Source organism: Solanum dulcamara, chromosome 7 (genome assembly GCF_947179165.1).
Source record: "Solanum dulcamara chromosome 7, daSolDulc1.2, whole genome shotgun sequence".
Classification (NCBI taxonomy): Eukaryota; Viridiplantae; Streptophyta; class Magnoliopsida; order Solanales; family Solanaceae; genus Solanum; species Solanum dulcamara.
Window position 1 is genome coordinate 71,035,375 of NC_077243.1, and position 72,089 is coordinate 71,107,463.

Here is a 72,089-nt window from a genome sequence, read left to right on the forward strand (position 1 = left end):
ACATAAACAAGGACATCTATTATATCACACAGTGCATCAAAATCAAAGGCATATTTCACAGACAAAAATTATACTTGTGATCACTGCGTCAAACGCCTCTGCCTCGATCTTGCCTAGAAAAGCATAAAATTGAGCCTGGTAATCCTGATGGACTACCTCCCTGTCTAGTTGGGTTGTTCCTCGACCTGCACTACCATTACCTCGGCCCCCATTGCCTCTTGAATTTCATTCTCGCCCACCTTGTGGACCTTCTCTTTCATTGCTTCCCAGCCGCTGGTACTACTGCTCTAGCTTATTGGGGTACTGAAAGTGTCCCACGGGGGTGAGGACACTCCCTCCGTATATGTCCCGGCTCTCCATAATTAAAAAAGTCGCGATCCCAAGATGGGTGGCTACCTGAAAAGGATTCTCTCTTACCCTCATGGGTCGGATGCTACTGTAGAGTACTTGGAAAACTTTCAGTAGAAGCGGACAACGCTGACTGAATTGGTCGGATTGCAATTATCAGTCTACCTGACCCTCTAGAATAGGATCTCTGGAAATTACCCGTGCTCTTAGGCTTCTTAGCCAAAGATTTGGCCTACCCATCTCTTCTCACACCTTCCAACTATTTTTGAAACTCCTACCTAACTAAGTCATATGAACTAACAACACCTACAACTCGGGGTTTAACCCCTTCACAAACAACTTTATCCTCTCTTCCTTCGTAGTGACCAACTGAGAAACATACCTGGACAATGCATGAAACTTGTCCTTATAAGTAGCCATTGATAATCCTCCTTGCTTTAGTGTCATAAACTCATTCTTCTTTCGGTCCCTCAAAGTATGGGGCACATACCTTTTTAGAAACAGGGCATAAAACTAAACCTAAGTAAGTGTGGGCATGTGTAGGGGCACTTTTTTAACCTAATCGATAGTTTTTAGGATGAATCACACGTGGGAGAGATATGAAATCTCACAAACTCCACTTTGTGCTGCTGCACTATACCCAGCTTCTGCAACCTCTCGTAGCAGTCAAGGATGAATTCATAAGCATTCTCGTTCTTAGTGCCATGGAAGACTAGAGGTTTGAGCTTTAGGAACTTGATGAGCATGTCATGCTTAGTACTGGTCATCACTGGATCCATGAGTGGTCTGAAGAAGGCATCAGTGTCTACCATCTCCTTTGCTACCTGAGTTTCTGTAGCAACAGGACGAGCAATAGGAGTTGGTGCTGCGGGCATGGTGGGAATGGCTCCAGTGCCATCCAACCCACTGAAGAAGGCCATGATCTGCTGAGCTAGTATGGGGTACAGAGGGGGAATACAAACAGTCCTAGTTTGGGTGTCTTCCTCCTATTCAACATTCTCATTTTCTTCTCCAACCTCCACGTCTCCCTCTAACTCATTATTCGGAGCAGGAAGTACCTCTCCTACTGACACCTCCTCAATCGGAACCTCTACCCTGGAAGGTGCTTCTCTCCTTCTATCCTGCCACTCTCTCTCTCCCGCCTCTACCTCGGTCGCTCTCTCGAACAGCGGGCTCGTCCTCTAGCTCAAGTAGAGTTATGAGTCGTACACCATTATAGCGTATGTTAACCATCTGCAGACAAGAGAGTGAAAGAGGTTAGATACTAATTTGGATCATCAGATACCAATTGGAATCAAATTATAGCACGAAGGAAAGAAAACAACAAAACTTTTCCTAAAATCCCATAGCCTCTCGAAGAAAAGTACAAACGTCTTGGTACCGTTCCACAAGACTCTACTAGACTCATTTTAGTACGACGAGATCAACAAACCTAGGCTCTGATACCAACTTTTCCACGACCCGACTAATCGTTATTGGCACCCACACCAACCCTCCAGTGGAAGAACCATTTTTACAGCCCAAGCTAACACACTAGTGAGATATAACACTTAAAGATTTGCGGAAGGAGAAATAAATCAAAAAATAATACTGAGTTCCCATAAACTCAGAAAACCATCTAGATAACAAACTAAAAATTACAGAAACATCCTAGGAACTGAAAGTCATCGTACTAAAACTCAAAAACTAAACAAGTCTAAAAAGGGAATGCAATTCCGAAAAGAAATCATTAATAGTTAACCAATGTCTGAAACATCTAAACCCCGGACGAAGGACTAAGATAAATGAGAGAGTCCACGCCAGCATGAAAGAACAACTCACCTCTGAACTCGAACACAACTACTCTAGACGAGGTCTCTCTACAGTCGGCTGAATATTCCCTGTACTCAATAAAAGACAAAGCAAGTGTAGTATCAATACATAAAAGCAACAGTGTACTGGTAAGATTATGCGGTTATCCAGTAAGCTGATCATGGACAAGTAAACTCAACACAACAGGCACATATATACGAAATAGCTAAAAACCAATGTCATCTCAAACAATATTCAGCAACACCACAATTCAATAACCTTAACTCATATAACTTCACATAAGGGTCCTCTCATGGGATTTACAAACACTCAACTTGTGTCAGAATGTGACACTCAATCCAACATTTCTCTCGGAACGTGACACCCGATCCAAGGTTTGTTTAAGAATGTGACACCCAATCTAAATATATGTCGAAACGTGACACCTGATCCAATTTATGTGTCAAAATGTGACACCCGATTCCAACATACAAACACCTCCACGATTATATTCAGTATTCAACATTATATCACCAAGAATAGGTTTATCACAAAACAGGCCAGCAAGTGATTATTTCACATATAATCTAGCATGTTCCCCTATTCATATACACATATGCACATCATGAAGCAATTTAACAACTACATGAAACACATACGGGAACAAAACTATCACTTACCTCGAATTCGAGCTTCAACAACCTTAAAGTGCAGGAGCATTCCCTTTTCGGGTTCGTTCTGCTTGTTCTTGATCTAAAAACAGTAAATACACATAAAGGAAAAACAAAATGACCTAACTATCATGAAAATTAACACAATTCCCATCCTAGGACAAACCCATGATCCTAGTTCTACCCTAGGGCTACTTTCCACCCTTACCCACAGGTTAAAACCATCCCACAATTGTCACCCATCTTAGTTTATAAGTATTAGGAATCGAAGGATGAGTTTATGGAGTAAAATCCTTACCTTAAGCGTGAAAATCCGTGGAAAATTGATGAAAATCGCTCTAGGTCGTCTTTTGTCATTTTAGGAACTGTTTTTGCAGAAATAGACCATTTCTGGGGTTTTTTCCGACTTAAATCGCGACTGTTTTGCTCTGGCGGGACCCATCCTGTTCTGGTGGCCCCGCTCTGGCAAGAGTAATCCCATTTTGGCGAGAGTAATCCCATTCTGGAGGGTTGCAAGGAAATAGAGAGCTCGGAGTTTGAGCTCCAAACCCTCATTTCACAACACATCGCCTTCTAAAGATGTATTAAATTATATCCTTCATGCTAAGTCCAATTCCGAGAGTTTTACTCGCTCGAGTGCGATTCCGCGAAATCGCAAATGCTTCGTATCATCTTGGCTATCATCTTACCCAATTAAATTAGAGATTCGGTCCCCCACCATTCACAAGGTCACCCTAGACCTCACTTGACTCAGAATTGTCCAAGTCTAGCCTAGGCTAAATGTTTTCGAAATTACTACCCGAAGTTTTCTGACCAAAAATCCTTTTCCATTGTCCTATCCATAACAACGGGGATAGGTCGTTACAGGTCTACAATAACTTCCTCTAAGGCCTAGAATTCAATGTTCCAAGTTAGGAGAGCGATTTGCTTATCTTTACGAATGACTTCTATGGAAAACTAATGATTATCGTCCTAAGTCTCCCTTCATTTCCCCAAAACACACTTGCAGAATAATGAGTAATTTTGGGTGATTTCTCAATCAACTACAACTAACCTCGCTATAGCAATCCGATCCCGCTATAGTGTCGTCACCATAGAGGAATTGCCCGCTATAGAGGGAATTTCCGTGATCGTGATAGCAGCATGTCACCCTCTATGGCGACATGCAGGGGAAAGAAACTCGAAATTCTCTCAAAAATTGTTTATTTCGCAACACAAGTTCGAACCTTGACACTCTGAACCAACCTTTTCACGTCAAGTTCGATATCGAAAATTCTACTCATCCGAATTCACTTCTGAAAAGTCCTACAGACTCCTTAACTTCTTAGCTAATGGAAGAACTAACCCAAGCTTAGATATTATCCCCAATCCTTTTCGGGATTGTCCTAGACTTTTTCTTGCTCAGAAATTGCCTAAACCTAACCTAGCCTGAAATTTTCAACTAGCGTGGAAATTTTTTGATCCAATTTCCATCACCATTAGCTCTCCCATAACAACAGAAAGGGTCATTACATATAGAGAGAAAGATTTGATATTCTTTTTATATTATTTTTGTATAAGGATGAAAAAGAATCTCTTAATTTAAGGTAAATTGATAATTTGTTAGCATTGAATTAGGGATGATAATTATTTCTTCTAATTCTTAAAAAACGCCATATACGTATAAATAAATTTTTTATTTTTGTAATATTGAAAAGGTAATATTACTTAGAACTATCTTACCACATAATTTTTCCAATAGAATACTTGATCTAATGACTCGCAGGAAAATTAAGGAGAATAAAATATTGTGTACTTAGTAGCGTAGTCATAATTTTTGTTAAGAATATTCAAATTATAAAAGGTAAATATAAGTTGCAGTATATTGTTATACATGTTATAAAATAAAAGTGGAGAACTAAACTTAATTAACAAGGAAAGAGACGGAGAGAAATAGATAGGAGCAAGTGTACTCTTAGAATGTGTTTGGTACGGAAGGAAAATATTTTTCAAAACATATTTTTTTATTTTTTTATTTATGATTTACTTAAATATTTTGGAAAATATTTTTAAAAATTAACTTATTTTTTTTAGATTTAAGAAAAATAATTTTCTTTCAAAAACTAAAAAAAACAATTTTCAAAACTCTTCTCCAACCTCAAATTACAATATTTTCTTCATATCCTATCCCTACCACGACCCCCCTCTCCCCCAAAAATAAATTAAAAATTTTTTTTAAGAAAAAATTAAACAATTATTTTTGAAAAATAATTCACATTACATTATGAAATTTTCAATTTTTTATTCTATTTCCATCCCCACCCTTACCCCCAACCACCCTCCCCCCAAAATAAAGTTTTATTTTTTAAATATTTCAAAAATTAAAAAATTATTTTTAAAAAATATTTTAAATTTAAAAAGTTTTATTTTTTTACCCCATCCTTACTCAAACCCCCTACCAACCCACCCACCCACCCACACAAAAAAAACAAATTTAAAAATTTAGTTTTAAAAAATATTTTAAATTTTGATAGTTTCATTTTTTTACCCCATTCCTACCCCGACATCCCTGCTAGCCCCTACCCCACCCCCCATCCCCCAACACACGCACAAAAAAAAATTAAAATTTTATTTTAGAAAATATTTCAAAGTTTGAAAGTTTCATTTTTTACTCCATCCTCCACTCCACCCCACCAGTCCCCCCTACCCCCCGACCCCACACAAAAAATATTAAAAATTTATTTTTGAAAATGTTCAAATTTTGAAAATTTTATTTTTTTTACCCACCCCCTACCTTGACCCCCCAACCCCCATTCCACCAACCCCCCCCCCCCACACACACACAAAAAAAAAAAAAAAATTAAAAAAAAAATTTAAATTTTGAAAATCAGCCACCCCAACCCCCCAGACCCACTCCCAAAAAAAAATTAAATTATTTGAAAGTTAAGTCTAGAGTCGAGTGTGATCGGATTGTGATTCGAAAGTCGATATCGAGTCTAAATTTAGAAGTCGAATCTTGAGTTGAAAGTTGAGTTGGATCCCACATCAGCTGTCGGGGTTGGGTTCCGAGTCAATTAATAGGATTGATTTTCATGTCAAAAACTATTTTCCTAAAAAATATTTTCTTCTCTCTATCAAAAAATAAAAGATATTTTCTAAAAAATATTTTCATTCACTAACCGAACAATAGAAAATATTTGTCACACACCAACCTAACATAAGAAAATAAGTTAGAAACCAACTTGTTTTTGAAGAAAACATTTTCTAGGAAAACATTTTCCTTCGTACCAAACACACCCTTATAGTACTTTTCTTTTCATTCTTTTGATATCTTTCATATAACAGAGAAAAATAGCTATTTATAAGCCTTAAAATTTAAACTTGGGGACAAATTTTGCTACAATGCTAATACTTGAATATCAATCTTGCAACAGTGGCCATACACATTTATTTATAACAAAACAATACAATGTTTATTTGCTTATCATACACATACAATATATGGTGCATAAATTAAACCAGTTTCAGATTTGAGTAAATAATTTAACTCTGCATTAATATTTTTGGTATTAAAGTATTCAATATGTGATGAAATTGGTTTAATTTTTTAGAAGTTGATAATAATCTTGACACAATGTGGATTTTTCAATAACTCAATTGATTGGTTGATTTCAGTCAACGAAATTTCGTGAGTTATAAGCTCATCTAGTTGAATCTCCTGAAGAAAAAGAAAAAAGTAAAAGTCAATATCAATTTGAAAAAATTTCAAATGCCAAAAAGAAGAAAAAAAATTTCTAATTAGAAAATGAATCTATACCATGTAAAGATGGTTTTCAAGATGTTACACTTTACAACCGACTAAATATAAAACTAAATATTTCGTGCCAATTGATGTGTCATATTTTCAAAGAATATCATTATTTTAAATTAAAAAAAAAAAAAACTAATCCACTAACGGGGTGTGTAGGACTAATTTTTTATTAATAAATGGAAAAGCAGAACCTCAAAGAAAAGAGTACGAGCAAACAAGGGAGCTAGCATTATCTTTTACTAATCGTAATGAGGTCAGGGGCGAAGCTAGTAAAGGCATAGCCTTCGGGGTTTCAAACCTCTTCAATGAAAAATTAAATTATTTATATATGATTAAAATTATTTTTTTTATATATATATCGTAGATGTTAAATTCGTTTTTATTTTTTTTATATATTTTAAATTTTTTTAATAAAAATCTTGGCTCCATTACTGAACGGAGTAACGGAAATTGTACCTTTTTTGCGCATCTGTGAAGTAGGGAAGGAAGATCTGAGTGAAGTCTTATTCCACCATAGATTGAACCTTTCAATGTTCGACCACATAATAAGGGAACCAAGTTGAATTCCCTAGTAAGCCCATTTCCTGCACCAATTAGAACAATTGTCCCAATTCCCTAATAGTAATTGAGATAAAGAAGAAGAATATAATGTTAATAAGTTTTTTTATATGTCTTATCAACAAATTTTAGTAAAAAACTTTACCAATTTTGAGGCATCAATGGCTTCATTAAGCATGGATGGAATCCCGGTACATTCGAAAACATAATCAACACCTAAGCCTCCAGTAACACCTTTTATCATCTCGGAAATTGATGTCCCGTTATCTTTAGGGTTAATGAAATCTGTCATTCCAAAGGCTTCTCCTTTTCCCCGTTTCAATTCGTTGATATCAACACCAATTATTTTCGATGCCCCTTGACTTCGAGCTCCCTCAACCACCTACAATATTTTTCATAACTTGTTGAATTTATTTAGTTACATTTAAACAATCGAGCTAAGTCAAAATGTACTGACTCCAAATCCAACAGCACCAAGACCTAGTACAGCAACAGTTGAGCCCTTTTCAATATGAACTTCTCTCCATGTTGCTCCATAACCTGTCGTAAATCCACAACAAAGCAAGCTAGCATGTGGAAGCGAAATCTTCTGAGGATCAACCTTGATCACGTAGTTGGCATTAATGACTGTATATTCCGACCAAGTAGAGCAACTAAAAGAATGGTATAATACTTGTCCTCCTTGAATAGACATTCTTGATGTACCATCCAACATTAGGCCAGAAAGGGTCATGGGATATTTGTGACATAAATTGGACCTTCCTGACTTGCAATTTGGGCATTCTTTGCATTCTCCCAAGTAAAGTGGCATCACTATATCTCCTTTTTTAAGGTTTTTCACACTTTCTCCCACACTTTCTATCATGCTGCAAATTCAAATTAGTCAAGACTGGCTAAACAAATCCATTAATTCACATCATTTGCAATACATATATTCATATTGAGGAAAACTATTTTTTAGATCATGTTTCGCATTGGAGAAGGACAGCTTTGACATAACTAGTAAAGTTGTTGACATATAATCAGAAAGTCACGGGTTCGAGCTATGCAAACAGTCTCTTGTAGAAATAAACAGTCTCTTGTAGAAATGCAGAGTAAAACTACATGCAATAAACCATTAATGTGATCCACCCCTTCTTAGGACCCCGTGCATAGGAAGATGAGGAGTAATTGTCGAATCTGAATATCCAATATAAGTTTGTTGCAATAACAGAATGAAAGGTCCAATAGATGAAACAGAGAGAAGATTTTCCTACCCAACTCCTTCATGTCCAAGAACTCGAGGAAATATAGGCTGGAGAAGATAGAAGAAAAACCAATTCAACAAAACGATCGATCCAAATTACTTAAGAAAGATGAGCAGAATGAAATGGAAACAGAGTAACATACAATGGGATTGCCATTGAGACCGAGAATGTCAGAGTGGCATAAACTGGCAAAGAGCATCTTAATCCGAACTTCATTTGATTTTGGTAGATCCACTTGTATATCTTCGATCGTTAACCTCTCCCCTGCCTTCCATACTACTGCAGCTGTACGCACGCATAATGCATATTATATTCTTTTCGTAATGTTAAAATTAAAGAAAAAAACTAGCTCTTGATCTCCATGATTATTACTCACCTTTGCATGTGATAACTTTACTGTTGCTTGATTCCATGGTCAGTTAATTTCTCCTCTAAGTTTTCTGGACTCGTAAATGATAAAAGTAGCTTAAGTTTGATTGAGCACAGAATTAAAAAAAAAAAAAGTGACTTTCAACACATAACAAAAGAGGTGTCATGACATTTATATGGCTATGGTCGTAAAATGAGAAACTTGCACTTCTGATATTTTCTAAATATATATCTATTATATAGAAAGGTAATATGGGAGTCCTAACATTGATAAATTATAAATTGAGATTGTCTAAAACTATATAAAGAGTCCAAATTCTTCTCATCCCACGAATATGGGACTCAACAAGATCAATTGTTGTACATGAACAACTGTGAACAGACAACATATACTCCAAATTCTTGAATATATATACTCAAAAGCAAGAACCAAAAATTCATCAATTTCTCCCACAGCCAACAATAATATAATTTGAACAACAAAAAAAAGCCCAAGAAATTGATGACAATTAACAACCTAGATAAACTGGAGATGAAATTAAATAAAACTCAAACAGTTTGGGCAAAGATATATATTACCTCAACTTTGCTTCAATTTGGAGGAGAGAAAGAGAAATGTTTCAGTGGAACTGAATTGACAGGGACCCTCTTCAAATACATTTTTCTAGGGCTGGGCATAAAATACCGAAAATCGAATTATCGAATCGAGTCGGCTATTTTGATATTTCGTTATTCGGTAATTCGGTATTGAAATATAAAATTTGATATTTCGGTTTCGGTATTCGAAAAATACCGAATACCGATTTATTTATTTTTTATTAATACAAAAAAAATGGAAAAAAAAAAGAAAAATTACCAAAAAGAGAAGAGTTTAGTAAGAGCAAACTATCCCATTTTTTCATTTTCCTTACCATTTCCATTTCAACCTTCCCATGTTTACAGCAAACTATATGCACACTTAAAATTTAAATTCATATACATGAAAAAATTATAAATTCTAATTTTAAATTTATGCAATTAGTTAAGAATTCTAATTTCACTTTGCATGATTCACCACGTCAGTTATCTACATAAACAGTTTGGTAGTTACATTGAAAACGAAAGATTCCTACTCTTTCATATCTTTGCAGGAACTAATTAATAATTAGTGCAATGATATAGTGTTTTTGGATAATTCAAAGAAAAACTTATGTATAAAAATTATGTGTGATATATTAGAGATGTTTTTTTCACTCTTTTTCATCATTTTTATTACAAGGTAATATTTTTTTTTATTCTGTATCTATTCATAAATTATTTTCTCTTTGTTTACGATGTATCATTTCTCCTCCGTAAAATGTGGCTTCAGAGCAATTTCAATTTCGGTATTCGGTAAGTTAAAATGCATATATTACTTAATTATGGTGTAGTAATACAAATGTAAGTTAAGATATGTATTCTTTAGGTTAATGTAAATATTAAATGCGGATAAACTTTTATTGTACATTAACTATTAAAAAAATATTGTATTACCGAATACCATACCGAACCGAAGTTTGATTTACCGAATTATCGAATCGAAGTTTGAAAGTTCGGTATTTGGTATATACTTTGAATTACCGATTATCGAATTACCGAATCCGAACTTTGAAAATACAGAACCAAATACCGAACGCCCAGCCCTACATTTTCCCTTCCAGTTTAGGGGTTATTATATAACTTGACACGAAATTCAAGAAAAAAAATTAAAAAAATTTATATTGTAAAATATGTCATAGATATTTGTGGATTATAAATTATTTTATTAAAGATAAATTGAGCATTTTAAAATTAAATCTTTATTAGATATAAAAATGTGTTATTCTTTTTTGACAGATTAAAAAAATTATGTCACATAAATTCACCTTGACGCTAAAGGTCTTGGTGATACTATTAAACAAGATAATAAAGCATCAAGTCAAGATAAAGCAAAGACCATGATTTTTCTTCATCATCATATTCATGAAAGACTAAAAACTGAATATTTAACTGTGAAAGACCCTTTTAAATTATGGACTAATTTGAAGGATCGATATCACCACCTAAAACTTACGGTGTTATCAAAAGCACGATATGACTGGATACACCTTCGATTTCAAGATTTTAAAACTGTGACAGTATAATTCTGCTATCCACAAGGTAAGTTTCATGTTAAAATTATGTGGAAATTCTATCACTGATGATGAATTACTTGAGAAAACTCTTTCCACTTTTCACGCTTCAAATGTGTTGCTACAACAACAATATCGTGAAAAAGGATTTAAGAAGTATTCTAAATTAATTACATGCCTACTTGTGGCTGAGCAAAATGATACTTTGCTGATGAAAAATCATGAAGCCCGTCCCATTGGGTTTGCTCCATTTTCTGAAGCGAATGTTGTAGCAGCGCACAATCAGTCTGAATCAAGATAAAATAATTATCGCGGCCACTGTCGTGGCTGTGGACTGGGCGAGGATGTGGTGTAGGACGAAATAATTATCATCATCATGATGGAAATATATATGAGGGGAAGAAAATAAGCAGCTGAAAAGGGAAATAGATTGGAATGCATTATCACTATCTCATTTAGATCCTCGTACAAATAAATGTGAACTAAAAGTTCAAAAGATAATTCATTTGTAAAATATTTCAAATCAAATGTCAGATGCATTCACTGACCTATCAAGAGTTACTAAATATCATATTTCAGCTGCTAATGCTCCAATTCGAGTTGATGTCCCAATAGGATAATTAATTAATGCAAATGAGTCTAAACCGCATTTAAAACATTGTAGACCAATTAATTCTAAAGATAAAAATCCTCAAAAAAAGAAAAAGAGCAAACAATTAAGATGGTCATGATATGACAGAACCTACTCAAGAAGAGCGAGGAAATATAATAATTGATAAAATCTTGAAAGAGGTTAAGGCGCTTGAAAATGATAAAGAAATTTCGATAAATTATGTCTCATCAAGAAAAATATGGAACCGAAATAATATAATTTTCAACAATAGTTTCGCTTATAATGTTGCTATGGAAATAATGCAACAGAATGAGGATCTTGAACCAAAATATGTCGATGAATGTAGACAGAGGAATGATTGGCCAAAATAGAAAGATGCAATTCAAGTTGAAGTAGCTTCGCTTGAAAAAAGCAAAGTATTCGGACCGATAGTCCGAACACTTGAAGGTATAAAACCAATAGGGTATAAATGAGTTTTTGTGCGAAAAAGAAATGAGAAAAATGAATTCGTAAGATATAAAGCACGACTTGTGGCACAAAGATTTTTGCAAAGACCCGGCATTGATTATATGGAAACATATTCTTCTGTAGTGGATGCAATCACTTTCAGGTATCTTATAAATCTGGCAATTCATGAAAAATTTGGCATTCATTTGATGAATGTCGTTACAGCCTATTTATATGGTTCTCTGGATAACAATATTTTTATGAAAATTCCTAAAGGATTTAAAATGCCTAAAATATATAAAGATTCCTGAGAAACTTGTTCAATAAAACTGCAAAAATCTTTATATGGGCTGAAACAATCAGGTCGAATGTGGTACAATCGTCTTAGCGAATATTTGCTAAAAGAAGGATATAAAAATGATCCAATTTGTCCTTGTGTCTTTATGAAAAGGTCTGGATCTGAATTGTCATAATAACAGTATATGTTGATGATTTGAATATTATCAAAACTCCTGAAGAACTTTCAAAGGTAGTAAAATATCTGAAAAAGGATTTGAAATGAAAGACCTTAAAAAAACAAAATTTTATCTTGGTCTACAAATTAAAAATTTTGCAAATGGAATATTTGTCCATCAATCAACATATACAAAAAATATTTTAAAGAGATTTTACATGGATAAAGCACACCCACTGAGTACCCTAATGGTTGTGAGATTTCTTGATATTAATAAAGATCCATTTCGACCTCATAAAAATGATGAAGAGCTTGTTGGTGTTGAAATACCATACCTTGGTGCAATTGGTGCATTAATGTATCTTGCCAACAATTCTAGACTAGATGTAGCTTTCTCAGTAAATTTGTTAGCAAGATTCAGTTCTTCCCCAATGCGAAGATACTGGAATAGAATTAAGCATATATTCAGATACCTCCGAGAGACCATTGATATGAGATTTTTTATTCAAATGAATCCACGTCACAATTGATTGGTTATGCAGATGCGAGATATTTATCTGATCCCCATAAAGGTCGATTGTAGACAGACTATTTATTTACATGTGGTGGTATAGCTATATCATGTCCTTCAACAAAACAAACTATGGTTGCCACTTCCTCAAATCATGCAGAGATAATAGCCATCCATGAAGCAAGTCGAGAATGCATTTGGTTAAAATCAATAACTCAACACATTTAAGAAATATGTGACCTTTCTTTGAAAAGAGACGTTACAATAATATTGTGTGAAGACAATATTGCATGTATATCTCAACTGAAGGGAGGATACATCAAAGGAGACAGAACAAAACATATTTCACCAAATTTCTTTTTTACTCATGATCTTCAAAAGAAGAGTGAAATAGATGTCCAATAAATTTGTTCAAGTGACAATTTAGCATATATGTTTACCAAGCCATTGCTGACTTCAACCTTTGAGAAAATGAGATACAAAATTGGAATGCGTCGTCTTCGAGATATTAAGTGATGTTTTCATCGGGGGGAGTAAAATACACGCTGCACTCTTTTTTTCTTAGTCAAGGTTTTATCCCACTGTATTTTTCTGGTAAGGTTTTTAATGAGGCATCACTCAAGGTTTATTACCAGATGTGTGTACTCTTTTTCCTTCACTAGGCTTTTTTCCACTGGGTTTTTCTAGTAAGGTTTTAACGATGCACAACATCTATGTGTGTTCAGAATAAATATGTATATTATTTCTTGTAAATTTTTTTTAATGAGGCATGCTACACATGGACATCCAGGGGTATTATGAAAGTGGATGTCCAAAGTGGACGTCCCTTTCCATTTCTACTTTTCCTTCTTTTTCTTTCCTCTTTTCTTCTACCTTTTCTCCTCCACTATCTTTTGTCAACCAACTTGTATCTGCTTTCTTCATTAGCAGTGGTTATAAATAGCCACTGCAAATATAAATATACATATAGGAAATTCTCTAAATTCTTTGAATTCTCTCTTTTTCTTATTATCTCTCCTTCTTGTTAATTTGCTAAGTTCAGTTTATCTTATAACACATTTTAATTTTTTTTTTTTCTTTTAGCCATTTTTATAATCATTTTCAACCCTGCCGATCCCACCTATACAAATTCCTACAACACTATACTAACCTACCTCCATCCCTTTATCTGAATAGTGCTGGGTAAGAAATATTTATTTGAAAAGTTCTCCTCTCTTTTCTCTTTGATTGTATTACACAAGTATCAATAGATCAGAGTTAGAACACATGTGATCACGGTAAATCAGTAGTTTACTAATTATTCAATAACTTTATTACTTGACATGATCAATTGCAATATTCTAATTTTAATATAATGCGTGAAATAACTAAAAAGTAATATAAACATTTATTGAAGAATTAAAAGATTTTTTATTTAAAGAATTTCCATATGTTGCATGTTCTCAAAGCAACAAGTTGATCATTAAATCCACTTGATAGCTCCCATATCCAGATTTGTCCTGTCATATGTCTGGATTTGGTTAGGGAATAATAATGCAATAATAGAGCTATGGATTGGGGAAGGTAGGGCCAAAATTAAGAAAAATAAATTTCCTCCTAGCATTTTGTTTTCTCCTCTTATTATTAGCTCTTGTTAACCAAATAATTTTTGTTATATTATTTTTATTTTATAACACATTAACAGTAAAAGACTCTAAGTAAATACTTAATTCTGCTAAGCTAAATCTTTGGCTATTATAAAATACTATATTATAATAAAATTCGGAAAAAAAAACTTATTATGTGTCAAAAGATATTCATCACAATGACTATCATATTCAATATGAAAATCGATCAACATTTAAGTATAGAGCAACTTGATTTCATTGTCGAAAAAAAAACTCTAAATTGAAAAGCTACAGATGATGAAAAGATTAAATACATCTATAATACTATAATAATGTCGGGTAAGAAATGTGTACTTAAAAAATTACCCTCTTTTTCTAAAGATTGTATCATATAAATACGTCATAGTATATCAGAAGTTTACTAATTATCCAAATAAATTGACCATTTCTATAACCCAAACAGCTAAAAAGTACATAACATGTGATATGTAGTAGTAGCCAATAGGTAAGTTACCATGTGATATATAGTAGTAGTCAGTAGGTAAGTTACTGCCATTTCTATCAAATTACAAATATATCATTTTTATAAAAATTATTTGTAATCATCCTTACAAGTACATACCTTTTTTCTCTACATCTTTGGTACATATATAACTTAGACTGTTTTATAATATAACAACAAACTATGTAAGTATTTTCTTTTGTTTCGTCCTAAATATTCAAAGTCGAACAATAGACTAAAAATTAAACCAAAGAGCATCGAATAGACGAGTCAATAAAAATGTACTTGTTCCACTTTAAAGATCAGTACATATATTAATTACCTTAATGTTCTTGTTAAATATTCTTTGATTTCTCTTGAATCTGTATTTTTCATTCCGTTCTATGTTCTCTCTTGGGGATTATATCTGCGAGCTTTTCGTATTTTATGACCTTCGGAGGAATTTTCAATATCGATCTGTTAATGTGTAATGTGTTGCTTAATGACAAATCACCACCTCAGAAATAGTGGCAGAACCAGAATTTTCATTCAGGAGATTCAAAATATAAAAAAGTAAATACTTAAAATTACAGGATGAAAAATAAAGTGTGGTGCCCGCTAAATTTTAATTCACCTTGCCTTTTTAATATTCATTTCCCATTTTAGCTCTTCACCATCGAACCCTTTATAAAATATATCTTGCCTTTTTAAACTCACTTTGCAGTGTCCTACTTTATTTTAAACTCTTTTTTTCTTTAAAATTAATACCCCAAAAAACACAATATCTTTTTAAAAAAATGTAAAAATTGAATTATTAATACTATAATACATATTTAGTGCCCAATAACAATAAAAAATAAAATTGAAAAGTATTGAACAACATCAATATTTATAGGTTGAACGATAAAAAATATAGCTGAAAAAAATGACCTATATAACTCAATAACATAAACCGTAAAAGTTGACAAAATACAAAAAATCCTATATATATAAAACTAGTCAAATATAAAAATATTTTAAACAAACGATACATAAAACATAAAACATATAAAGAGAGATATACATATTGTGATTTTTTCGAAGTGTGTTGATATTAAAAATCAATCAAAATTATAAAAATATAGCTAGGACTTTAAACTAGTATTGAAAGCATCGAAAGAGAGAAATTGAAATATTTTTCATTTCAATTATGTAAAAAAATATTTATATAATATTTTAGATCTAATACTTATATTTGAGAAAAATAAAAATAAAAAATTAATTATTCAAATAATAATTGCATACAAATGTACGCTAACTAAAAATGGAGAAAGCTCATTATTGTTCAATAAAAATGAAAAAGGAGTAAGAAAGGACAAAACAAAGCCCATTGCTTATTAAAAATGAAAAAGGAGTAATAAAAGATAAAACATAAAAAAAAAACTTTACAATATGTTGTTACAGGGAATTGAACACACAACCTCAAAGACAAATTGAACCCCTTGAACCTAGAGTTGTCAAAATGAGCTGGTCCAACTCAACCCAACCTAACCCTATCCTAAAGGGTTAGCGGGTTAAATGAGTTAGGATGGACTGACCCTTTTAACTAAATGACCTATAAAATAGCTGTCCAACCTAGCCCTAAGCGGGCTACGGGTTGGAACAGATTGGTTCTTCAATCAAAAGATGGATAATATTGGTCTTTTAGAAAGACTATCGAACATTAATCAACACAACACCAATACGTCAAAAATTCACATGTCCATGAGTTTCACACACTTTAGTGGAATACTAACAAAACATTAGAACATGCAAAATACAACAGTCAACAATTATAAGATTCATCATAACAACATACATTACATGATCATTTTTTCATAAACTAGACAAGAAAGGAGAAATGTGAAATTAGGCATAAATACAAAAGTAAAAGAGGTCAAAGATTCATAGTTATAATAACTTCAACTGCCTAGTTGAAGATTTGACAAAATAAAACACTACTTAAAATATATATGATAAATATTTTTAAAATTTATAACCCACAGGCTGGCCTCTGAGGCTCGCAGGTTGAGCCCACGGTTTGGTGGGCCAAATGAGGCTTGGCTAAAAAGTCTCGTTCTTAAATGGGCTGAAATCTTTTAGCTCAACCCCACTTAATTCAAGAGTTGGGTTGGGTCGGCCTCACAGGGCGAGCCCATTTTGACAGCTCTACTTAAACCATTGAGTTATGACTTTCAGTTGTGTTGAGCGGGTTTATTTAAGATTATATACTCATAATATTCAAATTTGACATTATATATACAATGTAATTTTTTTTAACTGAGGGGTTTAGATGAACCCCCTGCCGCCCACTTAAATCTGCCCCTACTCAGGAGTCCTTATTCATTCCTTCAATTATGTTGTTACTCTCATTCCATAAAGAACAATGATTATATGGCTAAAAGATTGACTACGTCAATGAGTCGTAATCATCTCAACAAACTTGTGACCCCAAAACATGAGCACAATTCAAGCTCGGAATCAATCAAAAATAGACCATGCAATAAAACGATAAGAAAAACACCATTAAAGAGACTCAAACAATCTTTTGGTCCAATAAATTACCTAATAACGAGTTTTCCATGCCTCACTAACGATCCCAATAAAATGCCATGCAAAAACCCTATCAAACGCAACTTGAATCACCCAATTTGGAGCTCTCTAGCTCACAAAATCGTAATTTAAAATAATTGGGATAGATTGATTCACGACTGGTATTTTAAAATAAAGATCAGTCAAGATACTTATCACGTTTAGAGAGATTTAGGATCGCGATTATGACCACCAGGTAAAATGACCTTAGCGATCTCAGTGGTCAAACCTCACGATCATGATGATCAAAAAGGTCAACCCCCAAGAAATGCCCATCACAATCACGGTTAGGGGGCCATGCGATGGCAATGGTCAGGTGCAGTTCCCTCTCCAATCGCGAAAGCTTCATCGAGGACCGGTGAAGGAATTTACTTGCACCAGATGTTGGTGCATCAGCAAAAAGATCAAGTTCTCATATATTCTGACGGAGTGCTCGATATTCATTTAGAACCCCGTGCATGCAAATGAACTATGCTATCCTATCAAATTCATCATTTCGGATTCAATGTCGATCTCAAAAGTCCAACGAAGGTCGTCTCGATAAAAAGTGAGTCATACACCCCAGCTTCATTTTGGTCATAAGCCACAAGGTTGCTCGAAATGAGTCTGAAAGACTCGGGACCTGAACCAAAGGTTTTTCTAGACCAAGCTCAATGTTTCGGAGCTAATGAAACTGTCAAAATTGCATTCTGAGGCCATTTACCTGAAGATTTGACCGAAGCCAACCATTCAAGTTTCAAAAGCTCCAAAATACGAAAACTTGCACAGAATTCAAACGAACGACTATGTGATCGAACTGTCAGTTCGAACAACTCATAAATAACTTGGGGTTGCTATGAAAAATCTCTAAACGATGAAAAGAACACAATAAAGAAGAAATGATCTAAAGGGTCATTATAATTTCAGATTTTACTAATTTAAAAATTTAAGTGAAATTAATAAATCTGATTTATTACTAGGCCCAATATATAGCCCATAAGTTGAAATATAGCTGGGATTGAGAGGCTACCTAGGGTTGGCTATGATCTTTGTGTTTATTGAAATCAACTAAAATTCAGAAAAATTACTAGGAAAAATACTTTTTAATAAATAATTGCTGATTTTAACGATATTTTTTTATTTATTATCATTTATAGCAATATATAGCAATATTATGATATATCTACTATGTATTAAAAGTGAATTATGCATGCAATATAAATGTATTATAAGTGTTTTAAAATATATTATACTTGTTTGGTAAGAAATTGACACAATATATTATAAGTGTATTAAAGTATGTGATAAATAAATTATCCATGACTAAAACTTGTATTATATGAGTTTTATAAATTATTCTCGCTAATATGTATTAAAATTGTATTATAAGTGTTTAGTGAAAAAAAATATTATTGCTATGAATGGTAAATATTTTCTTAATGTAGTACATTTATGTAAATTTTCCCTAAAATTCTATATTTAAATTTTACTAATCTAGAAATTTAATTAAAATTCATAAATCTAATTTATTACTAGGCCTTATAGCCCATAAGGTGAAATATAGCCCGGATTGAGAGACTACCTAGGGTTTGCTATGCTTTTTTATTATTATTATTGAAATCAACTAAAATTCTACATTTTAAAATTTAATAATTTAGAAATTTAAAGGAAATTAATAAATCTAATTTATTACTTGGCGTTATAGCCCATAAGGTGAAATCTAGCCCCGATTGAGAGACCATCTAGGGTTGGCTATGATCTTTTTGTTTATTAAAATAAACTAAAATTCTACATTTTAAATTTTGAATAATTTAGATATTTAAGTGAAATTAATAAATTTAATTTATTACTAGGCGTTATACCCCATAAAGTGAAATATAGCTCGGATTAGGGTTGACTATAATTTTTTATATTTATTGAAATTAACTAAAATTTTGCTTTTTAAATTTTACTAAATTGGAAATTTAAAAGCAACTAATTTTTTTATAATATAATATATTTTTTCTTACATAAATTATATAATAAATTTGTAAAGAAAATAGCACCAGAAAAATCAAAATAGGAAATTTCGTGTAGTAAGGACTTCTGTTTGGTTTAGAAGTTTTTAGTTAGAACTTTAAAACCAACTAAATATTGTGTGTTGATTTTCTTTTTTGTATCGTATTTGAGTTGTGTAACTTAATACTTTCAAACCAATTAATATTGTGTATTCCTTAGTTGAGTTAAGTAATTTAATACTTTCAAACCAACTAATATTGATTATTAATTTTTTTCTTAGTTGAGTTATGTAATACGATATATTTATTAAAAAGAATAGTAATAATTAATTATTATTTCTTTCTAAATATGTTTGGTAAAATTTAGACCACTTTCGATTCCTTTTAAATTTCTTGATCGTTTCATTCAATATTTAATTTTATAACATGGTAATAGATCCATCATCTAAATGAAAAATACTCTGTCAGTGCACACAAAGTGCTCACCACAGAGTGCTCACACAAAGGGCATAGAATTGACAGAGGTTGTAGCAACTGCGGGTTAACCTAGAATTTCAAAAAAAATCATTAGATTAATAAAAAATTGAATCCTAACAATTAAAGTGTGAGGTGCACCATGCGATAAATATCACAATCTAATCAGATATTGACTGCTCTTTGCTTTATCATAATTCTTTTTGTTATTATTAATTTGTTATGAATAGTTGTGTTATATATATATACTAGTTTAGAGTACGTGTGTTGCACGTGTGTATAAAAGAATAAATTATTGTGTGTATGTTATATCATTAAATACAAAAAAAAATTAAAATAATATATAACTTATAATTGAACCCTTTGTTAGAAGTTATATTTTTAAGAAAACATATAAAGTTGTAGCCGGGGATCGAATATCTTGAGTATTTCCTCTCATTTACTACTTTAGAGACCTATATATAAGATAGTCTAAAGTGAACTTTAAATCTGATAACTACATATTTTATTTTAATATTGGATGACATACCAGTCTGTTGATCACATTGCCTTTGTATCTGCATCTCAGGCTTCTTTGAAATATATAGTGCATTCATTAATATCATATTTTTCCTTCCATGAACTGCAAGAATATGTTGTATCAAACCATTCGTTTTCTCTTCAGCTCATTTAAGGTAAAAAGAAGTACTTTGAATCATTGTTATTTGATTGGACCTGTTTTAAAAAAGTTGAGGTATTTTGAATTGTTTGTTAACACGGACAAAGTCAAGAAAAACCTCTGAAATTATTTCAATATTGAACCTTGGACATATAAGAGTTTCGAATCGAATCTCTTTAGAAAGAAGATCTTTTGACTCATGGTAGCCTGCTCCAGACCCTTACGAAACTTTTGTTATTAGGTTAGCCATACACCTCAATATCATGCTAAGAATAGCTAGGATTTTTAAAAGAAGATGTCATTCGTTTGATGAGAAATAAAAAGGAATATTAAAAATTTGAGTGGCTGAAACTGAAGCAGCTACTTTCGAAGTAACGGAAAGAAAAGCAATGACTGGAGTGAGAACCCTTTCACTCGGCGTCGAATGATCAAAGCTAAAAGCTTTAGGCATCTTTTGAGCATGTTCAACTTCCAAAATTCCTGGAGTCCTATGCTATGACATTATCACAGAAAGAAAACATGGCTAGTAAATAACTATTTTCTTATTGTAGAATATAAAATCAATAGACTACTAACAGAATAAAATTGTATATTAGATTCAATTGTTCATAATTTATTGGAAAAAGCATAATAAACAAATATTTCTAATATGCTTACTAATTTGTTAATATTCTATCTATCAATATACTTGTAATATTTTAATTTGTTAAATATTTTGAATTTTAAAAGTTTAAAAATTTTAATTTTAAAATTGAATTTGATGGTATAATTATTAAATTTTTAAACATATTGTAAATCACAATAACTAACAATTTGAAATATTTATAAGAAAATTGAGGTCAAGAAAACAAATCAATAATTCACAAACATAAGCTAAGTTATATGTTTCTTATGTCAAAAACATAGAATAGGTAGAGATTAAAAAAATGATTGACGAACTTTCTATAAAGTAATTTGTATTGAAAAATAAGAATCAAAACCAACCTGAGATATTAAAAAACAATCTTTCTAGTTGCTTGGACAAAGAATATTTAAGAAAACACAACTAAAAACTATATGAATAATAAAAAGAGAACCTGAATCTCTATTCTGGATCATCTGGCTGTCCAAACAAAACAACACCCGAAAGAGAGCTTGATTTTATTTTTATAAAATATGTGAAGAATGTTCGAAAGATGGAGAAAAAAACCCTTTTGTATTAGGACTCTATAATCTCTCCCAAAAAAAGAGTCATATGGAGTTGAGGATAATTTTAACTTTCTCAAAATAAGGCAGTTTTTTTTTAGTTTGGAATTTTATGAGACTGTTTAATTTGATAAAAATAACACCAATTTTTGTTTTCCAAAAACAATACAATTTCTATTTTTTTTAAAAAGAAATATCACATTCTTATGCAAGATATGTTAATCCTCATGTATTAAAGTTAACAAATCAAAAACAGTAAAAATATAAAGAAAAAACAGTATCCGAGCCCATAGAATTCACTGTGTGTTCTTAAGAAATTTACTCCCCTTATTTTCCCCGATGTTATGAATTATTTTCTCCCAAGATAAAATGGATAAACTATTAAAGAAGCTGTAGATTTTTTTCCATCTCATTTTTTTTAACGAATACATCTCGCCTAGCGGTACTTCAAACTTCAATAATTTCTGTGAACTCAAAAGCCAGCAACAAAATCACATAAAAACTCAACTTTGTTTGTAAGAAAATATATATGCAAAAAAGGGAGAAATTTGATGATCAAAACTGGGAGGAGACCTCTCTATTTATAGCCTACAAGATTTCTTTTGAAAAAGGAAGTGTTTGTTCGGAAGGAACAGGTCCTTTCTGAATCTGCAAAGGAAAATATCTATTCGAAAGGAACAGGTCCCTTCCGAATCCGCGAATTTCAAATTTCATTTCCGTTTATTAGTTAATTCGGTAATTTTAATTCTGCGAAATTAATTAATTTAATTAATTAATTATTTAATCAATAATTCCTAATTAATACTGAATTAATATTAAGAAAAAGAAAATCAATTAATGAGATTAATAAATAAATTTTGTCTAAAAAATTATCAATAAATCACTTGTCAAAACCAAAGCCGAGCCGAGCGAGGTTTGTTCATTTGATTTATCTGATTCATCTCCTCATGATGGGCTTGGTGCCTAGGTTTGATGGTTAAGTCGGTGATTTTGCTCTATCTGTGATATAGTGCCGGATGGTTATATTTGAGTTGCGGAAGTTGGAAAGTGAGTAGTTCCAGAATGTCCTGAGTATGGCAATAACTTGGCTGGATGCGTTCAGTGGAAGATTATTGTGGAGTGTTGGAGAAGGATAGATTAGTATGCTATGTTCTACCAGCGGCCAGCTGAAGGTGATAATTAGTGGGCATGGGTTTCCATTTGTTGATTATTGATTCATTTGACCGACTTTGGGGTATGTTTGCTATTTATGGACTTCTTGGTATTTAGCTATTTTTATTAGGGAACCTAAGTTATGAACATGTTCTACCTTACGATCAGGACTACTTCAGTCACGGTGATTCTGTGTTATGCCTTGATTTTTCCTGTGTCCCACAATGGTTGTGTTGATGGCTTACAAGGTTAAACTCTTGATATGGATTATGTGTTCTGGCGTTCATTGGCAACTTCTGAACTTCAACCTTCATTAGAGAATAAAAATCTTTTTAGAAGGTCTACCCACAGGATAGGATCAAAGTAATTAGTGAATTAGCATCTTTATGCTATGTTTTGGGATGCGAGGATTGCTTTTGACAATGTGACTAGCTTTAAGTGTCGTTGCAGGGATTTAGTTCCATTTGGGTTTTCATTGGCTGGATAACTGCATTTCTTCATTATCCACTAGCTCAGTTTCCTTGAGATTTGAGGTGGTTTCCTCATACTTGTACTCGAAAGGTACTTTGTAGGCTCATGGCCTCAATTTCTATCATACTTTGCTAAGATTTTCCCTATGCATCAGTTTTTTAGAAGTTTCTTGGTGCACGAAAGACATTGTTGTTGGGGTTGTGTAGTTTTTCACCCATGGATTGATCGTCCCTTGGAGTAGCTTGTTCAATTTTGAGAGGTTGTGTTTCAAACTTAGGTTGCTGGTTTCAAGAGTCATTGAGACTGGATTTTAGGATTTGCCCCGGGCTGAGTTACTTATATCGGTTGTTTCCACTCTTGACGTTCAGGTGGAACATGTCATCCATTATATTTGATGTTTGTGTTAGTATGGTTATGCAGGCAGGGTATAGAGGATGATGGAGAGTTTCAGTATGGCTTAGGACGAATAGGATGCCCCTGATAACTAGCAAATGTTGGGCTTGGAGCCTAAGGCATATAATACGATTTATGAGTTTGGTTGAATCCTCCCTTTTCATGTGTTTGCTTAGTTCACTGGTAATTGTATGGTATTGGTATATCTTAGATGATTCTGGTATATTCGGTCGAGATCGGTACAGTTGGATGAAAGTTGACACCAAAGGAAGTAACTGGTTGCTAGTTTTGAGTTTTAGAGTGAAGAAGTTAAATTTGGGAAGCTTTCTTCTAGCATAAGTTCTAGGATGGCGTTCTTCGATCCGAGAAGGTTTTTGGAAGTCTGAAGGGGCATACGTACCCGGTACCCTAATATTTTTATGACTCTTTCTATTCCATGACTTTTGAGGATGGAAGTTTTTTTAGTAGTAGATGTTATAATAACCCTCTAGGTTATTTTATTTGCTTTCCCATATTTTTAGCATTTAGAGATTTCTTGTAGTGACCCCAAGTCATTTATGATTTATTGGGACTGACAATTTGGTCACCTAATTGTTCATTTAGGTTTTATGTATATTTTTATGTTTTAGAGCTCCTGAAGATTGAATGGTTGAATCTGGTCAAAACTTTTGGTAAAATGCCTCCAAATGCAATTATAATAGTTCCTCTAGCTTTGGAACATCGAGTTAGGTGTAGAAGGATCTTTTGTTAGGATCACAAGGCTTCTAGACTTATTCCAAGCTATTTTGTGGATTTTGGCTTAAAATGGATCTTGGGTATGGTACTCACTTTTCATCGAGACTACCTCCATTGAAAGTTTTGACATCTTCATTGAGTTGGACTACCAAATTTAGTGGGGTATCATAGTTCATTTGAGTGCACGTGGTTCCGACTGAATTTCGAGAACTACATCTAAGATTTTGAGACTTGTGGCATCAGCTGGTGTTGCACCAACTGTTGTAGCCCCTTTTCTTATTTGTGTTTGCGTGCCTCAGGCCGCATTCGCTGTAGTAAGTGAAGTTGGCCTCCGTGTTCGCGGAGACCAGAGGTCTTGGTCATCGCATTTGCAGGAGCCTGGGTCCATGACCCTTCAAGTTCGTAGCTCTGGCTCTGCATTCATAAAAAAGGGTCAGCATTGACCCAAACCAGTTTACTACCGCGATCACGATAAAAGGATTGCATTCACGGAGGTCATTTAAATGACCTTTTAATTAAGACCAGTCCGTTTTCTAATTTATTGTTCAATTTTCCAACTTTGATATCTCGAGCTAGAAAGCTCTAAATTGGGTGATTTTAATTGCTATTTGTCGAGTTTTTGCGTGGCATTGATTTGGGATCATTGGGAATGTGTCGGGACTTTGTTTTGTCGATAAATTCTTGTTACAAAGGACCTCTTCTATCTCTTTAATGGAGGTTGGGTGATAGATTAATTGCATGGGCTATTTTAGCCCATTTTTGAGCTTGAATTATGCCAATTTTTGGGGCACAAGTTCAGTAAGCTAATTAGGACCCATTGACAGAGTCAATTTTGAGATTTTCGATGTGGATCTTACAATTCTGTTTTGACTCGATTTTGGGTCTGGCTTCAATTATTTTAATTTTAGTGTCTAAATATTTATATTGACAGCATGATCAATATTATGATAGTTTGGCAGTGCTCGAAGGTGACTCAGAAGGAGAAAGCTCCAGTTCAGTGGATTAGAAGCGCGCTTGAGGGTCTTAAAGGTAGGCTAAGGTTTACTTTTTCAGACTGTGCTTCATGAGATGATGCTTAGTATAGATTGCACGTAGATTGGGAATGTATGTGATGGGTTTAGAATTTCTTATTTTTATTTTCTTAATTCTTGTAGGACCCTCAAGCTAGCATAGTATTGTGAAATCCATAGTCTAGGCTAAAAATTGCTTTCTTAAAGCTTAATTTTGTGTTTTTATCTCTTCGAAGTTGATGGTTGAGGCTTTAGAATAGTTTGGTGATTTGAGTGCCTTAGAATGAGATTTTTCTGATCTTTTAGTTATTATAGTGTATCCTTGTAATAGTTGTTATGGTTTGGTACCCTCCGCTAGTACGTAAATGTAGGGTTGCTTAGGTATTGTGGGAAGTCACCAATTTTAGACTCATAGACTTGACGTTAATTTCTAGTTTAGATTAGGCTTTGGAATCTCAGTTGCTTAGTATGGACATAGGTTAGCTTTAGTTGTACTTAGTGTTCTTTTGAAGTAGTATCTTTTGGTTATTGTGGAGATTCTTAAGTTACTCTTTCGATGATTTAACTCTTCTTAATTCCATTCATTTTCTGAGTAGTATTGTTCTTATTATGTTACTATTATTGAAAATGTTGGACTACTATTGGACCGAAGCCTTGGTCGAGGACCAATTGGATCTAGGTTAGTTTCTATACTCTAGGAGCGAGGTGCTTTCAATTATGCATCTCATGTTGTTTAGATGCAATTGTTTGGATGTTGGTGATGTCATGCATTGCATTGGAACTCATTCTCATGTGTCTTGTAGTACGGTCCCAAAGCATGCATTGGTTTTTCACCACCATTTTTGAGAATGTAGGGTTTTACCCTTTTTACTCTTAATTTTTTTAATGGGAGTCGACTACCTTTACTACTTTACAAATGAACTCTTGAGATAAAGAGGTATCGAGGTTGTGCTCACTTTTTTACTTGTTAGGTCAGAGAGTCGCCTACCCTTTCTACATAGTTTTGGTTCTATGTATATATTTGGTCACCATGACAAAACTGATTCAAAAGGATCGAGTTAGAAAGTCTTGAATCGAGATCAAACAGGTATTTACAAACTTTTTGAGTCCCTTGTGGATTCCTCTATCAGTGTGACCCACTAAATAGGAAAAGAGAGGCACATGGGTCCTACCTAGTGTGCGTATGTCACAACCCAACCCCGTAGGCTGTGATTGGGGTTCGACCTGGACCCCCGTATACAGAACTATCAGATATAAAAATTGATATACGAACTATACATAAGAACCCCAGTGGGTCTTAGCATTTCCACGTACATGTAGCCTCTTTCATTTGTATCTTATCATGAAATGGAGTGCAAGCCGGAAAGGCTACCATAGTATCTTAACATTTACCATACATCATGCGGACATAACTGAACATGACTTACATGTATACCCCACACACATATCAACAGACCTTTAAGAATATTAACAGTAACATATGGTGGGACAGGGCCCCCGTCGTACCCCTAAATAAACAAATATATACATTAGAAGATTAGCACCAAAAGCTAGGCCCCAGAACAGTGGAGCACTCCCGACATAGAAGCGTGAAAATATTAAGCTGGCGGATCACTGAAATGAATATTTGTACCTGTGGGCATGAAACACAGCCTCCCAAAGAAAGAGGGGTCAATACGATATGTGTAATGAGTATATAAAGCATAACCTAGCATAATTGAGATTACAGCTGAAGTAGGGATGGAGGAGACAAGTATAACAATTAATAAACCACAGTACCTGCATCTTATAATATGGAATCATGTATATCATCATCACATACCACGCCTGGCCCATTATGGGGCTCGGTGCTACAAATGTATCACTATAGTTTTATATGTATGTCTATTTACTATATCCATCCATTTAGTAAGAGACTCGGTGAATTATCATATATTCATATCATCGTATACATATATCATGCCTGCCCGGCCCTTCGTGGGATGCGGTCATGCCCGACTTTTTATGGGATGTGGTGAATAATCATTTCATCATATACCATGTCTGCCTGACCCTTCATAGGACGCGCTCATGCCTGACCCTTCATGGGATGCGTAGAATTACCCGCAAGCACATATTACATTTCACTTATAGCTAAGACATGCCAAAAGGAAGAAGAGATAGGCTTTACATACCTCTTTTGAATTAACTGTAATCCAGCTCGCCTCGTTACCTCCTTAACCTATTCATCATGAAAGTAATACTAATATTATTGACCTTCGACTTTACAGTTCCTACATTAATATTACGTATTTATAGGAACCATTTCCTTGCTCGTCTTTCTTGACTAGTCTATTGACTATTTCCAAAGTTAACGGAAATCGGGCAGCGTCTCCTCTATAACTTGCCTTATCCAAATTTCTGATTTAACCTCTAACCTTAGCAGTCATATTAACAACAACAACCAGCAGCTATGTACAATCAAATCACTATAATATTATACAATATAAGTTCCCAACGACTTGCCCAAAACCACAACACCAAAATAGGGTTCTTAATCTTTATTTCGCAAAATCTTAACCGCACGAACATGGGGTATTAGGTGTCTACAACCAAAAGCATATACAACCATTTTTAATCATGTTCCAAGCCTGCAACATAGATAAATCACCTCCAAACACAACACCATGCTAACGACAACACTAGCCAAACTTTAACTCGTTAGAATAGCGTCAAAATAGTCCCTACGCGACCTGCAACATCCTTTAGCCGTAATGTACCTAATTTTACATTTCCAACTCATATTTATACACCCATAACATTCTTAAACACTTTCCTAAACATGGGAGAAGGGAATCAAGCCATACCTTGCTGAAAATTGACCTTGAGAGCTTCTTAACTTGGCTGAAAAGTTGGTGGCTGCTTGTTATCCTTTTGGTGCTGCTCCGAATAGCAAATTCACATCATGAACACCTTCCCTTAACCGAGGGAGACCTTAAATAATTAATTTATGGAGAAAAAGTCAGAGGCTTACCTTAGTCTTGCTAAATCCGTAGCTCTCTCCCTTGGCTCTCTAGGTTTTTCTCTCAACTTTTCCTTAGCTCCTTAAGTTAAAAGATAGAATTATGATGACTTAGTCATCATATTACATATATATATCTTCTCTTAAGAGGTGACATATGTCAGCCCCTAAGGATGACACGTGTCCATCCTTCATTGGGCCACCTCAATCATGCAACCCCTCCTAGGCTGCCACGTGGCAGTGTGAGGTCCACCCTAAGCAGGTGGGTCACCTACTTGACCTAGGGAAGGTGCATCACCTTCTGCCATGTGTCACACTCCCTTTCTTCCATGTGTCTCCTTCTCCCCATTTTGTATGCTCGTAATCTCGTCTTACTTTAAGAACCTATGTAATCTTTGCTACTTAAGCTCGGCATGTACTCAAGTAGCTTAAGTATGTAAGACATCCAAGTTGGTAGCTTACGCGAGTAAGTCGAGTCTTACGACTCATTACTTGGCCTCCAACTCCTTTTGGATTCTTATAACCCTATTTCCAATCTTCCCTATTATGGGGTATCTCATTCTCCTTTCCTTAGAGTTATTTGATAGTGTGGTAGATAATCTAAATCACATGGCACTTTTCAAGAGACCTAAGACAATGTTCCAAGGTGCGAAAGTATGGGGTATAACATCCTTCCCCCCTTTAGAACATTCATCCTCGAATGTTAACTCATCTTATAGGGTCTTACGAGGATTTCGGGAGGTCTTTATAATAGTTTTCATTCATAAGCCCCTTATTTGCTAATATAAGCAATTTTAAGAGCTTATATGTCCCGTAGGTATGAGTTGCTCCTTATAGGGTAATCTCTTTCTTATGTGGATCCTATTTATGGAGAACGTTCTAGAAGGGTTCACTTACATATTGGTGGAACCTTGATATGAGAGATTCGAATATATTGCTTCTAACTCAGAGGATAGGTCCAACTCATAGGCAATTTTGCCTATTCCATAAATGATCTGATAAGGGCCAACATATCTCGGGCCAAAGTTCCTTTTATTGTCGAGTTTTATTATTCTTTTTCTTGGGTGATGCTTCCAAGAACACCTAATCTTCCTCCTCAAACTTTATGTGTCGACGTCAATTATCTACGTACGACTTCTGTTGACTCTGGGCTTTTAATAGTCTTCCTGAATGAGCTTCACTTTGTCACTAGCTTGCTGGATCGTGTCCGGACCTGTGAGTGCAGTCTCCCCAACATCAAATCAATCACTAGGTGATCTACATTTTCTGCCATATAAAGCCTTACACAGGGCCATTTAGAGACTAGGGTGATATATATTAATATAGGCAGAGTCAATATGTGGCAATGATCATGCCAACTGCTTCTGAAGCCAATAACGTAGGCTCGCAATATATCCTTCAGCGTCTGAATAGTGTGCTCGGCCTGTTCATTAGGATAAGGGAAAAATATCGTATTAAGACTTACCAGTATTCCCAGTTCTGTCTGGAGTGACCTCCAGCAATTAACTGTAAATTGAACTTCCTTATCTAAGATACTAGATGTGGGAACCTCATGAAATCTTATTGTCTCCTTCATATATAATCTCGCATAATCCTCAGCTAAACATGTAGTCCTAATTGGAAGGAAATGGGCTGATTTTGTCAGTCTATTGACAACAATCCCATCTAGGATCATACTTTCGTAGAGTGCCAAGTAAGCTTGTAATAAAGTCTATAGTAATTGCTTCCCATTTCCAAGTCAGGATTTCCGCCTCCTGTAAAGGTCTACCAGGCTTTTGATATGTAATCTTGTTTAAGTTCTTTCACAATTTCTCTTAGCCCAATGTGTAACACTCTAGGCACATTCTACTGTGCCTTTTCTCAGATTTTCTTTTTTTTTAGCTCTCTTACCACACCTTATATGGTAGTCTTTACATGGACATAAGTAGGCGCTTAAATCAGTCCAGAAGATGCCTTAGCATCGCCACACTAGTCTTTATGTAAGCTCGTATCATCTTTTACCTCCTTCAGTTGATGTCAGGGCTCTACTATGGCTTTTGTCCTTCATACTGACTACGTCTTAATGGTTTTGCCTCAAACCATCTTATACTTTTCCTTAATGGATTTGAGTGAAGCAACCACATACTTCTTTTTATCGGGTAATCACTTGGTCCTACTCTTAACATACCATTATTCATAGGTTGTATAATTACTCTGATATAGCTTGTATAAGGTAGACGTAGTCTTTTCATCTCCTGGTTCATTCTACTTTACATATCTTGTTCACTTTGGAACTTGCTCGCGCTAGCGCTATTTTGTCTTGCTTCTTTTTCTTCTTTTATTCACTCTTTGCTCTTCTCATATTCTACCATATGAGAAATTTCCTATCCTTTACAACATCTTTACGATACTCGCTATTACTCTAGTCGTAGTCATTCTTTTTGTATGCACCCATCCTTTGATGTTGTACCGTTCAAGGTTGTTACCAAGAACTCTCAGTACGGTCCCAGATATCATAGCTTCTATCCGTTCAATGCTGGCCTTAAGATCTTGCTCACTCATGCCAGCTTGGGATCTTACTTGAAGTTTAAGTGTTCATATTAACACGTTGTAATATCGATTGGTTTCATCTCACGCTTATATGTCTCATATCCACCTCCCCCCTTTAGGGTGTATCCATGTCATTGTCTGTTTATTTTTAACTTTCCAAATGCATATCAATCTTTTCCCCTATATTTGGTATACCACACCATATCTATATCTTCTTTTATATCACCTATACTTTAGGTTATCCATGTACGAAACCTTAATACAATCATAAGGTGCTTCAAATTCTCGATATATCGTATAAAATCTTATTTGATGGTTAGTACTCAAGTAATATAATTGATGTAGCAATTTATTCAAAGACACACTCTATGTATTCTGATCAATGGTTAGTTAATACTCGTAGTTGCTTCAATCCTACTTAGGCAGCACTTATACTCCGACGATCATGTCCAAAATTCTCTTGAAGTAATATTTTTTTCCCAACCTATATCATCTTTTTCTTTTGAGGGATGCATGTTGCACCATTTGTTCCTCAAGTCTACTGTCTTTGTCCCTTAAGGATTTCCATATTTTCGAGGTGAGATTATGTGCACGTAGTACCCTTTTATGCCTCATGCCTTTCTATCCTTATTTTGTATCCAACACAGGCTCCTAACTTGCTCAACAACATGCCAAGTTTGCCTCAATAATGGTTTTACCTTGTCACCACGTCGTCATACTACGCCTTTAAGTTCATAACTATACATTGTCCTTCCGTTCCATACTTGTATTCAATTAATTATATCTATCTTGGGTGCTCCCATTACAAATTCCCTTGTCCTTTCCTAGCACCCATTTTACCTCGTTGCTCATCTTTCTACAACTAGGTCTTTCGTAGTTTCGTCACTTTTAGCATTCGCATCCTCGGCTACGTGTGTCATGTCTTATTGCTACACTGTCATTTTGCTTTCTTCCTTATTTGTTCCATAGCTCACTTTTCCATTTCACACTTACCTTTATATTCTTATCACACGGGCCACGTCCTATCTTTAACCACTTTCTCACTAGGCTTTACTTATTTTCTTAATGATCCTCGTTATATTCACATCATACTCTGTTCGTATTCGGTCCCGTAGTATAAATTTTTTTAACCTTCTTCGCAATTCTTACTATGTTTTATTTACCCTTTGTGGAGTAGGAGTGCTCAACCCTTCACCCCTTCTGATCAATCTTATCCTTAATAGCTCACAAATTTATGTTTTTCTTCAACATGAGCTTTTTCTAAGGCAATATGTGGTTGGGATGTATTCTGATCCGTTCGAATGAATTCTAAACTTTACTGCTCACATAAGCTTCTTTTTTTTCTTCTATTTCTCGGAAACTTTGGGCAGAGTTTCCTTTGTATTTCTTACTATCTCAACACTTGCACGCAGAAAATGCCAACAATGCCTCAGAGGGCCAACATATATATTCATATCATGCCATATCGCAGCCACACAAGGCGCCCAATATCAATAATATTATAAAATGGTGGACTTACCTCGTATGTCCACTCGAACTGCACCTGTTACACTTTCTTGTCTACTTTTCCTTTCACTTTTTAACTTTACATCTCAATCATATTTCCACACCTTACCTGACATATCTCCTTCGTGCCTTTGCTTACATGCGTGTTCTGTAACCTCCAATAACGTCAGTTACTTTCTTCTATTGATGTTGTCCTTCTGCTGAAATCATAAGTTAGTACGAGGAATTTTATTCCGTATGAGTTGGCTCTATCGCACGATATTAGATATGAAAGAAGGGTAATATCCTAAATATCTTGTAGCCTCCAATTTATAGATGTGGTGCATAACACACCGATAAAAAAGACTTTACTAGACACGATTTGTAGATACTTCAAGGACGAACTGCTCTAATACTACTTTTATCACAATCCAACCCCGTAGGCCGTGACTGGGGTCCGACCTGGACCCCCGTATACATAACTATCAGATGTAAGAATCGATATACGAACTATACATAAGAATCCCAGTGGGTCATAATATTTCCACGTATATGCAGCCGTTTTCATTTGTATCTTATCATGAAAGGGCGTGCAAGCCGGCAAGACTGCCATAGCATCTTAACATTTACCATACATCATGCAGACATAACTGAACAGGACTTACACGTATACCCCACACACATGTCTACAGACCTCTAAGAATATTAACAGTAACATATGGCGGGACAGGGCCCCTGCCGTACCCCTGAATAAACAAATATATACATTAGAAGATCAGCACCAAAAGCTAGGCCCCAGAACAGTGGATCACTCCCGACATAGCTGCGTGGAAATCTTAATCTGGTGGATCCCCGAAATGAATATTTGTACCTACGGGCATGAAACACAGCCCCCCGAAAAAAGGGGGGTTAGTACGATATGTGTACTGAGTATATAAAGCATAACCTAACATAATTGAGATTACAGCTGAAGTAAGGATGCAAGAGACAAGTATAACAATTAATAAACCACAGTACGTGCCTCTTATAATATGGAATCATGTGTATCATCATCACATACCACGCCCGACCCATCGTGGGGCTCGGTGCTACAACTGTATCACTATAGTTTCATATGCATATCTATTTACTGTATCCAGACCTTTAGTAAGGGACTCGGTGAATTATCATATCTTCATATCATCGTATACATATATCATGCCTCATGTCCCTTCATGGGATGCGGTCGTGCCTGGCCCTTTTATGGGACACGATGAATAATCATTTCATCATATACCATGTCTGCTCGGCCCTTCATGGGATGCAGTCATGCCCGTCCCTTCATGGGACACAATGAATAATTATTTCATCATATACTATGTCTGCCCGACCCTTTATGGAACGCGGTCATGCTCGGCCCTTCATGTGATGTAGTGAATAATGTATTAACAGCACGTACAAGCAGAGTAGTGAGAAACCATACAAAATTTAACTCATTATTTGACACTCAATGAAGTCATCAAGTGAACCTTCACTTGGAAACCAGGGTAGGAATCACCTACAATTGGATCATCCTCTAAATGCCCTTGGGGCTATATCAAAATGAGTCTCGGGAATCATAGACATGAATTAAGATAATGCTACACAGCTTATGTAATCAGAGACATTTATCATCACAGAGTCTTTAGAAATAGAAGCTTACGTACTCAGTCACTACTCAACATATAGAAGGCTCGAGGGTGATAGCCAACCACCTTAAGAGCCTTAACATTCAGAAGTGAATCCGAGTCACGAGTTATACACGGAGCTTTATGAGTAGAATTACCCGCAAGCGCATATTACATTTCACTTATAGCTAAGACATGCCAAAAGGAAAGAAGAGATAGACTTTACATACCTCTTTTGGATTAACTGTAATCCAGCTCGCCTCGTTACCTCCTTAACCTATTCATCATGAAAGTAATACTAATATTAATGACCTTCGACTTTCCAGTTCCTACATTAATATTACTTATTTATAGGAACCATTTCCTTGCTCGTCTTTCTTGACTAGTCTATTGACTAGTTCCGAAGTTAATGGAAATCGGGCAGCGTCTCCTCTATAACTTGCCCAATCCAAATTTTCGATTTAACCTCTAACCTTAGCAGCCATATTACCAACAACAATCAGCAGCTATGTACAATCAAATCACTACAATATTACACAATATAAGTTCCTAATGACTCGCCCAAAACCACAACACCAAAATAGGGTTCTTAATCTTTATTTCATAAAATCTTAACCGCACGAACATGGGGTATTAGGTGTCTTCAACTAGCGGCGTATACATCCATTTTTAATCGTGTTCCATCCCTGCAATATAGATAAATCACCTCCAAACACAATACCATGCTAACGACAACACTAGCCAAACTTTAACTCGTTTGAATAGCGTCAAAATAGTCCTTACGCGACCTGCAACATACTTTAGCCGTAACATACCTATTTTTATGTTTCCAACTCATATTTATACACCCATAACATACTTAAACACTTACCTAGACATGGGATAAGGGAATCAAGCCATACCTTGCTAAAAATTGACCTTGAGAGCTTCTTAACGTGGTTGAAAAGTTGATGGTTGCTTGTTATCCTTTTGGTGCTGCTCCAAATAGAAAATTCACGTCATGAACATCTTTCCTTAACCGAGGGAGACCTTAAATAATTAATTCATGGAGAAAAAGTCGGAGGCTTACCTTTGCCTTGCCAAATCCGTAGCTCTCTCCCTTGGCTCTCTAGGTGTTTCTCTCAACTTTTCCTTAGTCCTTAAGTTAAAAGATAGAATTATGATGATTTAGTCATCATATTACACATATAAATCTTCTCTTAAGAGGTGGCACATGTCATCCCATAAGGGTGACACATGTCCAACCCTCATTGGGCCACCTCAATCATGCAACCCCTCCTAGGCTACCACATGGCAGTGTGGGGTACACCCCAAGCAGGTGGGTCACCTACTTGACCCTAAGCAGGTGCATCACCTTCTGTCACGTGTCACACTTCCTTGCTTCCACATGTCTCCTTCTCCCCATTTCGTACGCTCGTAATCTCTTCTTACTTTAAGAACCTATGTAATCTTTGCTACTTAAGCTCGGCGTGTACTCAAGTAGCTTAAGTATGTAAGACATACAAGTTGGTAGCTTACGCGAGTAAGTCGAGTCTTACGACTCATTACTTTACCTCCAACTCCTTTCGGACTCTTATAACCTTATTTCCAATCTTTCCTATTATGGGGTATCTCATTCTCCTTTCCTTAGAGTTATTTAATAGAGTGGTAGATAATCTCGATCACATGGCACTTTTCAAGAGACTTAAGACAATGTCCCAAGGTGCAAAAGTACAGGGTATAACAGCGTAGGGTCAGAGATAGGTGTATATACTTGGTACGTGTCACTTGGCACTCTAGCACTACTAATTTTATTGCATAACTTGCATTCATATGCATTGCCTATCATTAGTATAAATGGCTGATATTTTCACCTGCCGATCATATAGAGGGCCGAATGTATTATGTTTGTTGTTATGTGCCTCCCGAGGCTCGTAGAGGTTCGATGAGGTTATTGTTTGATGATGATTCTCCATCTGTTTTCAGTAGGACTAGTCTTTACTTTTTATTCAGAGACAATTTTGTATATCTGGATTTACCTTGTACTCCTGTTTTGATTAGTAGTTCAAATAACGACTGATACCAAGTCTTGGGATGTTTTATGTAAATTTTATTCTCTTTTTTTTCTTTTATTTTGACGATCGTTCTCTATCTTTCGCTTTCTGCTCTTTTGAGCGATAACCCATTGCCATTAGTTTCGGGCTGTGGGATTCGACTTACCTACTGTGGAATTTAGTAGGTGCTATCATGATCTGAGATTATTTTTTTATTTGTAAAGAAAAAATTAGTTGAGATACAACAGAAAATAATATATTTAAGATACAATATTTATTTATATTATTTAAATAAATCTAAATTTTTAACGTCAATTGCGACTTTTCATTGCACGTGTATAATGCATCCACTAAATTAGTATTATATTAAAAGCATGAAGTCTTTAGAAATGTTGCTTGAAGTTTTACCTTTTATTGAAAGACTCTACAATAGACAAAATTATCATTTACTATTTTCCTCAAATAATTATTACTTAAAAGGAAATGGGTCAAAATATCCTTAAACTATATGAAATAAACAAAAATGTCTTACATTTATAGTTTGGTCCAAAAATTCTCTTACCGTCAATACCTTGATCAAAAAATGCTCTTATTATTTCTTAATGGGTCAAAAATGCCCTTTTCTAATAAATATATTATTTATTTTCTTTTTGAACACATAATTTTTCTAATAATATTATTCTATTAGCAAATATTTATCCTACTTCAATTTGAAAAAATTATAATATAAAAATATTTCATAGTTTATTAAAATTATTTTTTATTGTTATCTAAATAAAAAGTAATGATGGGTTTATGATCTTATATATATGATATAAATTATCCGTTAAAAAAGTACATAAAATTATTCTATTTTAATTGATAAAATGAGATTAAGAAGATGTAAGTTGACTGATTCAAAAGTTAGTATCCTTAGTTTACGAGCCTTTTACGTCCGAATAGCCAACTTTAAGAGTCCTAATTAGTTGATGTTAGTTAATTAGTTATGACTTTGTGCTAAACTAGAGCGCTATTTTTTTTCTAGGTTTGTTGCTTTTCAAATACTATTTAAAGTTTTGTATTGTTGTTTTTTGAAAGTAATAAAAGCAAATCAATTTCTCTTTGTTTCTTAAAACCTTATTCAAGTAGTTGTTCATCTCTTTTGCCAACATACAGGAAAAAATCAGTTCTAATTTTTATTAGTGAAAGTGGTTTTAAAAGGAAAAAAAGAATATAGTTTTTTAAAAATAATTTTTTATTTAGAATAAGATGTGTTTAGTTTTTTTAAAAAATAATATATTTATTCAAAAAGGGGCATTTTGACACATTTAGTAACAATAGGGGCATTTCTGAATCAAACTATTAACGGCAAGTACATTTTTGGATCAAACAATAAACGAAGGGCATTTTTGTTCATTTCAGATAATTTAATGACATTTTTGACCCTTTTCCTTTATTTAAATTTTTAGAATTTTAAAATTAATTAAATTTATAAATATTAAATATTTAATTATTTGTAAAATATAAGAACTTTCAATATTTAATAGTTTAAAATTGACTAAATATTTTATTCTTGAATCTTTCTTAGCCCTAATATGTATAGGAATTTGCAATCACATTTAATTGTGATACTTTCATGTTTCATGTTTTCCTTTCTAATCCATCAATAAAAAGGAAACTATTTCCTTGTAGATACTTCATAGTAAAATTATTAATATATAATTTTTATACTTTGAAAGGGTAGGCACGTGAATCAATATTTATTCAAGAAAAATATAATGACTCACAAATTGATATATTTATTAACTATTTGAAAATTCTATTTTTGTTACTATTTTCCTCAAATTTCTTTATTAATTTTTTATAATATTAAAAAATAAAGAGTCTTAAAATATATATTACAAGTAAAATATATTGTTAGATGTATTAGGAGCATTAATAATTAAGTAGTATTAAAATATATGATAACAGAAGAATATATTTTAAAAATTAAAAAATTCTAAAATATATGATAAATGTTATAAAATAAATTAAATTTAACAAAATAAAAAGGAGAGATTAAGAGAAATAAAGAGAGTAGAAGAGGATTTCCGTGGTTTTTTATTTTTTCTCATCAAAGTATGGCCAAGGATGGCCATTTAATAGTACAAAATGAGAAGGCAAAGCTGAGCAACTTGCCTACCTAGTGGGTCCATAAGAAATGGACATCCACACTTTTCAACATCAACTTGCCTACCTAGTGGGTCCATAAGAAATGGACATCTACACTTTTCAACATTCCCTTTTGAATGTTCATGTACAAAAGAGAAATTCTAGTAAAAAAACAAATATTATGAATACTCATAGATGTTGTGGCTCTTTAAAATTTTACTAGAAAAAATTAGTGGAAAAAGCCTAATAAAGGAAAAAGAGTATACAACTTCTAGTAATACGCTTTGAGTGTTGCTTCATAAAAAACTTACCAGAAAAACTCAGTGGGACAAAATCTTGGTTAAAGAAAAAAAGAGTACATCATATATTTTACTCTCCCTGATGAAAACATCATCTAATATCTCGAAGATGACGCATTCCAATCTTGTATCTCAATTTCTCAAAGGTTAAAGTTGGCAATGCCTTGGTGAACATGTCTGTTAAATTATCACTTGAACGAACTCGTTGAACATCTATTTCACCTTTCTTTTGAAGATCATGAGTAAAAAATAATTTTGGTGAAATATTTTTTGTTCTGTCTCCTTTGATGTATCCTCCCTTTAATTGAGTTATACATGCAGCATTGTTTCATACAATATTGTTGGAGCGTCTTTTATCAAAGAAAGGACACATGTTTCTTGAATGTGTTGAGTTATTGATTTTAACCAAACACAATCTCGACTTGCTTCGTGAATGACTATTATCTCTGCATGATTTGAAGAAGTGGCAACCATAGTTTGCTTTGTTGAATGACATGATATAGTTGTACCACCACATGTAAATAAGTAGCCCATCTGCAATCGACCTTTATGGGGATCAGATAAATATTCTGTATCTGCATAATCAATCAATTCTGACATGGATTCATTTGAGTAAAACAATCTCATATCTTTGGTCTCTCAGAGGTATTTGAATATATGTTTAATTCCATTCCAGTGTCTTCGCGTTGAGGAAGAACTAAATCTTGCTAACAAGTTTACTGAGAAAGCTATATCTGATCTAGAATTATTGGCAAGATACATTAATGCACCAATTGCACAAAGGTATGGTATTTCAACACTAACAAGCTTTTCATCATTTTCATGAGGTCGAAATGGATCTTTATTAATATCAAGAGATCTCACAACCATTGGGTACTCAGTGGATGTGTTTTATCCATGTAAAATCTCCTTAAAATATTTTTTGTATATGTTGATTGGTGGACAAATATCCCATTTGCAAAATATTCAATTTGTAGACCAAGACAAAATTTTATTTTTTCGAGGTCTTTCATTTCAAATTCCTTCTTCAGATATTTTACTGCCTTTGAAAGTTCTTCAGGAGTTTCGATAATATTTAAATCATCAACATATACTGCTATTATGACAAATTCAGATTCAGAACTTTTCATAAAGACACAAGGGCAAATTGGATCATTTTTATATCCTTTTTTAGCAAATATTCGCTAAGACGATTGTACCATATTCGCCTTGATTGTTTCAGCCTGTATAAAGATTTTTGAAGTTTTATTGAACAAGTTTCCCGAGAATCTTTATATATTTCAGGCATTCTAAATCCTTCAAGAATTTTCATAAAAATATTGTTATCTAGAGAACTATATAAATAGGCTATAACGACATTCATCAGATGCATGCCAAATTTTTCATGAACTGTCAGATTTATAAGATATCTAAAAGTGATTGCATCCACCACAAGAGAATATGTTTCCATATAATCAATGTCGAGTCTTTGCGAAAAATCTTGTGCCACAAGTCGTACTTTGTATCTTACGACTTCTTTTTTCTTATTTTTTTTACGCACAAAGACCCATTTGTATTTCACTGATTTTATACCTTCAAGTGTTCGGACTATCGGTCCAAAAACTTTATATTTTTCAAGCGAAGCTAATTCAACTTGAATTGCACCTTTTTATTTTGTCCAATCATTCCTCTGTCTACATTTATCGACAGATTTTGGTTCAAGATCCTCATTTTGTTGCATTATTTCCATAGAAACATTATAAGCAAAACTATTGTCGACAATTATATTATTTCGGTTTCATATTTTTTCTGATGAGACATAATTTATCGAATTTTTTTTATCATTTTCAAGCACCTTAACCTCTTCCAAGATTTTATCAATTGTTCTGTCTCCTCGCTCTTCTTGAGTAGGTTTTGTCATATCATGACCATCTTGATTGTTTGCTCCTTTTCTTTTTCGAGGATTTTTATCTTTGAAACCGATCGATCTACCACGTTTTAAATGTAGTTTAGACTCATTTGCATTAATTAATTATCCTACTGGGATATCAACTCGAATTGGAGCATTAGCAGCTGGAATATGAGATTTAGTAACTTTTGATAGGTCAGTGAATGCATCTGGCAGTTAATTTGCAATATTTTGCAAATGAATTATCTTTTGAACTTCCAGTTCATATTTATTTGTACGAGGATCTAAATGAGATAGTGATAATGCATTCCAATCTATTTCCCTTTTCAGCTGTTTATTTTCTCCCCCTAATGCTGGGTATACTGATTCATCAAAATGACAATCAGCAAATTTTGTGGTGAAGAAATCTCTAGTCATGGGTTCTAAATATTTTATGATAGAAGCAGATTCATACCCAACATATATCCTCAATCTTCTTTGGGGTCCCATCTTTATGCGTTGTGGTGGAGCAATTGAAACATATACTCACATCCAAATATTCTAAGATGAGAAATGTTTGGCTCCTGACCAAAAGTCAATTGTAATGGGGAGATTTTATGATAACTCGTGGGTCTGATCCGCACCAGACTTGCTGCATATAAAATAGCATGACCCCATAATGAAATGAGAAGTTTTGTTCTCATAAGCATTGGTCTAGCAATTAATTGGAGACGTTTAATCAATGATTCCGCTAGACCATTTTGAATATGAACATGAGCAATCAGATGCTCAACTGTTATCCCAGTAGACAAACAATAATCATTAAATGCCTGAGATGTGAACTCACCAGCATTATCAAGACGAATTGTCTTTATTGCATAATCTGGAAATTGTGCTCTTAACTTAATTATATGAGCAAGTAATTTCGCAAATGTCATATTACGAGTTGATAATAAGCATATATGTGACCATCTTGTAGATGCGTCTATTAAAACCATATAATATTTAAATGGTCCACATGATGGGTGAATAAGCTCACATATATCACCCTGTATACGTTTTAGAAATGTTGGAGATTCAATTCCCACTTTGATTACTGATGGTCTAGTAATTAATTTGCTTTGAGAACATGCAGCACAAGAGAATTCTCTAAATTGAAGAATCTTTTGGTTCTTCAAAGAGTGTCCATGTGAACTCTCAATTATTTTGCGCATCATATTAGAACCGGAATGGCCCAACCGGTCATGTCAACTAATAAAATCATTTGAGTTAGTAAACCAAATGTTTACTATGGTATGTGTTTCAACCGTGCTAATACTTGTGAAGTATACGCCGGATGAAAAAGAGGGTAACTTTTCAAGTATAAACTTTTGGCCTGACATCATAGTAGTAATGTAAAGATATTCATTCTTTTCATCATTTGTAGTCTCAATATGATAGTCATTTTGATGAATGCCTTTGAAACTTAATAAGTTTCTTTGAGACTTACTACAATATATAATGTTTCATTAATTATTAAATTTGTTCCTCTGACAAGTACAACTTTAGCTTTTTCGGATCCTTCAATTAATCTTGTACTACCAGCTATTGTATTAACATTAGCTTTTTTTATAATCAAATAAGAGAAATATTTTTTATCTCTTAAAATATTGTATTGTACTACCAGACACATATTATCATAATTGATGTTGAATCCAACTGATGACTGAGAAATTTCCACATTCTTCATAAACAAAAAGATACATTATAAAAACGTGAAAAACTAACAACATAAAAAACTTTTAAAAAATTGCACTGCCTTAAGAAATATTTTATGAAGGACAACATAATATCAAATATAATAAAAAATAATAACTATTTTTATCCCCAGTTAGATGGTCAATTCTTTAGTCAATATTCATAAAATCTTCAGCTTACAAATGAGTAATATTTGGTAGATCTTCGAAAGCATCATCTTTATAAGCAAGATTCACCTCAATATCTTCATATTTATTTTGAGGGAGTTGCTTCATTATCAACATTTCAAAAATTCAAGTGTGTCTCTACATTATTATCTCTTCTTTTGAGAAAGGCTTGATAAAATTTCACAAAATGATCGGGCGTACGACATTCATGTGCACAATGACCCTTCATATCACACCGGTGACAATTATTGGACTTACCTCTAGAAAGATTATTTTGAGAAACTTTATTATTCTCATATTTATTTCCAACATGATGACGATAATTGATTTTTCCTCTACCACGTCCTCACCCAGTCCACGGCCGTGGCCGCGATAATTATTTTGTCTTGATTCAGACTGATTATGTGTTGCTACAACATTCACTTCAGGTAATGGAGCAGACCCAGTGGGACGGGCTTCATGATTTTTTATCAGCAAAGTATTATTTTGTTCAGCCACAAATAGGCATGTAATTAATTCAGAATACTTCTTAAATCCTTTTTCACGATATTGTTGTTGTAGCAACACATTTGAAGCGTGAAAAGGGAAAGAGTTTTCTCAAGTAAGTCATCATCAGTGATAGAATCTCCACATAATTTTAGCATGAAACTTACCTTGTGGATAGCAGAATTATACTATCACAGTTTTAAAATCTTAAAATCAAAGGTGTTTCCAGTCATATCGGGCTTTTGGTAACACCGTAAGTTTTAGGTAGTGATATCGATCCTTCAAATTAGTCCATAATTCAAGGGGATCTTTCACAGTTAAATATTCAATTGTTAATCCTTCATGAATATGATGACGGAGAAAAATCATGGTCTTTGCTTTATCTTGGCTTGATGCTTTATTATCTTGTTTAATAGTATCACCAATACCTTTAGCGTCAAGGTGAATTTCAGCATCAAGGATCCATGATAAATAATTTTTTCCATAAATGTCAAGTGACACAAACTCAAATTTTGATAAATTTGACATGATAAAAACTGAGATAGAAATTAATTTAGAAATAACAAAGACAACTAAAATAAAATTTCTTTAGTAGATATACCTGGTATAGAAATTAATTTATCTGAAGAAAATTAGAGCTTCGTGCTAATAATGTATTATAAAATAAATTAAATTTAGCAAAATAAAAAAAGAAATTAAAAGAAATAGAGAGAGTAGAAGAGGATGTCCGTGTTTTTCTATTTTTTTCTCCTGAAAATATGGCCAAGGATTGCCATTTTAAAGTACAAAATGAGAAGGCAAATTTGAGCAACTTGCCTACCTAGTGGGTCCATAAGAAATGGACATCCACACATTTCAACAGTAAGAGAATATGCTAAGAGTTCTAAGATTTTCACTCATCATCAGCATAACTAAAAGACATGTCAATAATTGCAAACGTGAAGTTGCATATCGATGGCTTGACATATAGGGCAGATAATTTTATTTTCTCTCAAATTTTGGCCACTTTAAATTTCCTTTGTGTACTTGAAAATTTTCTTTTCTTTGTGTAATTCAATTTGTTTTTAGTTTTCTCCAATTGTAATTTTCAGGTTGTCTTCTTTTGTTTTACCATAATTTTTCTTGTTATTATTAATTTAATTTATTAAAAATAGTTGTGTTATATTATTATGTGCATATTTATTGTAGATCTTTGTTTCTTTATATTATATTTTAACATTTAATTTTTCTCCTTCATTGTTATGTGATGGTGAATTAACATGTTCTTTCTTAGGTACACCTTTTATCTTAAAATTTTTATATTATTTTTTTAAAAAAAATACTTAATAATATAATGTACACACAACTATATATATATATATACCTTTGATGAGAAAACTTCTAGTATACTGACAAATGTACTTGAAATTATTTTATATTATACAGTTGAATTGCATGTGTAATATAAATATTTTTGTTAAAATTTCTGACTCCGACAATGCTCGATGCCCTATGTATTTTTCCACAATCTTTGTGCTCTGCCTATGGCCAGATACTATGAGAGCATGCATTACCTTTTTCCTTCCAATAGAATTTGCGGGTGGTAAATAAATTGTCAGCACGAAGCCACCAATTTTTATTTATTTCGTAAGATTTTTAATAATCTTAAAGATATTTAATTTAGTGTAGGTGTATTTCTCATAATTTAGCAATTTTTTTTAATATTAAACTAGAAGCATGAAAATTGACAAAGAATTAAACAAGTACATATAAATAAAAGATGACAACATGAGAAATGGCTTAAGGATGAATGTTTCAAAGGCTATTGAATCTAATTCAATTTCTAATAAATAAGATTTATTGTTGGAAATATAAAGCTAATGTAACTGCAGGCATTAGAGACTATTAAATGGGTTATTAACAAAAGAGATTAAGGATGATTAACAGTTATTAATCATGATTAGTAAAGGATTAAGAATATGTAAAACTTATTTTTGAGGTATAAAAGTTATTTTTTTTAACAAAAAAATATAAGACATAGAGATCGGATAATTGTACACGTTGCGTTCACACGATGGCCAATAATATTTATTAAGGGGGCTCCTTTCACAATTTTATATTTTGATGGCTCCACTAATTATTGTTGTGTATGATTAATAATTATTAGTAAATAATTTCCCCCATATAGAAGAATAAATAATATTACTAGAAAACTATCATGCAGAAAGCTACAAACTATTTGACCCCGTTGTTGGTCATTTTTGTTATGATCCATTTATTTGAACTAACTAAATAATAAATTTATAGCATCAATTATTATCTCTTTATATATAATATTTACGAAAAATGACGTGGTTATCATATTGTATACTGTAATAAACAAATGAAAAAGTATGGACGTATCCTCCCAGAAGTTTGCCAATTTGAAATAAAGAGTTTTTAAAACATAATTGTTAGAATTCATTCTACAGACTCATACAATAAATTGTGAAAATATCATTAATTGTCTATATTTGTCACAATCAAATCTAAAATTAAGAAGAAAAGAGATAATACTAATTTGTGAAGAGAAAAAGTGTCGCAATAGAGAGGCAGCGAAGCTAGTTTGTGATGTTGTCTACGACCCAAATACTAAAATTTAAGAAATAAAATTGGTTAAATATTAAAGTCAATATCATATAATTAGAAATAAAATAGTAATTATAATGTAATCTTATTGAATTTATCGGGGTTTGATCATTAATCAACATTATAAAATTAAAAATCAAAACAAAAACCCAATTAAAAAATTACAAAATCATTTAAAATTGTTGACCCAATGTCAATAAATTGATAAAAAAAATTGATCTGATTTATCGATTAATCAACTTTTACCCACCCAAAGCACAAAGGGCACAAGTGACAACCAACCACACCCTATTGTCATCCTAAAACCAATTACTAGTAGTTAGATGAAAAGGATACTTGTATTAAAGGGCAAGTGGATAATTGTCATTTTCCAAGTGGGCCCCACTTAAAAGTGGGTAAGTTGCCCACTTGGTTTTTGCCACATTTTATGGCTATAAATATAGCCCCTTTTGTTGTGCAAACAAATACACTGATTCGTTTTCTCTTATTTTCTTTTTTTTTTCTCTTTTTTTTATTTTCTTTTTTTAAAATTGCTAAGTTAGTTTATTTTACAATATTTTATCAACACGAGACTTCATCATTTTGAGCTATTTTTAAAGGTAATAAAAGGGATAGAAATTTTATTTTCTTAAAATGTCTAATATTTCTAAACTTGAATTTGTTGTTCTTGATATATCCGAAAAAGGCTACTCATCATAGGCACTAGATGTCGAAATACATCTAGAATGGATGGATCTGGCAGACACCATCAAAGATGACAATGAGGCATCTAGTCAAGATCGTGCCAAAACCATGATATTTCTCCCCCACCATCTTGACGATGAACTAAAATTACAATATCTCACATTAAAAGACCTCATTAAATTGTGGAAAAATCTTAAAGAAAGATATGATCACCTGAAGTTGGTCATGCTTCCACAAGCACGTCATGATTGGCTAAATATGAGATTAATGGACTTCAAAAATATAACTGAATATAATTCTGTCTTATTTAGAATTATAGCTCAGTTAAATTTATGTGGAGAAGAAATCACTGAGCAAGATAAACTTGAAAAAAAATACTTCACATTTCCACCCGCGAATATGCTCCTGCAGCAGTAATATCGCGAAAAGAGGTTTACAAAATATTCTGAATTACTTTCTCACATTCTGATTGTTGAAGGCCATAATGAATTGCTAATAAAAAATCATGATAATCGGTCCGTTGATTCTTTGTCACTCCCTGAAGTGAATCAGACAAATTATAATCAACGAGAAAGAGGTCATGGCCCCAATCGTGGTCGTGGTCGTGGTCATGATCGAAGAAGAAATTATAATCATGATGCTTGGCTGGCACCGAGAAATGATCAGCAGTACAAAAAGAAAAGTGAAAAATCAGAAGCTTTACCAAAAAAAAATTCAGAAAGTATATGTCATAGATGTGGAGGTATGGAGCACTGGTCAAGGACATGCCAGTCATCGAAACATCTGGTTCAGTTATATCAGACATCCTTGAAGAGAGCAGAAAATAATTCATAGACAAATTTTATCTCTAAAGATAATATTGAGCTTATGCATCTTGATGTAGTTGATTTCTTTAATTTTCTAGAAGACAATATGAATATTCATAAGCCTAATAATATTTAATTTTTTTTATTTATCTGTACAAAATATTATGTTTGTATTTTTCAATCCAAGTAAAATTTGTGTAATGAACCATGTATTAATTATAATATTTATTTTATTTTCTTTTTGAAGAAAAATATAGATATGGCTCAAATTTTATTTGGATCAATGATCAATCACGAGGATATTTGTGTAATTGATAGTAGAACAACTCATGCTATTTTCAAAGACGAGAAAATATTTTTCCAACTTGCTTAGAAGAAAAGCAAATGTTACTAGAATTTCTAGTAATTCAAAAATGATAGAAGGCTCCGGAAGAGCTACTATATTTCTTTCTAAGGGGACAAAAAATTGTTATAGAAGATGCACTATTCTCTTCTAAATTTTCAAGAAACTTGTTAAGTTTTAAAGATATCCGCAGAAATGGATATCATGTTGAGACACTAAATTAAATGAATATTGAATATCTTGATATAACCCAGAGTGTCTCAGCCCAGAAATATATTTTAGAAAAATTACCAACTCTATCGTCTGGCCTATATTATGCAACAATTAGTGCAATTGAAGCATATATGATCGTAAACAAACAGTTTACTGATCTAAATACATTTGTGCTATGACATGATCGAATAGGTCATCCTGGATCAATAATGATGAGACGAATACTTAAAAATTCAACTAGACATCCGTTAAAGAACCAGAAGATTCTTACGAATGATGAATTTTCATGTGTTTGCTTGTTACCAAGGCAAATTAATTGTCATACCATCGACCTTGAAGGTTGATATCGAATCTCCTGACTTTTTAGACCGTATACATGGAGATATATGTGGACCTATTCATCCATCTAGTGGATTGTTTAGATATTTTATGGTCCTATTAGATGCCTCATCTAGATGGTCTCATATGTGCCTCTTATCATCTCGCAACTTGGCGTTTGCGAAAGTTGTTAGCACAAATAATAAGATTAAGGGCGCAATTCTCATATTATTCAATTAAGGCCATTCACCTTGATAATGCTGGAGAATTTATATTTCAAGCTTTTGATGATTATTGCTTATCAATTGGGATAAAAATTGAACATCCTGTTGCTCATGTTCATACTCAAAATGGCCTTTCAAAGTCATTTATTAAGCTCCTAGAATTGATAACAATACCTCTCCTAATGAAAACAAAATTATCAATTACTGTTTGGGGTCATGCTATCTTATATGCCACAGCACTAGCACGTCTTAGACCGACACATTATAATAAATACTCTCCATCACAATTAGTATTTGGTTATGAGCCAAATATAGCCCATTTATGAATTTTTGACTGTGCGGTATACGTGCTTGTAGCACCACCACAACGTACAAAGATGGGCCCTCAACGAAGATTGGGCATATATGTTGGGTTTGACTCACCCTCCATAATTCGATACCTTAAACTGTTGACTAGAGACTTATTCACTGCTCGATTTGCAAATTGTCAGTTTGATAAAACAACTTTCCCAACATTAGGGGTAGAGAAAAAAGAACCCGAAAAAAAAATTGCGTAAATTTTTTTATCACTATCTCATTTTAATCCACGTACCCGCACATGTGAGCAGGAGGTCCAGAAGATCATCCACTTACAGAAAATAACAAATCAAATGCCAGATGCATTTACTGATTTGAAATGAATAACTAAGTCACATATCCCTGTAATGAATGTGTCTATCCGAATTGATATCCCAAAAGGACCATCTACTAGTATCATAGCTTCTGAATTTCAAATACGCCTGAAGCGTGGTAGACCATTGGGTTCAAAGGATAAAAATCCTAGAAAGAAAAGCGTGAGGAATAATAAAGATGATACTACACAAGAACCTCCTGAAAAAGGTCAAGATTTGAGTAATGCTGATATTCTTGAAGAAATCAGTGAACCCAAGACTCAAGTGAATGAAGAACTTTCAATAAGTTCTATCGGTGATGAGAGAAATTTAGATCGATTGAAAATCACGGTTGATAATATTTTTACATATAATGTTGCACTTAATTTCATGCAAGATAGTGAAAGTCTTGAGCCTAAATCCGTCGAAGAATGTCGACGTAGATGTGATTGGCCAGAATGACAAAAGATAATTCAATCAGAATTAGACTCACTTGCTAAACGTGAGGTTTTTGGACCTGTAGTCCAAACCCCTGAAGGTGTGAAACCAGCTAGCTATAAATGAATTTTTGTGCGAAAACGAAATGAGAGAAATGAAATTGTAAGATACAAGGCACGCCTTGTTGCACAAGGATTTTTCTCAAAGACCCGGGGTCAATTATGAAGAAACATATCCACTTGTTATGGATGAAATAACTTTTCGATATCTCATCAGTTTTTCTGTACATAAAAATCTTGAAATACATCTAATGGATGTAGTTACAGCTTACCTTTATGGTTCACTTGATAATGAAATTTACATGAAAATTCTAGAAAGATTAAAATTGCCTGAAGCATGTAATAACTCTCGGGAGATGTACTCAATGAAATTGCAAAGATCGTTATATGATCTAAAACAATCAGGGCGTATGTGGTATAATAAGCTTAGTGAGTACTTAATAAATGAAAGCTATATAAATAATGTCATTTGTCCATGTGTTTTTATTAAGAAAACGGAATCAGAATTTGTTATATTTATCGTTTATGTTGATGACATAAATATCATTAGAACCCCTAAAGAGATCCAAAAGACGATTAAATATCTAAAGAAAGAATTTGAGATGAAAGACCTTGGAAAGACAAAACTTTGTCTGGGTCTGCAAATTGAACATTTAGCAAATGGAGTCTTTGTCCACCAATCTGCCTACACTGAGAAAATCTTAAAACAATTCTACATGAACACAGCACATCCATTAAATACTCCAATGGTTGTTCGATCACTTGAGTGAAAAAAGATCTATTTCGACCTCCAAAAGAGGATGAAGAACGTCTTGGTCCTGAAGTACTATATCTCAGTGCAATTGGTGCACTTATGTATCTTTCTAACGCAACCAGACTTGATATAACATTTTCTGTTAATTTTCTAGCAAGGTATAGTTCATCCCCAACACGAAGGCATTGAAACGGTATCAAACATATTTTGTGATACCTAAAGGGTACCATTGATATGAGTTTGTTTTATACTAATAAAGGTTCTGCAGACCTTATTGGTTATGCAAATGTATGTTATTTATCAGACCCACATAAAACTCGATCTCAGACAAGCTATGTATTTACACACGGAGAAACTGCTATATCATGGCGATTTATAAAATAATTTATTGTTGCTACTTCTCCAAATCATGCTGAAATAATAGCAATTCATGAAGCAAGTAGAGAATGCGTGTGGTTGAGATCGATGATACAGTTCATCAAAAAAAGACGTGGCCTGAAAAATAATGTCCAAGTACCCACAGTTATATTCGAAGACAATGCCGCGTGCATAGTTCAATTGAAAGGTGGCTTCATAAAAGGAGACATAACGAAACATATTTCACAAAAATTATTCTTCACACATGATCTCCAGAAGAATGGTGATATTGATGTACAACAAGTTCGTTTGAGTGATAATCTTGCAGATTTATTCACAAAAGCATTACCAACATCAACTTTTAAGAAGCTAAGATATAAGATTAGAATGCGTCGTCTCCAAAATATTAAATAAAGTTTAACTTCATTAGGGGGAGTAAAATACGTGCTGCACTCTTTTTTCCTTAACCAAGATTTTATTCCACCAGATTTTCCTGATAAGATTTTAATATGGCAGCATTCAAGGTGTATTACCAGATGTGTATTCTTTTTCCTTCACTGAGCTTTTTCCACTGAGTTTTTTCTAATAAGGTTTTTAACGAGACACAACATCTATAAATGTTCAGAATAAATATGTATAAAATTTCTTGTAAAATTTTTAATGAGGCACATTTCACGTGCACATCCAAAGAGAAATATTAAAGAGCAAGTGAATGTCATTTTCCAAGCTGGCAAGTTGCCCACTAGGTTTTTGGTCCCTTTTATGGCTATAAATATAGCCCCTTTTGTGGTGCAATCAGCGAGAAAAACAAATACACTGATACATTTTCTCTTATTTTCTTCTCCTTCCTCTTTCTTTTATTTTCTCCTTCTTAAAGCTAAGTTAGTCTATTTTACAACAACTTGTTACTTGTTCAGATGAGCTTAAAACCAATTACTAATATTTAAATGAAAAAGATACTTGTTACTCGTTGTTCAGAGGCAAGCTTGCACGCATTTCCACGCAACACTCTCTTACTTTCTGTTTGATAATGATGTTCTAATAATACATAATAGCACTACATAAAATCTGAAGAAGCAAAAAAATATTTTAGAAAGAAGAAACGCAATGTTCTAATTGCCATGATCGTAGATAGAGATTGTGAATCCACGATGCGTTAGTTCAACTCCGTCGATTTTATCGTATACCTGTTACGTCGTATCAGCACACGACAACTATATATGCATATTGACACTTAGGCAGATAAAAATGAAGCTTTTTAATTTGTCTATATTCAAATTCAAATGCAAATCCTAACTGATCTTAGTTTTCGCCCACTTCATTAACTAGGTCACATGCATTATGTTCAATTTACATTGTTCTACTTTTGAAAGACGCTACCTAAGATCTCGAGTTTTTATATATAAATATAACTAATGTATCTCCTTCGTAAATAATTTTTCCTTAATGACCATGGACAGTTGCTCTATGGATGCATTATCACGTCTAGCATCAGGAAAAATTATTCAGAGCATGTCTGGAGTAAAGCATAGAGTAAACTATGTTGCTCAGACCCTTTGAAAATATTGTCACATCCATGTCAGATTTTCCAAAAATTCATAGTTTTTTGGAGAATCCAACAAACAAATCCGAGCAACATAGGACATAATACTCCCTCTATTTCATTTTATATGCAATACTTGGATGAATACACAGTTTAAAAAAAAGAAAAAAAAGACTTCCAGGACATAGGAAAGATACCCTTAGTACTGATATTTCTATGATATAAAAAGCATGTCATCAAGGATAAAATGAGAAGTTTAAAGTTAAATAACTTCAGATATAGAAGTGTGTCACTGTTTTATAAATAGACTAAAAAGAGAAGACTATCATATAAAATGGAACGGAGAGGGACCTTATTTTATTGGACAGACTCGATATTTACTGTGGTGATAATGAAATGCAATTTTCTCTCAACATTGAAGGCAATAGTTTCAGAACACTTCTAAAAAAAACTACAAGTTCTTCATTGAACAAATTACCTCTTTGCTTCTTGCAGTGCCAAGTATATGAAGCAATATTTTCTCTTTTAGATGATTGGTGTATGGTCACATCTTACTTCTTCAGAGCACTAGCAAATCTTGCGGGGTTAAATCGACTAAGATCAACTATGCTAGCATGTCCATCCAGAATGAGTTCGGACATAGCTGCACCAGTGGCAGGACCATTGAGTATTCCCCAACAGCTATGTCCAGTTGCCACATAACAGCCTTTTATACCAGGAACTTCGCCGATAATTGGCACATCATCTTCACTGCAAGGTAAGATGCACGCTTGTTCAGCCTTCACAGCCGCTTCTCCTTCAACTAAATGGCTTGACACACTAGTAGCAACTCTCTTAAGCACGTTTATTGATTCAGGAACTGGAGTTATCTGCTCTGGATCATCTGGAACCTCTGCCTGAGCTGACATTCCACATATATAAACTTCTCCTGAAGGTCATAGAAAACATAACATTATAAGTCAACATGTAATTCAAGAAAATCCTTGTTTTGGTCTATAATAGACAAAGGAAAATTGAAAACGAGACATCTGTTTCATTCATGTTGGAAATAAAATTTAAAAAGGAACAAACTATCATTTCAATATCAGGCAGCTCACTGAAAACAGAACTAGGCAATAGTTGATAGGGAACATTCTCCATCTTTCGACATGGTGAAGAATTTATATGCTAATGCATGTTATAGGACCCATTGTATTCATGGATACGAACTCAAGAAATGGATGCATCACTCATGTACATTGTGAACTATCACATCAAACAATAGTATATGTGTTGGCTTGACCTTTAAATTATAAAATTAGAGAAGAACAAAACGGTCATGCAAAGAGCTTATGGTTTTCAAGAGTATGATCATAGAACAAGCCAATAATAATAAAAAAAAATTAAAACCATACAACAAGCCAATAATAACAATCATAAATTAAAACAACTTTCAATGACCCTTCATAAAATTAGATCTGTTTATAATCAGAGGCCCTGACATGCAGGATTTCAACTTTATGAGTTCTTGATTTTAGAACTATGACTTTAATTGCTAATATGGTTCCAAATGTGGTATGTGTACATATTTGATGAATATATTTAATACAAATAAATTGTTTGAAAAAAAGCTATTGGGTTCAACTGAACCAGTAGGTGGACTTCTACCTCTGCCTTTGTTCATAATCATAGCTAACATAACAAGGAGCATGAGCCTTTCCTTTTCTTTATAAAATACAGGATGCGCAAAGGGAGGGGGTAATGCGAAGCACAGCCTGAGGGACAAAATGATCAACTGAAGAAAAAGGGATAAAGATTGGCCCAATGAAATATATTTGGCAACAGAGCCTACCAACTAATATTACACGATTACGTTGACAGCCTGATACATGAATGCACAATTATACACATATGAAGGAACTGGTGAGTCTCTAATAGTGAAGTTAAAATACCTTTTTCTACTAATGGTCCACGCTATGAATGACAAGTTTAAACAACATTACTCTATATTTAAGCTAATACACTACTTCGTTGTGGCAAATATAATAGAATGAGAATGTATATTGCTTGAGGCGGATCCACGATTTTAACTTAAACACGTTCAACATTTAAAATTCTCAGCACTGAACTCATTGTAGTGTTAAAATTATGAATTTAAATCTAATACTTATTGAGTTAGTAGATTTTTACATCTATACTTATACTTCCCCTCGAAAGCACCAAAAAAAGCTACATCCGCCTCTGTAAATTGTACTTCCTCCGTTTCAAAATGAATGACCTAATTTGACTTGGCACAAAATTTAAGAAAATAAAGAAGATTTTTCAATCTTGTATTCCTAAATTAAAGTCGTGTCAAATGTATCAAAATTTTCTTTAACCTTGTGGCCTTAAACGTGACACGTGGAAAGCTAAAATTAAAGTGTTGCCAAAAAAGGAAAGGGTTCATTCTTTTTTAAAGTAGGGAGTAATACACGTAATTCATTGAATCACTATTAACACACATCAGGCATCATACTATGTACTATACCAATGGTAAAACCTACTTTGCTTGAACTCTTCAAAAACTGTCGACAAGTGTTGTTGATCCTCCATTTTTGGATGATCCGATACTACTGATGTAACATGTTTGGAGAGTCCGAGCTACATAGTAAAAGGCTAAATATATGCATTTTTGCACAAAGTAATATAATACATATTCAAAAAACAATTTAAAGTAATAAAATATGAGGAAAATGACGGCTAAATATACCCCCCCCCCCCCCGAACATCACCACCCCACACTTAGACTCTTGTTCATCCTCGAACAAGTATTAAATATAACATTGTATATGAATGTATATATACTTTTGATACATAGTTATATGTCATATACAGGGGCGGACCCAAGGCATGTTGAGGGGGTTCATCCGAACCTCCTTCGTTAAAAAATTACACTGTATATATAAGATAAAATTTTTAATTTATGTGTATATATTTAACATTGAACCCCCTGAGCATAAGCCAAAGGACTAGCTCAGTGGCAAATGGGGTTCAATATTTCGCTTTAGCTCAGCTCGCGAGTTCGAATCCGAATAAGCACATTTTTTTTCGATTAGCGTGTTTAATTTTTTTTGAACCCCCTTCATAAAATTCCTGGGTCCGCCACAGGGCATATATATATATACACATGGTTATACACCAATATCATATATAACATAACTATTTATACAATATTTATATAATACATATACATAAAATCATTTTTATAGGATAGTACCTGTTGGACGAGGATAAATTTCGGGGTCCATGGGCTTTCCACCTTGGGCCGGATAATAAGTGAGAAAGAGTGCATGTGGCGTGATCCTATCGACTTCTTTGGGTTCTAGTACTATACTATGGGCTTTAATTCCATAAACCCTGAAAATCGAGCCCAAAACAGAAAATCTCTTACTCCAAGGCCCAAGTGCCAACACAACTGCATCAGCACCAATCTCTCTACCATCATCCAGTACCACTCCTCTCGTTTTCCCGTCCGCCATTTCCACTCTCTCTGCTTTACCAATCACCAGCTCAACTCCATAATCCTCCATTGCTTTGGACAGTAGCGTTTTCGTAAACAGTTGTGGATGGACTTGGGCCGTACTGTCAGTTGACCCAATTGTTCGTGGGCTTTTAGCTGGGCCATCGACCCAAGACGGAACCGGCCCAATTCGATTCGACGATGAAGAAGATGATGATTCGGTGATGGAAACACTTAGGGTAGTGAGTGGACGATAACCGTAGGATTCTGATCCATTAAGCTCTTGAGCGAGTGAGCGGTGAAGATTGAAGCTGGCGCGTGCGAGAGACGCGAGGGGACCACCGTCGCACCAATCTAGAGCGAGGAAACCACCGGCTTTACCGGAAGCGGCGCAGGCGACGGAGGATTGTTCGATTAGAGTTACGGCGGCGCCGTTTTTGGATAGGAAATAGGCGGTGCAAACTCCGATGACTCCACCGCCGCAGACTGCTACCTTTTTAGGTTGTGGAGTAGTGAACATTGACGGCGAGGATGAGGATCGTATTAGGAAGAGTGATGGGTATTTTAGGTGTGGGAATTTTGTGGGGACTGAAATGGATGAAAATGGAAGTGTAGGGGACAATAACATTTCTTAATTTAGAGTTAAGGGACTTGGAAACTCGAAAGATGACACGTGTGTTGTTGTTCGCGCTGTGCTTCCGTAGCTACCAGACTTTGGGAGTCGGAAAAAGAAGATAGCTTACGTGGCCTTTTTATTTTGGGAGTTTCTCAAAATGGCGAAATCCATCGGTGACCCCCTAAAGTTGGCATCAACTTTCATTTAGACACCTAAACCAGGAGATGTTCATTTTAGACAACTCAAGTAAGGGTCGAATGTGTCATTTTGACACTTTTTTGACAATCACCAAAATATATTAAGTGTGTGTAATGCACTCGCCTGACGTGTCAAAAACAACAAATTAAATAAAGACACGTGACATATATATATATATATATCAAAAATAATTATCAAATAATAACTTTTATGATCAATAATTTGATGACACGTGACATTTTAAAAATTCAAATAATAATTTTTTTTTAAATAAAAATTAACAATTATTAACCCCCACCCACCCCGCCGTCATCTTCTTCAACCCCACCCACCCCAACCCCAACCCCAACCCCTCACCCACCCCGCCGTCGTCTTCTCCAACCCCAACCACTCCCCCACCCTACCTAAGTGCAACCAATAATAAATCAAGCTAAAGTCGCCATATATGATTTACTGACGATATTTAGAGAGCCACAAATATTTTTTTTTAATATATACACACCTTCAGTGTTAACAATTGGAGTAGCCTAAGAACCTTCATTTCTTAAATGTCATAGTATTAAAGTAAATACATTGCCATGGTAATCAAAACTCAAAAAATATACCTTCAAAGTTCCATATAAGAATCTTTCAATTATAAGAATATTAACCGTCAGAAACAACTTATTTTCTCCAAACAAATATACCGAAAAAGTCGCCAGAATCAAAGAGAAGTCACCGGAAAAGAAAAACAAGAATAAGAAACTAGAAATATAGAGTTGAAACGGATCTGCGAGGAGATCCGATCAGGCGACAGCAATCGCAGAGAAGTCGCCGGAAAATCAAAGCTAAGGATGATATTGTTTACACCTTGACTTGAATTTACCATTACAACTATAATAAAGTTGCAGCCAAAGCTAAATGAAGAAGAAGAACAATTTTTTTTAAAAAAAAAACAGCTTCTACGCGCCTCAGGTAAGTGACAAACACGCGAGGTGTCAGTTGTGTAAAAAGTGTCAAAATGACACATCAGACCCTTACATTAGGTGTCTAAAATGAACATCTCCTACTTTAGGTGTCTAAGTGAAAATTGGTGCCAACTTTAAGGGGCCACCGATGGGTTAGACCTTCTCAAAATTATACATTTCATCCATATTGTCATACATAGGTCTTTTATGGTTGGGTTGAATTGATTTGGATTAATTATTGATTAAAATTAAAATTTAATTAATTTAAAAATTATTAAAATCAAATAAAATATATATTTATTGAGTTGGTTGTTATTGATTTGGGTTTGTTTGATTCAGCTATTAGATTATTAACTTTATATAAAAATTTAAAAAAATGATTTATTCAAAAAAGAAAATAAGATAACAATTTATTTAAGTGAAAAATTAATTTTTTTTGTGTCATTTCTGATCTTATAATTATTATACTAGAACTTTAATTATGTTTAACTTCCTACTTATATTATTAGTCAATTCAATATACTAAGCAACATAAACTTACTAAATAATGCATAAACTAATGATATTGTTGTGCAAATAAAAAATACATCATACATTACTTTTTAAAATTAATGTATTGTACTTTTGTATAAAAAAGTGTTCATAAAAAGTAATATATAATGTATATATAGTTGTAAAAAAATATGTATATAATTTATCAATTCGATTCAGTTATTTTTTTAATTTTTTTTTAATAAAATCAAACCAAACCAAATGTTATCTTTTTAAAAAAATGTAAAACAAAATCAAACTAAACTAAATAAAAATCGGTTTATTTAATCAATTTAATTTAATTTTTCTGTTTAGATCGATTTTTTCTCAAACCATGAACACTCCTACTTGACGTGTTTACTATTCGAGCAAATCTCTTGGCTATAGATGTTTTTTATTTTATAAAAATTGATGGAGTTAAAATTATGTTTGGTTATATTTTTGTAAGGATATTTGTAATATTATTTATATTTGAATATAGTTAAATATAATTTTAAAAGTGGAAAAAATAATTGAAAAACAAGTTACAAGCTACTTTTTAAAATAAAATACAATTTCAAATTAAATTTGAAATATACATGCTCAGACACTATTTTTTAAATAAAATGTAAATTATTCCAAAAAAAAGGTTAGAATATGGAATATTATATATTTACTCTAAATAATGTATTAATCTTGTGTAAAAATATTTATATATACTTTGATAATGTTATTAATATTATATTAATTTGTATAAAAATTGAGTTTACTTCCCTCCGAGTTTCAACCCACAAAACTCTATCGAAATGGGTCAAAAACCCTATTCATTTTAAATCAAATATTTGAAATAATAATTGAAATTTGATGTTTAGCTATTATTTCGGTCCAATATTTCATTTTATTCCATTGAAGCTTTTTGTTTGAAGTGTATTTCAAGTCTTATAATAGTTTTCATTATTAAAAATTTAACTTCTTTTTAATAGTTTTCATCATTAAAATTTTAACTTCTTTTTTTCAAATAAAATATTTGAATTACTATTTTTCAACTTTGACTTTAAATACTTCTTGTTCAAGCTTCAACCAAACGTGCATTATCTAAATTAGTTGGCTATATGGACTATATGAGATATTTTATATCCTCAGAAAATTCGTCATCGTTACTCTCTCTGTTTTCATATTATATCGCGATATATAATTGGTCATGAGTTAAAGAAATTAAAATATAGAGATAATACATAAGTATCATCATCAACTATAATCGAAATCACTAGGACACACTTTAACTATACACGAATCCTTTTTTAGAAAGTGAATTTTGGTCTTTTATTGATAAATCAGCACAAAAACTTACAACCAAACTCATTTGGGCCTATTACCCAAATTTGATAACAAAACAAAATGGAGAAGCCCAAATAATCTGGTCAATCTCCTTATAAAACAAACAAACATATCCCTAATGTTTAGGGTTTCCTAAATCGCCTCTTCCTCTTCTTTTCCTTCAACCCTCCACCCCTGACCTATGCTTCCACCTTGGCAACCAATAACTTCGCCTCCTCCTACTTTGGGTAATCCATGTTGTTGAGAAAGCCTTCATGCTTAATCATTTTCCAGCTAACAAAAGTAAGACCACTTTACTCATCTTGCTATCTTTTTCCATTTGGCATTTTAGCTGATCTCTTTCCTCTTCCAGGTGTGTTCTCTAGTATATTAGTGGATTTTGTCTTGTTACCTCATTTTTGAATCAGATCTCCTTGGAGATAGCTTAATCACTGGGTTCATACCTCCTTGACTCAATATCATTTTCCCTCAGTCCTGTGTTCCTTGAAATCCTTCTTTTTTGTAGGTTGTGTTTGATTGGAGTGCATGGGTAGCTCCAGTCCACCTCCCCAGTAGTGATTTGGGCGTCTTTCAAGTGTACTCACCTCCTTATGGCTTCAGATCCTTCTTTTGTGCGAAGTCCTTTTTGATGGCTGAAGTAGCCAAGGCTAAAAAGAACTTCACATTTATTATTGCTCTGAGGCTTCTGTAAATGTAAATGTGAAGAAACCTCTGTTATAGCCTTTCCATTCCTAGAATCTTATCCCTTGTACGGAGATACTCTTAAATATGGGATGTTTAATTTATCGCTGTTTATAATCCTTCTCCCTTTTGTATCCATGCTCATAAAATTTGAAAAAGTGCGACTTCTTTTATCTATAGTGTAAGACCCAGTAAGTCGGAAAGTTGGAACCAAGGAGAAAAGTATCAAAATTTTGAACCCATCCATATGATCGAGCACCTCTACGGCTCGTAAGGTTGGGTCGTAGAGTGACCCTTTGAACAAAAGTTGAAGTTTACTCAGGAGAGGTTCTACGACCTTTCAGGATGAGTCGTCCCCAAGAAGAAGGGTCATAGAAACTCCTCGTGAACCAGAGCTCAGGGGTTTTGTTCAAAGTTTCTCTAAGGACAGGATGATGACTTGACAGGATGGCTCGTAGAAGCAATGACGGGTCGTAAAAATCACCCGTCCTAAAACTTCAGAGACTGGTGTATTTGTAGGTTTTCAGACCTATAGAACGAGCCTTGAGAATGGGCCATTCCTGAGATGACGGGTCATAATCAATGGTCATTCATAAATTCAGAGACTATGTTTTAGGATCTTTCTCAGGCCTGCAGGATGGGTCATTTGGATGACTCATCGTTACGTCGCCTACCCGTAGAAGGGTGTCCGTAGGGCCAATTTTCTAGATTTAATGAAGGGCAATTTCATCTTTTCCAAAGTGGATTCAATGAACCTAGACATTTTTATGGTCAAGTTCAAAGTCTCTAAAAACTCATCTCTTCAAAACCCCCTCATATTCAATTCATTCTCTCAAAATTTCCAAGACAAGAACTCACAAGGCCCCTCAAGGTTTTTCTCCAAATTCAGGCTAGGGTTTTCAATTTCTTCAAGGTTCTTCTTCAATTCCTAGTGAATTCAAGCAAGGTATGTGGGTTTTCATCCATGGGTCTTTCCACCCATGGAACCCAAATATTTTCTCAAACTAGTTTTTCAATTTTAAATAATGAAATCTTATGGGATTTTATATGAGGACCCCAAATGCATAGTTCATGATATATTTGAAATTTATTTACTTATATTAATATATATTGACTCTCAATTTCATGAAAGAAATGGGTACATAAGGTTCTTATATGAAGGTTTGAAAGATAGTTTTAAAGTGCATCTGGTGGGTTGTTTGGAAGATGTTTGATTTTATACATTTATATCACTCTTATGCATACAAGTATTTTTTAAATGTATTTGAAGGTATTTATGAAATGAACTCACTTAGTTTTTTATGGTGAAGTAAAGTTGAAGCGAAGTTTGACTCCAATGAATGATATGAAGTAAATGTTTATTAAGAGGAGTCTTTATGAAATGATTGATTAATGAAGAGCTTCTTAGCCAAAGTAAGATTTCAATGTGAAAGGACAATTTTCGTATTGAATCAAATGAAAGGTTTTAATGAGCTATTCCACCGATTGATGTTTTAATGTTAAAGTTATATAGTGCTTATGCCATATTAATGTTTAAATGTTATTCCATGAGTCTTGACCTAGCACCAAATGTAGCATGGAGATGGGGGCTCGACCGAAGGGGTCCTTAAGTAAAGTCTCATGTTGCATAAATTATGTGCCACCATATGAGCCCTTATCGGTTATTTTAGTCTAGTAGATCTACGATTAAAAATTAAAGTTAAAGTTAAAGAATGTTTAAAGTTGATTGGAGTTCTACCTGACAAGTAGTCTCCCCGTGCCAACGTAGGGGGATATGTTGGATTCCATATAATAGCTCGCATGGTCTTAAATGTCGGGTATGGTCGCTTTCCCATAAAATGAATGTTTTAAGGATTCACATGATGACTCCTCATGCATGCATTCACTTATGCATATTGCCTATATATGTCTCTCTACTATGCTCTTCATTGCATAATATTCTCACATACTTAGTATATTCAAAGTACTAACGCATACTTTTGCCTACATGGTATAACAATGCAGGGACCAGCGTCGCCCCACACTCTCCTCCCCGTGGCTAAGTTGAGCGTTGAAGGCTATCACTTTGGTGAATTCCCATGTTCAGAGAATGAAATTCCTATCTTATCTAGCTTATGTTAAATTTAGACATTTAAATTAAGTTTGGTATTTTTAACTTAATCTTGAGGGTGAGCTAGGGACATATTTTAGCCCCCGCCAAGTCTTAATGTTGAAGGTATGGCATAGTAAAAGATGTTATGTTATTTTGACTCTTATTAACATGAAGCCCTTTAGTCTCTATATGCCTTATATTTTCAATTGATTTATTTATCATTATCGATGAAATGCTTAATGAATGCTAAGAGGATTGGGTGAGGTACCTCCGAGTGTCTCATTCGCTGTGTTACGTCTATGCCCTAGGTTTGGGTCGTAACAAACTTGGTATCAGAGCATGAGGTTTTGAAATTGTCCTCAGAGTCCAATATACTGCGTCAAATAGGATCTTGTTCATGGTTGTGAAGCGCACCAAAACTATAAATTAGAGACTATGGGACATTTATGAAGGTCTTCACTTCTTTTAATTCATGTCGTGCCCTAGACTGTCTTAAGTTTTCCTTTAACTAACAACCGATTGTATGTTTTTTAGATAATGCCTCGTGGAAGACCACCTACAAAAGCAAGGGTTGACGGTGATGACCAAGCTCCTCTGGTTTCGAATATCCCACATCATGAGGAAGGGGTAACTCATGCTGAGTTCCACAACATCATCACATTATTAGCTCAAGTTGTAGCCTACCAAGGGTATCAAAGTATCCCTCCTCCTCAAGTACAAAATCTAGCCTCTCGAATTTAGGATTTTCAAAGAATGAATCCGCCTGAGTTTGATGGTTCTAATCTAGATGAGGACTCTATGGAGTTTATCGATGAGGTATATAAGATTGTAGCTATCATGGGTGTGCCACCGAATGAAAAGGTCAGACTAATAACTTACCAACTAAACGGCGTGGCTCGAGTGTGGTATGAGCAATGAATTGTTGAGAGGAATGAAGAAAGGGGACCGATAGAATGGGAAGAGTTCAAAAGTGCATTCCTAGACTGTTTTTTCCCGTTGGAGCTTAGGGAGGCCAAAATCCAAGAGTTCTTAAATCTCCATCAAGGGAGTATGAGTGTGAGGGAGTATGCCGTCAAGTTCACAAAATTGCCCAAGTATGCTCCTTTTATGGTCTCCAACCTCTGGGTAAGGATGAGTAAGTTTATTTCCAGCATCTCAAGCTTGGTGTCCATGGAATGCAAAATGACCATGTTGGTTAAGGAGATGGACATCTCCCTATTAATGACTTATGCTGAACAAATCAAAGATGAGAAGTTAAGAGAGAGGTTTAGAGGGTTCAAGAAAGCTAGAGTAGATGGTGGAGGGTCCAACCCTTAAAGGTCCGGATATGGTAGCAATAGCAAAGGTCAAGATGGTCAATGATTTATGGGATAAGGTTTCACTAATGTTCATCCTTACATGTTCAACAAGGATAAAGGTCCCAACCAAATGGTCCCAAGAGAGAATGTTGGTACCCAAGATTTTCTACCATGTAAGAAGTGTAGGAGAACCCACATACAGGAGTGTTTGGTGGGCTCAAATGTGTGCTTCAAATGCAGCAGACCGGGTCACCATGCTAAGGATTGTAGAGGCGGTGGTGGTAATAGGCCTCAAGGCCAAGTTGCTCATGGCCAACAAGCTCAAGAAGGTGGTTAATGCACCAACTGTTTCTATGCTTTGCATGAGAGGCAAGAGGTTGAGGAAGCACCAAATGTTGTTACCGGTATGTTGAAGGTCTTTACTTTTAATGTGTATGCATTGATGGATTCGGGTGCAAACTTGTCATTTGTTACTCTATTCTTAGCTAATAGGTTTGATGTATTACCCGAAATATTAGTAGAGCCTTATTTGGTGTCGACCCCCGTGGGTGAGTCGGTTGTGGATAGAAAGGTCTATAGGAGTTGTCCCATGTCCATCTTGCATAAAGTCGTTCCTTGTGATCTTATAGGGCTTGACATGGTAGATTTCGATGTTATCCTTGGGATGGATAGGTTACATGCATCTTATGCTTTCATAGATTGTAGGACTCATCGAGTCAAGTTTTCATTCCCAAATGAGTCCATTCTTGAATAGGAGGGTCGTGATTCGGTGGTGAAGGGTAGATTCATTTCTTGTCTCAAGGCTCAAAAATTGATTTCTAAGGATTGTATTTACCACATAGTGAGAGTTAGGGATGTCGACACCAAAAGTCCTTCTCTTAAGTCAGTCCTTGGGGTCAATGAGTTTCTCGATGTCTTTCCTGATGACCTTTCCGGTGTCCCTCCCAAAAGAGAAGTTGATTTTGGTATCGATCTCCTCTCCGATACCCAACCTTTCTCTATTCTTCCTTATCAAATGGCCCCAGCAGAATTGAAGGAACAATTAAAGGATTTGTTAGAAAAGGGGTTCATAAGGCCAACTATTTCGTCGTGAGGTGCCCTCGTTCTATTTGTAAGAAAGAAGGATGGGTCATTTTGAATGTGCATAGACTATCGTCAATTAAATAAGGTGATGATTAAGAACAAGTATCCACTTCCTAGGATAGATGACTTATTTGATCAACTGCAAGAGGTAAATCACTTCTCCAAGATCAACCTTTTGTCCGGCTATCACCAACTAAGGGTGAGGGAGAGTGACATTCCCAAGATGGCATTTCGGATAAGGTATGGTCACTTCAAATTTGTGATAATGAGTTTTGGGTTGACGAATGCACCAGCGGTGTTCATGGACCTAATGAATAGAGTATTCAAACCCTATATTAATACTTTTATTGTGGTGTTCATTGATGATGTTTTGATCTAATCTCGAAGTGAGGAAGAACATAAAAACCATTTGAGGGTTGTGCTACAAACGCTGAGGGATAAGCAATTATTTGCAAAATTTAGCAAGGGTGAGTTTTAGTTGAAGGAGGTGGCATTTCTCAGTCACATAGTATCCGGCGAACGGATCAAGGTAGATCCTAAGAAAATGGAAGCGGTCAAGAATTAGACTAGACCATTGTCTCCTTTAAACATTAGGAGCTTTTTGGGTCTAGCTGGTTACTATAGAAGATTCGTTCAAGAATTTTCTTCCATCTCATATCCTATGACAAAGTTGACTTAAAAGAAGGAGAAATTCATATGGATGGATGAGTGTGAAAGGTGTTTTCAAACTTTGAAAGATTGATTTACCTCCGCTCCTATTTTGACTTTGCCAGAAAGATTAGGCAATTGAAAGTGCATGAGTGTAACTATCCTACCCATGATATTGAGTTGATAGTCGTGGTTTTTTCTTTGAAAATTTGGTGTCACTACCTCTATGGGGTATATATAGATGAGCATACTGATCATAAAATCCTTTAATATGTGTTCACCCAAAAGGACCTCAATCTAAGACAAAAAAGGTGGCTAGAGCTCCTCAAGGACTATGACATGAGTGTGTATTATCATTCGGGTAAAGCCAATGTGATTGCCTATTCACTCAGTAGAGTGTCTATAGGTAGTGTGGCCCATGTTGATGAAGGAAAGAGAGAGTTGGTGAAAGATGTTCACCGGTTGGCTAGACTAAGTGTAAAGTTGTGCGGTACCGGTGATGGTGGTATGGATGTCCAAAATAGGTTTGAATCCTCCTTGGTAGTGGATGTTAAGTCGAAATAAGACCTTGACCCGACCCTTATCAAGTTAAAAAAGTTGGTGAAGGAAAAAAAGGTAAAGGTCTTTTTGCAAGGGGGAGATGAGGTGTTATATTACCAAGGTCGTTTATGTGTTCCTGATGTGGATGACCTAAGGAGTTTGATATTGATGGAGGCACATAATTCTGCATACTCCATTCATCCCGGTTCGACGAAAATATATCGAGACTTGAAAAAGTTGTTTTGGTGGGGTGACATGAAGAAGGACATAGCAAGGTTCGTGTCCGAATGTCCGAATTACCAATAAGTGAAGGCCGAACATCAAAGGCCGGGTGGTTTAGCCCAAGCTATTGAAATCCCTACTTGGAAATGGGAAGATGTTAATATAGATTTTGTAGTGGGTTTTCCTCACACTCGGAAGCGACATGATTCTATTTGGGTGATTGTTGATAAAATGACTAAGTCGCCTTACTTTCTACCGGTTAAGACTTCCTATAGGGCCAAAGATTATGCAGAGTTGTATATTTGGGAGTTGGTGAGATTGCATGGTGTGCCATTGTCAATCATTTTGGATCATGGTACTCAATTCACTTCTCACTTTTGGAGATCATTTTAAAAGGGCCTCGGTACTAAAGTAAAGTTAAGCACCACATTCCATCCCCAAACCGATGGGCAAGCCAAAAGGACAATTCAAACCCTAGAGGATATGTTAAGGACTTGTGTTTTGGAGTTCAAAGGGATTTGGGATGATTACCTACTGCTCATTGAATTTTCTTACAATAATAGTTACCACTCGAGTATTGAGATGGCGCCATTTGAGGCTTTGTACGGGAGGCAATGTAGATCCTCGGTTGGTTGGTTTGAAGTAGGCGAGATGACTTTGTTAGGTCCCAATTTGGTACTTGATGCTTTGAGAAGGTGAAGATCATTAGAGAAAGATTGAAGATGGCTCAAAGTCGCCAAAAGTCGTATTCTGACACTAGAAGAAGGGATCTTGAATTTAATATAGATGATTGGGTGTATTTGAAGGTTTCACCCATGAAGGGTGTGGTTTGGTTTGCTAAGAAAGGGAAATTGAGCCCTAGGTATGTGGGGTCTTATAAAAATCCTAAAGCAGGTTGGCAAATTTGCATATGAGTTGGAATTACCTTCAAAAATGACCATGATTCACCTAGTATTCGATGTGTCAATATTGAAAAAATGTGTAGGAGACCCTAACTCCATTGTGCCTTTGGAGGTAGTGAATGTTGGGGAGAATTTAACCTATGAAGAAGTCTAAGTTGAAATTTTGGATTGGCAAGTCAAAAGGATAAGGAACAAAGAAGTTGCCTCCGTCAAAGTCATTTGGAGGAATCAACAAGTCGAAAGTACAACATAGGAATGGGAAGCGGATATGATGAAACATTATCCTCATCTCTTTCATTCTACTCAATCTTGAGGTAATAAGTCATTCATGTTCAAATGTTTAAGAATATTATGTTTCAGTTTTCCTAAGTCCTTATTTGCATGCATGCTCATGAAAAAGTTGATTTCAAAGTTATGATTTTTGTGTTAGGTTGAAGTTTTCATGTGCCATGCATTTTAAGACATCATCATATTCATATTGGGTTGCTAGTCCTCTTCCTTTTTCCTTCCTATGATAAGTTAATCTCATTCGAGGATGGATATTTCTAAGGGGAAGATATTGTAAGACCCCGTAAGTCAGAAAGTTGGAACCAAGGAGAAAAGTCTCAAAATTTCAAACCCATCCATATAAACGAGCACCTCTATGGCTCGTAGAGATTCCCACGGCTCGTAATGGTGGGTCGTAGAGTGACCCTTTTAAAAAAGTTAAAGTTTTCTTAGGAAAGGTTCTATGAACTTTCAGGATGAGTCATCCCTAAGAAAATGGGTCGTAGAAACCCCTCATCAACCAGAGCTCAGGGGATTTGTTCAAAGTTTCCCTAAGGCCAGGATGATGACATGACAGAACAACTCATAGAAGCAATGACGGGTCGTAAAAATCACCCGTCTTAAAACTTTAGAGATAGGTGTATTTACCAATTTTCAAACCTACAGAATGAGCCTTGAGAATGGGCCGTTCTTGAGATGACGGGTCATAAACAATGGTCGTTCATAAAGTTTAGAGACTATATTTTAGGATCTTTTCTTAGACCTACAAGATGGGTTGTTTGGACACTCGTCATTACGTCGACGACCCGTAAAAAGGTGTTTGTAGGGCCAATTTTTCAGATTTAACGACGGGCAATTTTACCTTTTCCAAAGTTTGGTTCAATGAACCTAGACACTTTTATGGCCAAGTTCAAAGTCTCTAAACACTTCTCTTCAAAAACCCCTCATATTCAATTCATTCTCTTAAAATTTCCAAGACAAGAACTCACAAGGTCCCTTAAGGTTTCTCTCTAAATTCTGACTAGGGTTTCCAATTTCTTCAAGGTTCTTCTTCAATTCCTAGTGAATTCAAGCAAGGTATGTGGGTTTTTATTCATGGGTCCTTCCACTCATGGAGCCCAAATATTTCTTAAACTAGCTTTTTAATTTTAAATGATGAAATCTTATGGGCTTTTATATGAGGACCCTAAATGCATAGTTCATGATATATTTGAAGTTTATTTACTTATATTAATATATATTGACTCTCAATTTCATGAAAGGAATGGGTTGATAAGGTTCTTATATGAAGGTTTGAAAGGTAGTTTTGAAGTGCATCTGGTGGGTTGTTTGGAAGATGTTTGATTTTATACATTTATATCACTCTTATGCATATAAGTATTCTTTAAATGTATTTGAAGGTATTTATGAAATGAACCTACCTAGTTTCTTATGGTGAAGGAAAGTTGAGGCGAAGTTTGACTCCAATGAATGTTATGAAGTAAATTCTTATTAAGAGGAGTCTTAATAAAATGATTGATTAATGAAGGGCTTCTTAGCCAAAGTAAGGTTTCAATGTGAAAGGATAATTTTCGCATTGAATCAAATGAAAGGTTTTAATGAGCTATTCCACCGATTGATATTTTAATATTAAAGTTATATAATGCTTATGCCATATTAATATTTAAATGTTATTATGTGGGACTTGACCTAGCACCGAATGTAGCATGTAGATAAGGGTTCGATCGAAGGGGTCCTTAAGTAAAGTCTCATATTGCATAAACTATGTGCCACCATAGGGGACTTTGTTGGCTATTTTAGGCTGGTCGATCCATGATTAGACATTAAAGTTAAAGTTAAAGAATGTTTAAATTTGATCGGAGTTCTACCTGACAAGTAGAATCCCCGTGCCAACGTAGGAGGATATGTTGGATTCCATATAATAACTCGCATGGTCTTAAATGTAGGTTATGATTGCTTTCCCACAAAATGAATGTTTTAAGGATTCACATGATGATTCCTCATGCATGCATTCACTTATGCATATTGCCTATAAATGTCTCCCTACTATGTTTTTCACTACATAGCATACTCACATACTTAGTACATTTAGAGTACTAACGAATACTTTTACCTATATGATCTCACCATGTAAGTACCGGCGTCACTTCACACTGTCATTCTCGTGTCTAAGTTGAGCATTGAAGGCTACCACTTTGGTGAGTTCCCATGTTCTGGGAACGAACTATCTTATCTAGCTTATGTTAATTTTAGACATTTTAAATTAAGTTTGGTATTTTTAACTTAATCTTGAGGGTGAGTTAGGGACATATTTTAGCCCCCGCCAAGTCTTAATGTAGAAGGTATGGTTGGACATAGTAAAAGATGTTATGTTATTTTGACTCTTATTAACATGAAGCCATTTAGTCTCTATATGCCTTATATTTTCAATTGATTTATTTATCATTATCGATGAAATGCTTAATGAATGCTAAGAGGATTGGGTGAGGTACCTTCGAGTGTCTCATTTGCCGTATCACGTCTATGCCCTAGGCTTGGGTCGTGACATATAGTCATATTTGCTATGTAATCTGCTAATTGATTTCCTTTCCTCTTAATGTGCTGAAAAATGTAGAGTTTTTCCCCTTAGGCATATCTTGATTTCATCCACTATGTCATTTACTGCCCTATTAGAACTTTATACATGAGCATCGAATCTGTTTGCATGATAACTTGGCTATACAGTGTTTGTTTGCAATGCTTACTGGCTTCTAATATCGCTTTAACTTCAATTCTAGTGCTCATAGTATTGTCAATAACTCCTCATTTCGTATAGATAACATCTTCTTTTTCATCTCTTAAGCTAAAAGCATAAGAGTTTAAGCCTGGGTTTTCTTTAAATGCACCTTCAGTATTATATTTAACCCATACTTTAAGAGGATATTCCCACTTTACTTGGGTAGCTTTTATCCTTGGGCACCAATTTTCCAGTTTCTAAATCATTTCTGGCCATCTTCCTGGGCATTCCATGCTAGGCCTTCTAATCTTTATCAGCATATACATGTTTCTGGTAACATTGTGAATGATTCTTGGTAAGGTGCTGCTTTTACCCTCATACTTCCTCCTATTCCTTCTTTTCTAGAGTATCCATATTATAAAGCTTGGTAGAGCTCTAAAATATGGTTTTATATCTGATTTATAATTTGTTCCCCACCATTTCATGACAACTTCTCTTAATGAGAGTCCTACTACATTTATACCTGCAAAAGAATAAAAGTAGGACCAAGTCCTATTAGCAATATCAGACTTTTTGAATACATGAGCCAGTATCTCCTGATCAAGGTGCTCACAACACCAGCATCTGGATGGGCTTTCAATGCTCCATCTCCTCACTCTATCATCCACTGGAACTTTAAACTTCCACAATCTCCATATCAAGAATGTCTATTAAAAATGGATACCCTTAGTTCATATCCACTTATAAATACTATTGGATTCTTCCTTATGCCTTATATAGTTCTAGGCTATTTTCCCAGTGAAAGTTCTTTTTGTGTCTAATATCCAATAAGTCTTATTTTCCTCAACTCCCCCCCTCCCCTCGATGGTTTTATATGACTTAAAATATGATCTGCCAAATTTGTTGGCAATAAGTCCTTTACTACTTTACTATCCCATTCTCCCTGTCTAGTAAGTTCCTCCACCTTTTCATACTTATCATCCCAAGAAAAATTATCCCCAGTGATGGTATAAAGGTCCCCTAAACCTGTCCAGTTATCATGCTAAATTGAAACTAGTCCACTTTTTAGCTGCTAGTGTATTTGATGTTCAATAAAATCTCTAGCCTGTAGCATCTTTTTTAATATTTGTGAACCCCCCTCCTACTTTCCACATGAATACATTGAGGTGTTCTCCTTTACAATATTTATTCTTCATATACTCACTACACAAAGATTTCTTAGTTCTAAAATTTCACCATAATTTGCAAAATAATGCCATAGAAACGTCATGGAGTAGTCTGAATCCCAGTCCTCTTTTTTCTATAGGTAGGCATAAGCTGCTCTATTTACTCCAGTGTCTTCCTCTCCCACCTACATAACTACTCCAATAAAATTATGCTAGCATTCTTTGAACCTAATTTAGGATATTGCCAGGCGGGTTCATAACTGATAAACAATGTAAAGGGGTACTTTGTAGAACATGTTTTTATCAAAATAGCTCTTCCTCCATATGATAATAGTTTTTCCTTCCACCCTTGTATCTTTGCTCCTATTCGTTGAATCAACAACTGGTAATATATCTTCTGCTCCTTTTTATAGAAAATAGGGCATCCCAAATATGTAAAAGGGAATTTTCCTCAAGATTCATGTAGCAACTTCTGCAACTATTGCTTTCTCGTCTGCTATACTATGGTGCATATAGATTGCACTTTTGTCTTTGTTCACCTTCTGTCCCGATAACTCCTCATATTTCCTCAAGGTCTCACTGATTATTCATAGTTCAAACCTCTGCTTTGCACATTATAATCATGTTATCCGCAAAGACCATTTGATTAATCTTCAAGCTTTCTCTTGGCATACCAAATCTTTTGAAATACTTATTCTTCATGGGGGCATTTAAAGCTCTAGACATCACTTCAGTCACCAAAATAAATAGAGTTGGTGATAGAGGAAGACCTTATTTTAGCCCTCTCGAGGATTTAAAAAATCCTTTAGGCTGCCCATTTAGAAGGAAAGAGTACCAATTATTACTAATCAGTCTATACACCATATCAATACTTATATCTCCAAAGCCCATCCTTCTCAAAACTTTAGTCAAGAAAAATCACTCTGCTCTATTATATGCTTTCATCATATCTAGTTTTATGACTAGATTAGGTGGCTTTCCTCTTTTTCTAATTTCTGATACAATTTTCTATACCATTAGAACATTCTCAGCAATACTCCTTCCTTACACAAAACTAGCCTGCTTCATTGAGATAATCATGGGTAATACTTTCTTGATTCTTTCATGAATAATTCGGAAGAATATCTTATTCACAAAGTTGCTCAATGAGATAGGTTGCACATCTAAGAAAGTATTCTATTCACTTCCACCTTCTTGGGAAGCAGGAATAAATTTGTGTGTGTGATGTATCTAGGCAATTCTACCTCACACACAAAGGCCTTCACCATGTTTAGAATATCTTCTCCTATTATATCCCATGTACTTTGATAGAAGGCTTCTGTCATCCCATC

The 72,089-nt window shown here is 34.2% G+C and overlaps 2 protein-coding genes across 4 annotated transcripts; both read right to left on the reverse strand.

Moving 5' to 3' along the window:
• Positions 1-6,183: 6,183 nt before the first annotated feature.
• LOC129896218 (8-hydroxygeraniol oxidoreductase-like) lies at positions 6,184-9,414 on the reverse strand. 3 transcript variants are annotated; one of them, XM_055972074.1, is made up of 8 exons: positions 9,292-9,311; positions 8,782-8,845; positions 8,548-8,690; positions 8,415-8,452; positions 7,616-8,024; positions 7,304-7,540; positions 7,057-7,215; positions 6,185-6,507 (listed from the first exon to the last, which is right to left on the reverse strand). In XM_055972074.1, exons 2-8 carry the CDS (start codon positions 8,816-8,818, stop codon positions 6,397-6,399), a joined length of 1,134 nt encoding a protein of 377 aa, XP_055828049.1. In that variant the 5' UTR covers positions 8,819-8,845; positions 9,292-9,311; the 3' UTR covers positions 6,185-6,396. The 3 variants fall into 3 exon arrangements, with proteins under 3 accessions (XP_055828050.1, XP_055828049.1, XP_055828047.1); XM_055972072.1 differs by lacking the exon at positions 9,292-9,311 and adding an exon at positions 9,354-9,414 and having other exon boundaries at positions 6,186-6,507; XM_055972075.1 differs by lacking the exon at positions 9,292-9,311 and having other exon boundaries at positions 6,184-6,507; positions 7,057-7,184; positions 7,393-7,540; positions 8,782-9,244.
• A 42,875-nt stretch (positions 9,415-52,289) lies between these two features.
• On the reverse strand, positions 52,290-56,289 carry LOC129896274 (putative oxidoreductase TDA3). Its single transcript, XM_055972132.1, has 2 exons — positions 55,292-56,289; positions 52,290-52,984 (listed from the first exon to the last, which is right to left on the reverse strand). The coding sequence occupies exons 1-2, from the start codon at positions 56,160-56,162 to the stop codon at positions 52,608-52,610; spliced, it is 1,248 nt and encodes a 415-aa protein (XP_055828107.1). The 5' UTR covers positions 56,163-56,289; the 3' UTR covers positions 52,290-52,607.
• Between the last annotated feature and the right edge of the window lie 15,800 nt (positions 56,290-72,089).

Excerpts from the sequence above, each read along its gene's own strand:
- LOC129896218 (XM_055972074.1), bottom strand. The coding sequence starts at position 8,818 with ATGGAATCAAGCAACAGTAAAGTTATCACATGCAAAG. Across the intron at positions 8,453-8,547 it reads GTCTCAATGGCAATCCCATT|CCTATATTTCCTCGAGTTCT; the intron begins GTATGTTACTCT and ends TATCTTCTCCAG. Across the intron at positions 7,541-7,615 it reads TTGGTGCTGTTGGATTTGGA|GTGGTTGAGGGAGCTCGAAG; the intron begins GTCAGTACATTT and ends AAAATATTGTAG.
- LOC129896274 (XM_055972132.1), bottom strand. The coding sequence starts at position 56,162 with ATGTTATTGTCCCCTACACTTCCATTTTCATCCATTTCAGTCCCCACA. Across the intron at positions 52,985-55,291 it reads AATTTATCCTCGTCCAACAG|GAGAAGTTTATATATGTGGA; the intron begins GTACTATCCTAT and ends TATGACCTTCAG.